Below are 72,089 nucleotides of genomic sequence, written 5' to 3' on the forward strand. Positions count from 1 at the left end.
TTGACAAAGTAATGTCTCTGCTTTCGAACATGCTATCTAGGTTGGTCATAACTTTTCTTCCAAGGAGTAAGTGTCTTTTAATTTCACGGCTGCAGTCACCATGTGCAGTGATTTTGGAGCCCAAAAAGATAAAGTGTGACACTGTTTCCACTGTTTCCCCATCTATTTGCCATAAAGTGATGGGACCAATTGCCACAATCTTCGTTTTCTGAATGTTGAGCTTTAAGCCAACTTTTTCACTCTCCACTTTCACTTTCATCAAGAGGCTTTTTAGTTCCTCTTCACTTTCTGCCATAAGGGTGGTGTCATCTGCATATCTGAGGTTATTGATATTTCTCCTGGCAATCTTGATTCCAGCTTGTGCTTCTTCCAACCAAGAGTTTCTCATGATGTACTCTGCATATAAATTAAAGAAGCAGGGTGACAATATACAACATTGATGTATTCCTTTTCCTATTTGAACCAGTCTGTTGTTCCATGTCCAGTTCTAACTGTTTCTTCCTGACCTGCATATAGGTTTCTCAAGAGGCAGGTCAGATGGTCTGGTATTCCCATCTCTTTCAGAATTTTCCACAGTTTATTGTGATCCACACACTCAAAGGCTTTGGCATAGTCAATAAAGCAGAAATAGATGTTTTTCTGGAACTCTCTTGCTTTTTCGATGATCCAGCGAATGTTGGCAATTTGATCTTTGGTTCCTCTGCCTTTTCTAAAACCAGCTTGAACATCACGAAGTTCATGGTTCACGTATTGCTGAAGCCTGGCTTGGAGAATTTTGAGCATTACTTTACTAGCGTGTGAGATGAGTGTAATTGTGCGGTAGTTTGAGCTTTCTTTGGCATTGCCTTTCTTTGGGATTGGAATGAAAACTGACCTTTTCCTGTAGCCCCTGCTGAGTTTTCCGAATATGCTGGCATATTGAGTGCAGTACTTTCACAGCATCATATTTCAGGATTTGGAATAGCTCAACTGGAATTCCATCACCTCCACTAGCTTTGTTCGTAGTGATGCTTTCTAAGGCCCCCTTGACTTCACATTCCAGGCGGTCTGGCTCTAGGTGAGTGATCATACCATTGTGATTATCTTGGTCGTAGAGATCTTTTTTGTACAGTTCTTCTGTGTATTCTTGCCACCTCTTCTTAATATCTTCTGCTTCTATTAGGTTCATACCATTTCTGCCCTTTATTAAGCCCATCTTTGCATGAAATATTCCCTTGGTATCTCAGTCATAGGCAATTCATGAGAAATGTTCTGCACAAACCAGTCTTGGACTGTGACTGGCAGCTGTGTCCTCTCCCCAGGCCCCAACTGAGAAATATTCGACTTAAGGAATGGGAAATATTTTGGAGATTTAGATGAACTGGAAACTTCTAAAGTTGAAGAATAAGCAACTCAATAAATTTGATAATGTAGTAATAACAGACTATATTTTAACCAAAATTGAAATCATTAATTATTCAAAAAAAAATGTTAAGAATACTTCATAATCACACTTACAGGATTTAGGCAATATAATCCCCAAAGTAGATCTTATAGCATCTTGCTTGAAAAAAATGAGAATGAATATAAAGTAATTGACAATTCAACTCATATAAGTTAAAGAACAATAGAATAAATATAAAAAAGCATATGAATAAAGGAATTGAGATAACATCAGAAATTAATAAAATAGAGAATTGCAAAACCGAGTAATTTGATAAGTAAAGCCATAAGTAAACTCTCTAAAAAAGACCATTAAAAAATGCAGCACTCTGGCAAGTCTGATGAAGAAAATTTGTGGGAAAATAAGACAGAATGGACAACAGAGATGAAAATGAGAATATAACCACAGATGTAAAGAAGTATAGCACATTTTAGAAAAAAATGCCTTGTAGAACTTTACTTCAATAAATGTGAAAATATGTAATGCTTCAGGAAAAATTATCAACATTAACAAAAATAAATTAAATAATTCAATAGATTAACAACAACAGGAGAAACTGAAATTTAAAAATTCATCACAAAAAAGTCCAGGTGTGTTCTAGAAAATCTCAAGAAATTAGTCTGCCCCAATATGTGGTAAAAATTGTTGTGAACGCCCTTTAATTTTACAAAGCTGTCAGAATCTCAACTATAAAGGAATAGTAATAGTATTTGTAGTAACAATAGAAGTAATAGTAGTGCTAATGAAATTCAGTCTCACTAATAAATAGATATTTTAAAATCTGAAGAGAATATTACCAACAGAATCCAGATGCAAGAATGTAAAGATGTTCTGAAATTTGGAAACACATTAATAAAGAGGAAAAAGCTTTTAGTAACTTCTATATACGCCCATAAGATGTTTAATGCAATTTAGTTTTTATTTCAAATGAAATTCTTAGTAAGATAGCATTAAAAGAATGCTTTTTTGGACTTATGCAAGTGTATTTGTCAGATAGGAATAGCAAAATATCATATTGGCAAAATAATAGAGGCATTTCCTTAAAAATCAGGAACAGAAATATCATCATTATTGCTTAATATTTTTTCTGGATTTCTCAACTAGAAGATATACATTTTAAAAATAAAGTGTTATATGAATATTATAAGAAACTGAATTGCCCTTATTTGTCAATAAGTCATTTCTTCCTAGCAAAGCCAAGCAAATCAACTGAAAAACGCTTAGATTCAGGCTGTCAAACATAACATCTCCAATGTTCTGATAATGGAAATGAGACCTGTAGGGTAAGAAACTGATTCTACAAAGGCTAGGGGTGTGTGTGTGTGTGTGTGTGTGTGTTTGTGTGCGCGCATGTGTCTGTGTACAGTATAGATGTATATGCATCTATGTGTCTGTATATGTATGTGTCTGCATCCATGTACACACATTCTTATGTAGATATGTATGTGTGTCTGTGATTGTGTGTGTGTTCGTAGATAGAGGAGTAGGAAACATTCCCTGCAAAAGGGAATAAAAAACTCAAAAGCCTTGGGATAAGAGAAAATGTGATATTCTTGGAGAACAGAAAGAGCTCCAGAAAGTTGGAGTTTGTTGATCCACGGAAATTAGTAGAACCTGAAGTCTGAGAGACAGGCAGAGGCTAGGTCATATAAAATCTTATGAAACGTAAGGGGAATCTGGATTTTACTCAAAGTGAAGCCACTGATGAATTTTTTGAAAAGTATTTTAATTGTAGGATAATTACTTTACAATATTGTGATGGTTTTGTCATACATCAACATGAATCAGCTATAGATATATATGTGGCCCCCTCCATCCTGAATCCTCTTCCTATCTCTCTCCCAACTCTATCCCTCTGGGTTATCCCAGAGCACAAGCTTTGGGTGCCCTGTTTCATGCATTGAACTTGCATTGTCCATGTATTTTACATATGGTAATGGACATGTTTCAGTGGTATTCTTTCAAGTCATTCCTCCTTGACTTCTGCTGAGTCTAAAAGTCTGTTCTTTACATTTGTGTCTCCATTGCTGCCCTGCATATAGGATCATCGATACTGTCTTTCTAAATTCCATATATATGTGTTAATACATAGTATTTGTCTTTCTCTTTCTGACTTACTTCACTCTGTATAATAGGCTCGAGGTTCAACCACCTCATTAGTTCTGACTGAAACATGTTCCTTTTTATAGCTCAGTAATATTCCATTGTGTGTATATACCACAGCTTCTTTATCCATTCATCTGCTGATGGACATCTTGGAGAAGAAAATTGGCAACCAATTCCAATATTCTTTTCTGGAGAATATCATGGACAGAGGAGCCTGGCCGGCTACAGTCTATGGGGTAGCAAGAGTTGGATATGAGTTAGTGACTAAACCACCAATAAGGAGTGATAGTGAACATCTTCTCCTGGTTTTATTAGCCATCTGTATCTCTTCTTTGGAGAATGTCTACTTAGGTCTTTTGCCCACTTTTTGATTGGGTTGTTCATTTTTCTGATATTGAGCTACATGATTGCTTGTATATTTTGGAGATTAATTCTTTAACACTTGCTTCATTTGCTATTATTTTCTCCCATTCTGAGGGCTGTCTTATCACCTTGCTTATAGTTTCCTTCATTGTGCAAAGCTTTTTTAAGTTTAATTATGTCCCATTTATTTATTTTTGTTTTTATTTCCATTACTCTGGGAGGTGGGTCCTAGAGGATTTTTCTGTGATTTATGTTGGAGTGTGTTCTGCCTATGTTTTCCTCTAAGAGTTTTATAGATTCTGGTCTTATATTTAGGTATTTAATCCATTTTGAGCTTATTTTTGTATGTATGGTATTATAAAGTATTCTAGTTTCATTCTTTAACATGTAGTTGATCAGTTTTCCCAACACCACTTGTTGAAGAGACTGTCTTTTCTCCATTGCATATTGCCTCCTTTGTCAAAGATCCATAGGTGTGTGGATTTGTCTCTGGGATTTCTACTTTGTTTCACTGATCTATATTTCTGCCTTTGTGTCAGTACCATACTGTCTTGATGACTGTAACTTTGCAGCATAATATAAAGTCAGGAAGATTGATTTCTCCAGTTCCATTCTTCTTTGTCAAGAGTGCTTTGGCTATTTGGGGTCGTTTGTGTTTCCATACAAATTTTGAAATTGTCCAAGTTCTGTGAAAAATACTGTTTGTAGTTTGAATAAGGATTGTGTTGAATCTATAAATTGCTCTGGGTAGTATATTCATTTTCACTACATTGATTCTTCCAATCCAAGAACATGGTATATTTCTCCATTAGTGCCATCTTTGATTTCTTTAATAAGTGTTTGATAATTTTCTGTATACAGGTCTTTTGATTCTTTAAGTAAATTTATTTCTAAGTACTTTATTTTTTTCACTGCAATGATGAATGGGGTTGTTTACTTAATTTTGCTTTCTGATCTTTCATTGTTAGTGTATAGGAATGTAAAGGATTTCTGTGTATTAATTTTATATTCTGCAACATTACTATATGCATTGATTAGTTTCTGCAACACTACTATATGCATTGATTAGTTCTAGTAATTTTCTGGTGATTACTGTAGTGTTGTAATATTGCAGTTTAAAGTCTAAGAGGATTAATCTTTCAATTTTATTGTTGTTCTCAAGATCACTTTGATAATTTGGTTCTTTTGTGGCTTCATACGAATTTTAAGATTATTTGCTCTAGTTTGATTTAAAAAAAAATCATGGATATTTTGACAGGAAGTGTATTACACCTGTAGATTGCTTTGGGTAGCATGGCAATTTTAACACAATTAAAAATTTTCCAGTATACGTGCATGGACTATACTTCCATTTATTTAGATTTTTCTATATATCATCTTCAGTTTCCTTCATCAGTGTTTTAAATACTTTGGAGTATAGGGCTTTCATGTCCTTGGTTAAATTTGCTCCTAGGCATTTCATCCTTTTTGATATGATTTTTAAAGTTTTTGTTGTTGTTGTTGTTTTTAACTTTCTCTTCCTAATAATTCACTATTAGTGTTTAGGGCAGAGAAGGCGATGGCACCCCACTCCAGTACTCTTGCTTGGAAGGTCCCATGGATGGAGGAGCCTGGTAGGCTGCAGTCCATGATGTCGCTAAGAGTCGTACTTGACTGAGCAACTTCCCTTTCACTTTTCACTTCCATGCATTGGAGAAGGAAATGGCAATCCACTCCATTGTTCTTGGCTGGAGTATCCCAGGGACGGGGGAGCCTGGTGGGCTGCCGTCTATGGGGTCACACAGAGTCAGACATGACTGGGACGACTTAGCAGTAGCAGTGTTAGGGAAAATGTAGATTTTTAAAAAATTAATCTTGTATTCTGCAGCATTGTTGAATTCACTTACTTGTTATAATAGTTTTCAAGTGGAGATTGTTGGATTTTCTGTATATAGTATAATGTCATCTACAACTGAGTTTTTCCTCTTCCCTTCCAATTTGGATGCATTTTATTTCTTTTTCCTGTCTGATTGCTATGACTAGGACTTCCAATACATTTTTAAATAAAAATGGCAAAAATGGGAATCCTTGCTTTGCCTTCTGAGTTGAGATAGAAGCCTTAGCTTTTCACTGTTGAGTATTACATTGGCTATGAATCTGTCATGATGATCTTTATTAAGTTGAGATATGCTCTTTCTGCACACACTTTGATGAGAGTTTTTTTTTATCATGAATGGATGTTGAATTTTGTCAAAACTTTTTTCTATATTTGTTGAGAAAATCATATGGTTTTCTCCTTCCTTTTATTAATGTGGTGTATCACATTGATTTGTGAATGTTGAACTAGACTTACAGCCCTTGAAATTCCAACCTAATCATCAAATAGATCATTTTTATATATTGCTGAATTCAGTTTACTAATATTTTGTGGAATATTTTTTTGCATCCATATTCATAAAAGTTTTTGGTCTGAATATTTTTTTTTTTTTGTATTGTCTTTTTCTACTTTTGGTATCAGGATAATTGTGGACTCATTCAATGATTTGGATAGTGCTCCCAATCTATTGGAATAGTTGGAGAAGGGTAGGTATTATTTGTTCTTTATATGTTTGGTAGAATTGCCCAGTGAAGCTATCAAATAATGGAATTTTGTTTGCTCAAATTTTTTTAAAACTACAAATTCAATTTCAGTATAGTGATCAGTCTATTTAGATTGAGCATTTCTTCCTGATTCAGTCCTAAAATGTTGTATGTTACCAGAAATTTGTGATTTCCTCTAGTTTCCTCAAGAAATTGGCATTTAACTATTTATAATATGTTTTTATCTTTGTGATATTGGTTGTTCTTTCTCCTCTTTCATTTACTGTTTTTTTCTTTAATTTGAGTCCTCTCTCTTCTTGTTGTTGTGTGTATTAGTCACCCAGTTGTATCTGATTCTTTGCAACCCTATGGACTACAGCCCACCAGGCTCTTCTGTCCGTGGGGTTTTCCAGGCAAGAATACTAGAGTGGATTGCCATTCCCTTCTCCAGAAGATCTTCCTGACCCAGGGATTAAACCCAGGTCTCCTGCATTGCAAGCAGATTCTTTACTATCTGAGTTACCAGGGAAGCCCTTTCTTCTTAGTGAACATGGCTAAAGCTTTATCTATTGTGCTTTTTTCTACCAAAAAAGAAAAATAAAGATAAAATTTTATTGATCTTTTCAATTGCTATTTTAATCTTTATTTTATTTATTTCCTCTCTGATATTTATTATCTGTTTCACTCTGCTGACTTTGTGCTTTTTTTGATCATTATTAAATTCCTTTAAGTAGTTGGGTAGGTTGTTTATTTAATTTTTTTCTTATTTTTTGAGGAAGACCCATAATAGTATAAACTTCCCTCTTAGAACTGCTTTTTTTCCTTCATCCCACAGAATTTGGATTATTATATTTCCATTTTCATTTGTCTTGAGAACTTTCTGTTTTCTTCTTTAATTTCTTCCTAGACCCATAGTTCTTTTGTAGCATGTTGTTTACTCTCCACATTTGTGTGTTTACCCATTTCCTTTCTATAATTAATTTTTAGTTTTATACTGCCATGTTCAGGGACAAAAAAAAAAAAAAGTTGGTATAATTTCTTGTAAGTCTGTTGAGGCTTGTTTTGTGGCCTAGAATTTGATCTATCCAAGTGCACTTTGACAACAATGTGTATTCTGCAGTGTTTGGATATAATATTTCATAGATATCTATTGATGCCAAGATAGATAGAAGGCAAAAGGTGTAGGGGCCAACAGAGGATGAGATATTTAGATAGCATCACCAACTCAATAAATATGAATTTGAGCAAACTGTGGAGATAGTGAAGGACAGAGAAGCCTGGTGTGCTACAGCCCATAAGGTTGCAAGGAGTCAGACATGATTTAGTGACTGAAAAACAATAATAAATTTTGTTACTTAAGACTAATGTTGCCTTGGGACTTGCCTGGTGGTCCAGTGTTTAAGAATCTGCCTTTCAATGCAGGTTCAATCCCTGGTTGGAGAGCTAAAATCCCACATAGTACAGGGCAACTAAGCCCATACGCCACAACTAGAGAGACTGAGTACTGCAACTTCTGAGGCTGTGTGCTCTAGGGTGTATGCACTGCAACAAGAGAATACCACACACCAAAACTAGAGAAGCCCCTGCATGCTTCAATTAGAGAAAAGCCCATGCACCTCAACAAAGACTTAGAACACCACAAAAAAAAAAAAAAAAAAAAGAGAGAGAGAGAAAGAGACAGACAGACAAACTGTTGCTGCCTTACTGGTCTTCCATATGGGAAATCTGCCCATTAATGCAAATGAGATGCTAAAAAGTCCCTCACTATTATTTTATTGTCAATTTCTCCATTTTTGTCTGTTATAACAGTGAACCCCCTACATACAAGTGAGTTTTGTTCCAATAGTGCATTCATAAGTCCAGTTTATTTGTAAGTCCAACATAGTTAGCCAAGGCACCCAACTAACACAATCAGCTATATAGTACTGTACTGTAATAGGTCTATAATAGTTTTCACATAAATAATTCATCAAAAACAAACAAATATATATATATATATATATATATATATATAACCTTTTTAGTCTTACAATACAGGACCTTCCTCCAACAAACTTGAAAATTCTTAAAGAGATGGGAATATCAGACCACCTTATTTTTCTCCTTAGAAACCTGTATGTGGGTCAAGAAGCAACAATTATTTCTGGATATGGAACAGTGAACTGGTTCAAGACTGTGAAAGCAGTTGATCAAGGCTGTATACTATTACCTGTTTATTTAATTTCTAGGCAGACCACATCATGTGAAATTCTGGGCTGGATGAATATGCAGATTGCACTGTTCTTATGGCAGAAAATGAAGAGGTACTAAAGAGTCTTGTGATGAAGATGAAAGAGGAGAGAGAAAAGCTGGCTTGAAACTCAGTGTTCAAAAAACTAAGATTATGGCACATGTTCCCATCACTTCAAGGCAAATAAAAGGGGAAAAATGGAAGCAGTGACAGATTTCATTTTCGTGGACCCCCAAATCACTGCAGTTGGTGACTGAAACCATGAATTTAAAAAGAAGCTTGCTCTTTGGAAGGAGACTATGACATATTATGTATTCAAAAGCATAACCATCACTTTGCTGACAAAGTTCCATATATTCAGAGCTATGGTTTTTCCAGTAGTCATGTACAGATGTGAGAGCTGAAACATAAAGAAGACTGAGCACCAAAGAATTGATACTTTCAAATTGTGGTGCTGGAGAAGACTCTTGAGATTTCCTTGGACAGCGATGAAGTCAAACCGGTCATTCCTGAAAGAAAATCAACCGTGATTATTAAATGGAAGGACTGTTGCTGAAGATGAAGTTCCAATACTTCGGCTACCTGACGCAAAGAGCTGACTCATTGAAAAAGACACTAATGCTGGGAAATATTGAGGCAAGAGGAGAAGGGGGTGGCAGAGGATGAGATGGTTAGATAGCTATCACCAACTTAATATTGGGCATCTACTGATCTGGGGAGTTCCTCTTTCAGTATCCTATCATTTTGCCTTTTCATACCGCTGCAGATGGTGACTGTAGCCATGAAATTAAAAGACGCTTACTCCTTGGAAGGAAAGTTATGTCCAACCTAGATAGCATGTTGAAAAGCAGAGACATTACTCTGCCAACAAAGGTCCATCTAGTCAAGGCTATGGTTTTTCCTGTGGTCATATATGGATGTGAGAGTTGGACTGTGAAGAAGTCTGAGTGCTGAAGAATTGATGCTTTTGAACTGTGGTGTTGGAGAAGACTCTTGAGAGTCCATTGGACTGCAAGGAGATCCAACCAACCCATTCTGAAGCAGATCAGCCATGGGATTTCTTTGGAAGAAATGATGCTAAAGCTGAAACTCCAGTACTTTGAACACCTCATGCGAAGAGTTGATTCACTGGAAAAGACTCTGATGCTGGAAGGGATTGGGGGCAGGAGGAGAAGGGGATGACAGAGGATGAGATGGCTGGGTGGCATCACTGATTCGATGGATGTGAGTCTGAGTGAACTCCGGGAGTTGGTGATGGACAGGGTGGCCTGGCGTGCTGTGATTCATGGGGTCGCAAAGAGTCGGACACGACTGAGCGACTGAACTGAACTGAACCAACTTAATGGACACGAATTTTAGCAAACTCTGACTGATACTGGAGAAGATAGATAGAGAAGCCTAGCATGCTGCATTCCATGGAGTCGCAAAGAGTCAGACCCAACTTAGTGAATGAACAACAACAGAATCTTGAAAAGTACAGTAGTATAGTACAACAGGTAACACTTCTTCACATCACTAGCAATGTCACTGCTGCTTGTACACTTGCTTCTGGTTGTTGATTGAGATCTTCCCTGTTTGTTTCTTATTCATTTTGCTTCTTCTCATAGTTTGATGGTTTGATGACTTTCTTTAGTAGTATGCTTGTCTTCCTTTGTTTCTATGTTTTTGTGCATTTTTGACTTGTGGTTTACCATAGATTTCATATATGTTGACCCATAATTATATCTATTGTTTTAAACTTGCACTCATTCAACTTCAAACACATCCTAAAAGATCTACATTTTTACTCCCCTTCCCCACATTTTGTGTTTTTGATGTCATATTTTATATCTTCATGATTACTCTTTATCTATTTTTTCAGTTATAATTGTTTTACCAGCTTTTTATTCTTTTGCTCTACATATTGAATTATTTAAGTAGTTGATCCTCAGTCCTTACTCTATATTTTTCTTTCCTAGTTGGGTTTTCCCTTTCCAGAGATTCTTATTCCTTTCCACCTAGAGAATACCCTTCAAAATTTATTTTAGAGTAGCTTTAGCAGTGATGAACTCTTTTAGTTTTTCTTGTCTGAGAATTTCATTATCTTCCTAAATGATAATCTTGCTGAGTTGAGGTTGCAGTTTTTCTTCTTCAGCACTTTATGCCACTCCCTTGTGTCCTGCAAAATTTATGTAAAGAAATCAGCCTTATGGGGTTTCCCTTGTATATGACTCTAGGTTTCTCTTGCCTCCTTTAGAATTATCTCCTTAACTTTAATTTTTATCATTTTAAATATGATACTTCTTAACATACGTTTATTTTGATGTATCTTGTTCTGGAGCCTTTGTACTTCCTGTACCTGGATATGTTTTCCTACTTCAAATTTGGAAATTTTTTAACCATAATTTACTTGAATATATTTCCAATTCCCTTCTTTCCATGTACACACCTTCTGGGACCCCAATAATGCAAATATTGGTAAGTTTAATGTTATCCAAAAGATCTCATATTTCCATTTTTAATGTTTCTTCCTTATGCTGTTGTGATTGGTTATTCTATATTCTACATCACTTAGTCTGCTATTCATTTCTTCCAGTGTGCTTTTTATTTCAGCTTTGAATTATTTATTTCTGAATGGGCTTTTTAATACATTTTCTAGTTTATTTTAAAAATCTTCCCTGTTTACATAAGCTATTTTCCTAATTTAGTTACCATTTTTATTACCAATGTTTATTACCAATGAATCATTTATCTGGTAACTTTTAAAAAATCTGTTCCATTTTTTTTTCAGATATTTTCCCTTGATCTTTTAACTAAGAGTACTTTCATTGCCTTTGCATTTTGCTTAACTTTCTCTGTCTTTATGAATTTAGATGAAATTACCCATTGCAGTCTTTTTTAAAATTTATTTATTTTAATTGGAGGATAATTACTTTACAATATTGTATTGGTTTTGCCATACATTGACATGAATCCACCATGGGTGTACATGTGTTCCCCATCCTGAACCCCTCTCCCACCTCCCTCCCCATCTCATCCCTCTGGGTCTTCCCAGTGCACCAGCCCTGAGCATCCTGTATCATCTGGACTGGCGATTCATTTCACATATGATAATATACATGTTTCAATGTCATTCTCCCAAATCATCCCACCCTCGCCCTCTCCCACAGAGTCCAAAAGACTGTTCTATACATCTGTGTCTCTTTTGCTGTCCCACATTGCAGTCTTGAAGGGATATTTCTATGTGAGAGTGTGTCTATAAAGACTATGTGTCCAATGCTTTTGGTGAGAGATTTGAATTTGACATGGATGGAAGTCACATTTTTTGTGAGGTTGTGCTGACAACTATGATCTTGATTGGGGTGGGACTACAGATGATAGAGTTAAAAGTAGCGTTGGGTGTGAGGCAGGACTTCTTCTCTGCTCATTGCCCAATACTGTCCTGTGGGGTCTGAACTCAAGCTGATGGAGCAGAAGCCCGGAGTGTCTTGCTTGAACTGGCTCTTCTCTGTGGTGTAACAACTGCTGTCAGGAATACGGGCAACTTCGGGAGTGCTGCTTAAGTAAGCACAAATAATGGCTGTCTTCATCTTATCCAGGCCCCAACCTGGGACCGGATTTCCTTTTCATCCCATGGTTGAGTATTTGCTTCTCCAGACGCAATGTGGCACTGTAGCATGGAGTGAGCAGAACCAAAGTGTTTGCTCAGCTTGAGCTGGGATATACATTGAGGTGGTCCTTGACTATATTGTAGCCATTATATCAGATTTCTCTGCATTGCTTGGAGGGTAGCCAGTGTATGTATTCTTCACAAATTCAGGCTTTCCACAGCCCTTTTATTTATGTCAACAGTCTTCCAACCATGCAAGAATACTTATTTCCTCTGCATATGACACCAGGAGTTCAGTTCAGTTCAGTAGCTCAGTCGTGTCTGACTCTTTGCAGCCCCATGAACTGCAGCATGCCAGGCCTCCCTGTCCATCACCAACTCCCAGAGTTTACCCAAACTCATGTCCATTGAATCGGTGATGCCATCCAATCATCTCATCCTCTGTCCTCCCCTTCTCCTCCTGCCTTCAATCTTTCCCAGCATCAGGGTCTTTTCAAATGAGTCAGCTCTTTGCATCAGGTGGCCAAAGTATTGGAATTTCAGCTTCAACATCAGTCCTTCTAATGAACATTCAGGACTGATTTCCTTTAGGATGGACTTTTTTGATCTCCTTGCAGTCCAAGGCACTCTTAAGAGTCTTCTCCAACATCATTGTAGTTCAAAAGTAGTAATTCAACAGTTCAAAAGCATCAACTCTTTGGCACTGCTCACCTTTTCAGGACAGGTGTCCCCCTGTATAATTTCCTTTTTCCTCTGAGTCCCTTCCCAAGGTCACAGGTCTCATCCTTACTGTTTTTTGCCCCTCCTGATTTCATGTTTATCATTCTTATAGCTTTGGTTGCACAGGAGTCCTTCTGCCAGTTTCTAGTTGACTTTCAGCAAGAATTTGCCACAAGTAGATGTATTTTTTTATGGGACTATGGGAGGAAATGAGCTCCACATCCTCTTTCTCCATTATCTTGTTGCCTCACCTCAGGGATATTATCAACTGCTATCTTTCAGCTTCCTAGGTGGCTCAGTGGGTAAGAATCTACCTGCAATACAGGAGACCCAGGAGTCAAAGGTTCAGTCAATGGGTGGGGAAGATCCCCTGGAAGAGGGCATGGCAACCCACTCCAGTATTTTTAACCTAGAGAATCCTATGGACAGAAAAGCCTGGCAGGGTACAGTCCATAGGGTTGCAAAGAGTAGGGCAAGACTGAAGTGACTGAACTTGCATGAACACACATTCCCTTTCAAAAGGAACCATATGAGTCCAGAGCAGTGTAGCCACTACTGCATGAGAAATAGTTTTGGTATTCTCCTTTGCTTCAGCTTTTCAATCTCTGACATATTATTTCCATTGACACCCTAACATGATAAACCACATATATATGATAAAATGCTTCCCTTGCTCTTATATTTCTCCAGCAATCACCTGATTTCTCTGCTCACTTTTTTCTGCTTCTAAACGTCTTGTTTTCTCTTTAGTTCACTCCAGTGGAGGTGTCAATCCCCATCGCTTCTCTTGTCAATGTCACCAGTGAACACCACCTTGCCAAACTAAAGGACATTTGCTGATCCTCCTCTTCTTGACTGATCAGTAGAATTTAATAGAGGTGACCATTTCTTCATTCTTGGAGCACTCTTTACTTTAACTCCATGTCACCAAAGGCACTTATTTTCAGGTACTAGCAGCTCCTTCATGCCTTCCTCTAGTATGCCATCTTCCTTCTTCCTATTTCCTAATGCTGGAGTTCCCTGGATTCAATACTTAGATGTCTTCCCTTTCCTATCTGTACTCATTCAATACATATTTAAACATAACCCCATGGCTCTGAATATTGTGGGCCTTAGTTTGGAGTAATGCCAGTTATTAAAAAGAAAAAAGAAAAAAGAAAAAAGAAAACACATCAAATTGCTGTAATTAAATAAAATAAAAGTTTATTTCTGACACAACTGTTTCGTGTGGTTTCCAGATTAGTGAACTGCTATTTAAGAAAGAATCTTGGATCTGATGATCAAAAGAGTTTTGCTTGACTTTCCTTCTACTTCTTCAATTTTACTTCCACTTCAAGGACAGGACCTTTTCATTATTCTTTGTAATTGAAGAGTTATTATTGTTAATAATTGGAGAAGGAAATGGCAACCCACCCCAGTGTTCTTGCCTGGAGAATCCCATGGATGGAAAAGCCTGGTAGGCTGCAGTCCATGGGGTCGCACAGAGTCAGACACGACTGAAGCGACACAGCAGCAGCAGCAGCAGAGGCATGTGGTCTCCATGAGCAGGCACTTACCTCCAGATGTTCAAGCTGGATTTAGAAAAGGCAGAGGAAGAAGAAATCAAATTGCCAATATCACTTGGATAATAGAAAAAGCAAGAGTTCCATAAAAATATCTACTTCTCCTTTATTGACTATGCTAAAGCCTTTGTGTGGATCACAATAAATTGTTGAAAATTCTTAAAGAGATGGGAATACCAGACCACCTTACCTGCCTCCTGAGAAATCTGTATTAAGGTCAAGAAGAAACAGTTAGAACCAGACACGGAACAATAGACTGGTTCCAAATCTGGAAAGGAGTACATCAAGGCTGTATATTGTCACCCTGCTTATTTAACTTATATACAGAGTACATCAGGAGAAGGCAATGGCACCCCAATCCAGTACTCTTGCCTGGAAAATCCCATGGATGGAGGAGCCTGGTAGGCTGCAGTCCATGGGGTTGTAAAGAGTTGGACGTGACTGAGCGACTTCATTTTCACTTTTCACTTTCATGCATTGGAGAAGGAAATGGCAACCCACTCCAGTGTTCTTGCCTAGAGAATCCCAGGGACAGCGGGGCCTGGTGGGCTGCCGTCTATGAGGTCGCACAGAGTCAGACACGACTGAAGCGACTTAGCAGCAGCAGCAGAGTACATCATGTGAAATGCCAGACTGGTTGAAGCACAAGCTGGGATCAAGATTGCCAGGAGAAATATCAGTAACCTCAGATATGCAGATGACAGCACATTTATGATAGAAAGTGAAGAAAAACTAAAAAGCTGCTTAATGAATGTGAAAGAGGAGAGTAAAAGAATTGGCTTAAAATTCAACATTCAGAAAACAAAGGTCATGGCATCTGGTCCCATCACGTCGTGGAAAATAGATGGGGAAATAATGGAAACAGTGACAGACTTTATTTTGGGGGGCTCCAAAATTACTGCAGATGATGACTGCAGCATGAAATTAAAAGACACTTGCTCCTTGGAAGAAAAGCTATGACCAATCCAGACAGCATATTAAAAAGCAGAGGCATTAGTTTGCCGACAAAGGTACATATAGTCAAAGCTATGGTTTTTGCAGTAGTCATGTATGGATGTGAGAGTTGGACCATAAAAAAAAACTAAGCACCAAAGAATTGATGTTTCTGAACTATGGTGTCAGAGAAGACTCTTGAGAGTTCCTTGGACTGCAAGGAGATCAAGCCAGTCATTCCTAAAGGAAATCAGTCCTGAATATTCATTGGAAGGACTGATGCTGAAGCTGAAACTCCAATACTTTGGCCATCTGATCTGAAGAACTGACTCATTAGAAAATGTCCTGACTCTGAGAAAGATTGAAGGCAGGAGGAGAAGGGGACGACAGAGGATGAGATGGTTGGATGGCATCACCAACTCGATGAACATGAATTTGAGTAAGCTCCAGAAGCAAGTGATGGACAGGGAAGCCTGGAATGCTGCAGTCCATGGGATCATAGTGAGTCAGAAGCCACTGAGCAACTGAACTGAGAGGCATGTGGTCTCACATGAGCATGTGCTTACCAGGAAGCAAGGTCTACGTGCATCACAGAAAATAACTAATTAAAGCATACAGAGGCAAATAGATCCTTGCAGAAGTATTGAGTTTCATAGCAAAGTCTAGTTAATGGATCAATTCAGAGAAGTTACTTTAATTCAAGGCAAGGCCAAAGCTTTAGTGAATGAATATTCAAATTCATCTGATACTCTCACAATTTTGCCAGGTTTACATATATATGTGTAACAGAAAGAGCACATGAATTTAAAATACATTTCTTAGGAAAGCAGAGAAGGTTTATTATTTAGAAAAAATCATCAAACTTCAGATGTTATAATATAAATTTAAAAATTGGCTTAATAACATAATTTTTTCACTGTATAATAACAATATCTACAATAATGATAGTTAGCATCAATATATGTTAACTATCATAACTCCGATAAGCTACTGTAACTCTTTATAGCTTTACATAAATAAACTTTACAACCCAATAATACTAAGAACTAAATTTCCTTTATATTGATGAGAAAAATGAAGAACAGAGCTGGTTAATTAGCCTATTAAAGTTCAACTGTGTGAGCTGTTGTGAGGCATCTGCCATGAAACACAGGCAATTCAGTTCCAAAATCTGTGATCCTATAAAATATGAAATACTGTATCTAAAATATTAGAACTGTAAGCCCCCAAAATATGAAAAAAAAGAATAATATTTATAGAAATTATAGTATTATTATTTCTGAACTTCATAAAATAATATTTAATATTTATAATCAATACATAATTTAAGATAAATACATAATCAATACATAATACAACTAAAGAAACAGAAAAAGAAAACAACATGCTATAGTCTCTGTGATGACAATATCCTCAGTTGCTATATTAATAAGCAGCAAATATCACTTTAAAGCAGTTTTTGAATCTATAAAATGTTTAGTCACAAATTACTAAATCTTAATGTTATTCCTTAGTAGTACCATTGTCAAAACAGCAAAACATGGAGTACTATATTTTTTTTTCAATCTGAATTCACACCTCTTATCAGGAAATAATGCATCTAAATTCACATTGCTAGCATAAAGTAAACACAAAACTACGAAGCAACATATCAAAATAGAGAATTGACAGAAATTAGACTATATTTCATTAGTCAATGATGATGTTAGTATCATACATCCTTTTGTCAGAATTGTCATGGGATCCATCCTGTCAATTTGATCTTCATGCCCAACAAAGACTGAAGAAAAAATGAAAACTTGTTTAATTTTTTCATTTAATTGAAGACTCCTCACTATAGGGTTAAGATATAAGATAGGAACACTTAATTGCATAAAACAAATACTAACAAACATAAAGGAGAAGCTGACAGGAATGCAATAATAGTAGGAGACTTTAACCCAACTCATATGAATGGACAGATCTTGCGGACAGAAGATCAATAAGGCAACAGAAATACTAAAAGTTACAATAGAACAGTTAGATTTAATTGATATTTGCAGGGCATTACATCCAAAAGAAAATAAAACACATATTCAAATGCACATGGAACATTCTTGAGGATGGCCACACATCAGAGCACAAAACAGGCCTCAATAAAGTTAAGAGTACAGAAGTTATCTCAAGCACCTTTTCTCATCACAATGTTATGAAACTAGAGATTAACCACAGAAAAAAAAATGAGAAAAAATGATTATATGGAGACATGTTACTAAAAAACCATGAATAACTGATGAAATCAAAGAGAAAATTTAAAAATATGTTAAAACAAATTACAGTGAAAACATAACCATACAAAATCTATAGGATGCTACAAAAGCAGTTAGTAGAGGGAAGTGCATAACAATAAAGGCTTTCCTCAAAAAATAAGAAAAATCTCAAATAAACATCCTGATCTACCACTTTAAAGAATTAGAAAAAGAAGAACAAATAAAGCCTAAGTCATCAGAAGAAAAGAAATAATAAAAATCAGCATGGAAACAAATAAAAGAGAGATTTAAAAAAAAAAAAACAGAAAAACTTAATAGAACTAAGAGCTTGTTCTTTGAAATGATAAACAATATTTACAAACCTTTGACCAGGCTCACCTCAGGAAAAAAAAAAAAAAAACATAAAGAACACAAATAAAATAAGAAATGAAAAAGGAGACATAACTGATACAACAGAAATTTTTTAAAAAGGAATATTATGATAATTATATGCCAACAAACTTGACAATCTAAAAGAAACAGGCAAGATTCTGGAAAACTTCAGCCCACACAATTAAATCAAGAAGAATCATATAGATAATCAGAACAGACCAATCACTAGACTCAAAATAGAGTTTGTAATTTGTAAACTTCCTACAAACAAAAATTCCAGACCAGATGGCTTCACAGGTGAGTTTTACCCAAACTCACAAAGAACTTATACCAGTCCTTCTCAGACTTCCAAAAAGTTGAAGAGGATAGAACACTCTAAAGGGCATTCTATGAAGCCACATCACCCTGATGCCAAATATCAACAAAGCCACCACCAAAAAAAAGAAAATTAAAGCCAATATATTTGAAGAATATAGACATGAAGATTCTCAACAAAATATTAACAAACTGAATCCAACAATACATAAAGAAAATTGTTCACCTTGGCCAAATGGGGTTCATTCCAAGCTCATTTGTATGCAAATCAATTAATGTGATATACTGCATAAACAAAAGACAAAAACCTCACGATCATCTCAATAGATGCAGAAAAAGCATTTGACAAACTTCAATACCCATTCATGATAAAAACTCTCACTAAAAGTGAGCATAGAGGGAATGAGGGAGTCATTTCCTAGGCAGGTTGATAGGGAGTCTAGGGGTCCCCAAGGAGAGAGGGGTCTGGAATTCTCAAGGAGGAAGAAAGGACAAACTTTTTTTCTTTCTCCACATTCCTTAGGATTATATAACAATAATGTATCCTGCCTAAGGACAGTCTTAGGATTCAACCTTCTGTTATCTTAAAATGTTAATTATGGGAGTAGACCTGGTCTTTACAAGGATGTATCTTGCCTGAGGACAGTGTTATCTTAAAATGTAAATTATGGGAGTAGGTCTGATGAGGACTTTACAACCTTCAGATATTCTTTGGATTATATAACTTCATTGTTAACACTAGCAAGAGGGTACTCTTTCTGCCCCCTTCTGATGCCTATGTCAGAAGCTTTCTCTATCTCCTTTATACTTTAATAAAACTTTATTACACAAAAGCTCTGAGCGATCAAGCCTCATCTCTGGCCCCAGATTGAATTCTTCTCCTCCGGGGGCCAAGAATCCCGGTGTATTCACGTGATTCAACAACAACCTTTCAGGAACATGTCTACAAATAGTAAATGTTATTCATGACAAAACCACAGCCAACAATAATACTCAGTGGAAAAGTTGGAAGACTTCCTACTAAAATCTGGAACAAGACAAGGATGCCCACTCTCACCACTTCTCCTCAACATAGTATTAGATGTCCTACCTACAGCAACCATAAAAATAAATACAGAATGACCTAAACACTTAAAACATAAGACATGACATAAGACATGACACCCTAAAACATCTAGAAGAGGACCTAAGCAAAATTTTCTCTGAAGTAAATTGTACCAATATTTTCTTAGGTCAGTCTCCCAAGGAAATAGAAATAAATGTAAACAAATGGAACTTAATCAAACTTACAAGCTCCTGCAATGAAAGGAAGTCATAAACAAAATGAAATTAATGACAGAAAATATTTGCAAATGATGCAACCCACAAGGGCTTAAGTTCCAAAGTATACATACAGCTCGTACGACTCAACAACAATACTGAAAAATCAAACAAGCCAATCAAATAATGGGCAGAAGACCTAAAGAGACATTTCTCCAAAGAAAAAAATACCGATGGCTAATAGACACAAGATGCTCAACATCATTAAGTATTAGAGAAATGCAAATCAAAACTACAATGAGTTATCACATGCCCAGTCAGAAGGGCTATAAATAAAAAGTCTAGAAATAACAAATGTTGAAGGAGGTGTGGAGAGAAAGGAATTCTCCTACACTGTTGGTGAAAATGAAAGTTAGTGCAGTCACTTGGAAAACAGTAGAGGTTTCTAAGAAAACTAAAAATAGAATTACCATATGATCCAGACTTCTCTTGTATCTCAGACAGCAAAGAATCTGCTTGCAATGCAGGAGACATGGGTTCAATCCCTGGGTGGGGAATATCCCCTGGAGAAGGAATAGGCTACCCACTCCAGCATTCTTGAGCTTCCCTGGTGGCTAAAACGGTAAAGAATCTGCCTGCAATGTGGGAGACCTGGGTTTGAGACCTGGATTGAGACCTGGGAAGAGCCCCTGGAGGAGGGCATGGCAACCCACTCCAGTATTCTTGCCTGGAGAATACCCATGGATAGAGGAGCCTGGTGTGCTACAGTCCATGGGGTTGCAAAGAGTCGGACAGGATTAAGCACAGCACAGCATTTATATGTATAACTGGGTCACTTTGCTATTTGGTAGTAATTGACACAATATTGGAATTCAACTTTACTTCAGTTAAAAAAAAAAAAAAAAAAAAAACCTACTTGCCTCACTTCCTCTCCAGAAGTTTCATTGGTGCTAAATGAATTCCTGATGGGCCCTTTCCACCTATAGCAGACAAGACTATATAATTATGATCTGATTACTGTTCAGACTTGACCACTGCTTCTGATTTCATAGTCACTGGATCTGATATATTAAACGCATGGTATTTGCTAGGTTCTTATCCAAATGGAGTTGGATTTTTCTCTGAATTATTTTTTAAAAATTTAAGTAGATGCAAACCTTGATAGCTCAGTTGGTAAAGAATCTACCTGCAATGCAGGAGACCCTGGTTCGATTCCTTGGTCGGGAAGATCCGCTGGAGAAGGGCTAGGCTACCCACTCCTGTATTCTTGGGTTTCCCTTGTGGCTCAGCTGATAAAGAATCTGCCTGCAATACGGGAAACCTGGGTTTGATTCCTGGGTTGGGAAGACCCCCTGGAAAAGGGAAAGTCTTCCCACTCCAGTATTCTGGCCTGGAAAATTCCATGGACTGTATAGTCCATGGGTTTGCAAGGTGTTGGACACGACTGAGGGACTTTCACTTTCAAACTCATTGAATATAACTTCCTCACAGTAAACAAAGTTGCCAGTAATTCTTAACGAAAAACATTTTGAAAATATTGAAAAAGTACAATGAATCTTAGAAAGTTTTTATTAATACTCTTGCCAATAAAAAATAATTCCATATGGCTTTCTTTTAAAACTACCTAATACACTTGAGAGCTGATGGCTCAGATGAGAAAGAATCTGCCTGCAATGCAGGACACCTGGGTTTGATCCCTGGGTTGGGAAGATCCCCTGGAGAAGGTCATGGAAACCCAGTCCAGTATTCTTGTCTGGAGAATCCCATGGACAGAGGAGCCTGGTAGGCTACAGTTCATGGGGTCATAAAGAGTTGGACATGACTGGGCGACTAACATACATATATACTTGATATCACAATTTGTGTTCTTTTCTCTTTTATATTTTTAATAAAAATAAATTTTTCATATTTTAAAATTTTTCTGTAAAAGTAATGTGAATGCCATGTCACATTCCAATGTATGGATATACCATATTTTCCTTAATGTTTTCATTATTATTGAACATTCAGTTCATAACTCTTCATTGTTGCAAATATTGGGTTGGCCAAAAGGCTGCTTAAGTTTTTAAGTAAAAATAAAGGACATATTTTTCATTTTCACCAAGAACTTATTGAACAATGTACAATACACTTTCTGCAATTTTTCAGACAACTTCATACCCATCTTCTCAAAACTTTTTATCTTTTTGAATAAAGAACTGCTCCAGGCGTCTTCTACAGTCTTCCAGGGAACTATTTTTTTTTTTTTTTTCCCCATTAAGAGAATTTTTTAAAGATCAAAATAAATAGAAATTTGAAGGTGCAATGTCTGGTGAATATGGAAGATGATTCAGAACTTCCCAGCCAAGCTGTAAAAGTTTTTGCCTGGTCATCAAGGAAACATATGGTCTTTCATATTCTGATGGAAAACTATGAGCTTTCTGTTGACTAATTCCAGGCACATTTTGTTGAGTGCTGTTTTCAGTTGGTATGATTGGGAGCAGTAGTTGAAATTAATCATTTGCTTTTCTGGAAAGAGATCCTAATAGAGGACTCCCTTCCATTCTCACTGTCTATACAACATCACTTTCTTTGTATGAAGACGGGACATGGTGTTTGGTGGTGGTTCATTTCATTTGCACCATGATCTCTTCCATTCCACATTATTGTACAGTATCCATTTTTCATTACCCATCACAATTTGTTTTAAAAACATACATTTTTGTTATGTTTCAGAAAAGAAAATTGCATGCAGAAATACTGTCAATACTGGCAAGAATTTTTTTTTTTTTTTTTTGCTTAACTTATATGGAACACAAACATCAAAGAGATTAACGTAACCAAACTGGTGCAAATAATTTTCAAGGCTTAATTTGCATATATTGAGAAGGTCGGCTATCTCCCTAGTGGTATAATGTTAATTTTTCTCAGTTAATGTTCCTATTTGATCGCTATCAACTTCAACTGGTCTATTGGATCGTGGAGTGTTATCTAGCAAGAAATCTTCAGCATGGAAACTTCACAGACCACTTTTTAAAAAAAAATTAATTGGAGGATAATTACTTTGCAATATTGTGATGGTTTTTGCCATATATCAGTATGAATCAGCCATGGGTATACATGTGTCCCCTCCATTCTAAACTCGCTTCCCACCTGCCTCCCCACCCTATCCCTCTAGGTTCTCATAGAGCACCGGCTTTGGGTGCCCTGTTTCATGCACTGAATTCTCATTAGTTATCTATTTTACATATGGTAATGCAAAATAGATGTTTCAATGTTATTTTCTAACATTTGATCAGTCGCAGCAACTTTTCCATACATTGCACAAATCTTTCTTTGCACTTCAGTTGAATTTTTACCTTTCTTGAAATAATAATGTAGCATATGCTGAAATGTTGTTTTTTTCCTTCCATCTTCAACATTGAAATGGCTACACAAAAATTCACTAATTTTGAATTTTTTTTAGATACACCTTGATAGGACAGCTATCACAATACAAGTTAACAAAACTGTTTCTAATGAAGTTAAAGACAACAAAGCACTCCTAGAGCCATCATATGGAAAACACAAAAGGTTTGTTTTGGCCAACCCAATAAACTTCAGTGAACATCTTGAATATAGAAAATAGTCCTCCTTTCTGTTTTGTCTTTACCATTAAAAGTGTGGTTAAAATGAAGCGGCTTAACATTTTTACCTTTGTAAAGTTTTGGTTCAACTAGCTTAAACTTGTGTTCTGGAACGACTACATACTTTGAATTATCTGACTAGAAATATATAAAATATCCAACTATCAAAACATCATTGAAAATATGCATTTCTCCATTTATATTTTAATGATGTAATGAATGAACATGCATCTCATTCCATGAATTTAAATTTATTTGATCATTCTTTATGAGAAAGGGTTTTCTAAAATTTTTATCATTAATATGTCTCTATATGATTAATCCTCCAGAGGACCTGGTTTAAGATATATTCATTCATCTACTCTTTTTCCATTTTCTGATTCATTCACTTCAGCTCAAATTTTATCATTTAATTCTTCCTTTTTTATCTTTAAGCTTTCTGGAGTCATTCCTTTTCTAAGCTCTTGGTTTGAATGACAAATTTTAAATTTTCTGTCATCCTAATAAATAATTTTCTTTTAAGAACTTCTTTGGCTACAATGTACTCTATTTCAATGTCAGTTTGATTGTGTATCTGGATTATATGTGTTCATTTAAGAACATATTTTTGAATTTTTATAGTTATTGAAATCTCAGAGCCATCTCAGATACTCAGATGACACCTCCCCTATGGCAGAAAGTGAAGAAGAACTAAAGAGCCTCTTGATGAAAGTGAAAGAGGAGACTTAAAACCCAACTTTTTCAGTTTGAGTTTCTCAAATTTTCTGAACAATCTGTATGCATGTCAAGAAGCAACAGTTAGAACTGGACATGGAACAACAGACTAGTTTCAAATCGGGAAAGGAGTATGTCAAGGCTGTATATTGTCTCCTTGCTTATTTAGCTTACATGCAGAGTATATCATAAGAAATGTCAGGCTAGATGAAACAAGATGGAATCAAGATTGCCCAGAGAAATATCAATAATCTCAGATATGCAGATGATACCACCATTATGGCAGAAAGTAAAGAAGAACTAAAGAGCCTCTTGGTAAAAGTGAAAGAGGAGAGTAAAAAGGCTGGCTTAAAACTCAACATTCAGAAAACTAAGATCATGGCATCTGGTCCCATCACTTCATGGCAAATAGATGGGGAAACAATGGAAACAATGACAGACTTTTTTTTTCTTGGGATCCAAAATCACTGCAGATGGTTACTGCAGCCATGAAATTAAAAGACACTTGCTTCTTGGAAGAAAATTTATGACCAATCTAGACAGCATATTAAAAAGCAGAGACATTACTTTGCCAACAAAGGTCTGTCTAGTCAAAGCTATGGTTTTTCCAGTAGTCATATATGGATATGAGAGTTGGACTATATAGAAAGCTGAACACTCAAGAATTGATGCTTTTGAGCTGTTGGTGTTGGAGAAGACTCTTGAGAGTCCCTTGGACTGAAAGGAGATCAGACTAGTCCATCCTAAAGGAGATCAGTTCTGAATATTCATTGGAAGGACTGATGCTGAAGCTGAAACTCCAATACTTTGGCCCTGATGCAAAGAATTGACTCATTTGAAAAAACCATGACTGGGAAAGATTGAAGGTGGGAGGCAAAGGGGAATACAGAGGATGAGATGGTTGAATGGCATCATCGACTCAATGGGCATGAGTTTGAGTCAACTCTAGGAGTTGGTGACGGATAGGGAGGCTTGGCATGCTGGAGTCCATGGGGTCACAAAGAGTCAGACATGACTGAGTGACTCAACTGAACTGAACTGGTAGTTATTGAAAATTTAACTTTTGTTAATCCTAGGTTTATTCCTTTTAGTCATGAAACATGGCCCTAATTTCTATTGATCATTTCTGTAAATAATTCAGGAATTTTTTGTTTTGTTTTGTTTTTAAGATAAGAAAGGCCATTCCCAAATTCTCTCACCAAGAGTTTTTACTTCAGAGCATTTACAACTTCTGCTGCTGCTAAGTCACTTCAGTCGTGTCCGACTCTGTGCAAACCAGAGACGGCAGCCCACCAGGTTTCCCTGTCTCTGGGATTCTCCAGGCAAGAACACTGGAGTGGGTTGCCATTTCCTTCTCCAATGCATGAAAGTGAAAAGTGAAAGTGAAGATGCCCAGTCATGTCCGACTCTTTGGACCCCATGAACTGCAGCCTTCCAGGTTCCTCCATTCATGGGATTTTCCAGGCAAGAGTACTGGAGTGGGGTGCCATTGCCTTCTCCATTGACAACTTCTAGTAATTACCTATTTCATAGTATTTTCACTTGCTTATTATATTTCCCACATTATGTTATTAGCTCCATAAGGATAAAGTTCTGGATGCCTGCTATTCTCATTATGGATTCCCAGAATCTAACTATATATTTCTATTTTCAGAATGAAAGAAGTAAGTAATGAAACATCCAAGGAGTGGCCACAGGGTGAAGAAAGGAATGATGGAGAGAGATGGAAAGTGGCACAGTTGACAATAAATACACCCAAGAGATTCCATGATGAAAAGTCAATGTCAGCTCTAAGTGAGAGATATTGGCATTGCTTGCCTTCTGCTTGGATTGGACAAGCTAAGGAAAGAAGACAGAGCGTTGGCATGTTTGAATATCAACTTCCTGACTGGGTGTGCTGTTTCATTTCAAAGGGCAAATTGTGCATAAATCATGGATTGATTTTTCGTTTGTTTCTTCTCTCTCTCTCTCTGTGTTGTTGATGATGATGTTTTGTTTTGTTCATCTCTCTCTATTGACATTCTCTAGTTTTTAAAACTTCCAAGTCTGCCAATCAACCTTATTGCTGCAAGTTTTAATCTTTTATAAGCTTTCATCAGTTTTCTGGTGTCTTAATAAATGTCTGCAGAGAAAATATTAGAATTCCTGGCCCAATCCTGTTTTAACCTGAAATCTGGATGCTGCTTCTTATGGTTGGAATTGCTGCAGTGTTAGATTTCAGTTAATGAATTTGTTCTCTCATAACCACATGCCAGTTACAGCACCATACTGTCTTTTTATTTAACAGCTTCCACAAGCACATTATTATCCACAAATTTGGAAAACTTATTTTAATTTGAACCATGAAAAAATTCTACAGTGGGTGAGGTGTCATTACTTGTTACCACTCTTTATTCATTAAGCATAACTGAGAATGAGTTGACCTAGGAAAAGAATTTCCAAGCCTCTCTTTAAGGAATCATTGATGTTTCTAATGATAGACTTCTTTTCTGAGTCAAGTCTTTCTTTTTTAATGCAGGTTGACAGTACCATTTTTATTTCCCTAAAAAATTATGACTGAGCTTCAAGATACATCATAAGCATCCTGCTTCTGATTTTTCTCTTCCCAAAGTAAATTATGTATCTTTTTTTGCTATTCTTTAATAGAAATTTATTCATATATTTTCAAATTCACTATTACTTACTTTTCTCAGTACACATTGCAATTATTGTCTACTTACTGACCAGTATTTCCAGTGAGATTTTTGAACCCTATTTCATTTAGAGAGTACCATTACTTACAATAATGCTAAAGACGTTAAGCCAAAGCAGAAACAATGTCCAGTTGTGGATGAGTCTGATGGTGAAAGTAAACTCCGATTCTGTAAAGAACAATATTACATAGAAATCTGGAATGTTATGTCCATGAATCATGGGAAATACAGGTCATTTCAGTAGCTCAGTCATGACTGCAGCACGTCAGGCCTCCCTGTCCATCACCAACTCCTGGAGTTACATCAAACTCATGTCCATTGAGTCAGTGATGCCATGCAACCATCTCATCCTCTGTCTTCCCCTTCTCCTCCTGCCTTCAGTCTTTCCCACCATCAGGCTCTTTTCCAATGAGTCAGTTCTTTGCAACAGGAGACCAAAATATTAGAGTTTCAGCTTCAGTATCAGTCATTCTATTGAATATTCAGGACTGAATTCCTTTAGGATTGACTGGCTGGATCTCCTTGTAGTCCAAGTGACTCTCAAGAGTCTTCTCCAACACCACAGTCCAAAAGCATCAATTCTTAGGCATTCAGCTTTCTTTATAGTCCAACTCTCACATCCATGCATGGCTACTGGAAAAACCATAGTTTTGACTAGACGGACATTTATTGGCAAACTAATGTATCTGCTTTTTAATATGTTGTCTAGGTTGGTCATAGCTTTTCTTGCAAGAAAAGTGTCTTCTAATTTCATGGCTGAAGTCACCATCTGCAGTGATTTTGAAGCCCAAGAAAATAAAGTCTGTCACTGTTTCCACTGTTTCCTCATCCATTTGGCATGAAGTGATGGTACTGGATGCTACGATCTTAGTTTTGAATGTTGAGTTTTAACCAACTCTTCACTCTCTTCTTTTACTTTTATCTAGAGGATCTTTAATTCTTTTTCAATTTCTGCCATAAGGGTGGTGTCATCTGCATATCTGAGGTTATTGATATTTCTCCTGGCAATCTTGATTCCAGCTTGTGCTTCTTCCAGCCCAGTGTTTCTCATGATGTACTCTGTATATAAGTTAAATAAGCAGGGTGACAATACACAGCCTTGATGTACTCCTTTTCCTATTTGGAACCAGTCTGTTGTTCCATGTCCAGTTCTAATTGTTGCTTCCTGACCCACATACAGATTTCTCAAGAGGCAGGTCAGGTGGTTTAGTATTCCCATCTTTTTAAGAATTTTCCACAGTTTGTGGTGATCCACACAGTAAAAGGCTTTGGCTTAGTCAATAAAGCAAAAATAAATGTTTTTCTGGAATTCTCTTGCTTTTTCGATGAATAAGCAGATGTTGGCAATTTGATCTCTGATTCCCCTTCCTTTTCTAAATTCAGCTTCAACATCTGGAAGTTCACAGTTCATGTTCTGCTGAAGCCTGGCTTGGAGAATTTTGAGCATTACTTTGCTAGCCTGTGAGATGAGTGCAATTGTGCTGTAATTTGAACCTTCTTTGGCATTGCCTTTCTTTGGGACTGGAATAAAAACTGACCTTTTCCAGTCCTGTGGCCATTGCTGTTTTCCAAATTTGCTAGCATATTGAATGCAGAACTTTTACAGTATCATTTTTTAGGATTTGAAATAGTTTAACAGGAATTCCATCACTTCCACTAGCTTTGTTGACAATTATGCTTCCTAAGGCCCACTTGGCTTCACATTCCAGGATGTCCTACTTTAGGTGAGTGATCATACCATTGTGGTTATCTGGGTCTTGAATATCTTTTTTATACAGTTATTCTGTGTATTCTTGCCACTTCATTCAAGGGAAATTGTATGTGATCAAACATGAGATGGCAAGAGTGAACATTGACATTTTAGGAATCAGTGAACTAAAATGCATGGGAATGGAAAATTTAATTCAGATGACCATTATGTCTTTTATTGTGAGCAAGAATCCCTAAAGAGAAATTATGTAGACTTTGGTGCTGTCTCAAAAATTATAGAATGATCTCAGTTCATTTCCAAGACATGCCATTCAACATCACAGTAATCCAAATCTATGCCCTAACCACTAATGCCAAAGAAACTGAAGTTGAACAGTTCTGTGAAGCCCTATAAAACCTTCTAGAACTAACATCAAAAACAAGATGTCCTTTTCATCATACGGACTGGAATATAAAAGTAAGAAGTCAAGAGATACCTGGAGTAACAGGCAAATTTGGCCTTAAAGTACAAAATGAAGCAGGAGAAAGGCTACCAGAGTTTTGACAAGAGAACACACTGGCCATAGCAAACACCTTCTTCCATAAACACAAGAGTGACCCTACACATGGACTGATGGTCAATACTGAAATTAGATTGATTATATTCTTTGTAGCCAAAGATAGAGAACCTGTATATAGTCAGCAAAAACAAGACCAGAACATGAACTCTTTATTGCAAAATTCAGACTTAAATTGAAGAAAGTAGGGAAAACCACTAGACCATTCAGGTATGATCTAAATCAAATCCCTTATGATTATACAGTGGAAGTGACAAATAGATTCAAGGGATTAGATCTAATAGACAGAGTGTCTGAAGGACTATGGGCAGAGGTTCATAACATTGTACAGGAGGCAGTGACCAAAACCATCCTTAAGAAAAAGAAATGTAATAAGGCAAAATGGTTGCCTGAGGAGGTCTTGCAAATAACTGAGAAAAGAAGAAAAGCAAAAGGCAAAGGAGAAAGGAAAGATATACCCAACTGAATGCAGAGTTCCAAAGAATAACAAGGAGCTATAAGAAACCCTTTTTAAGGAAACAATGCAAAGAAATAGAGGAAAACAATAGAATGGGAAACACTAGAGATCACTTCAAGATAACTAGAGATACCAAAGTAAAATTTCATGCAAAGATGGGCACAATAAGGGACAGAAATGGTAAGGACCTAACAGAAGCAGAAAAGGTTAAGAACAGATAGCAAGAATACACAGAAAAATTGTACAAAGAAGTCTTAATGACCCAAGTAATAACTATGGTGTAGTTGGTTACCTAGATCCAGACATCCTGGAATGTGAAGTCTAGTGGGTCTTAGGAAGGATTAGTAGAAACAAAGTTAGTGAAGGTGATGGAATTCCAGCTGAGCTATTAAAACACTGTTAAAGTGCTGCATCCAATTTGCCAGCAAATTTGGAAAACTTAGCAGTGGCCACAAGACTGGAAAATGTCAGTTTTCATTCCAATCCCAAAGAAGAGTAATGCCAAAGAATGTTCAAACTACTACACACTACATAATTGTGCTAATCTCACATATTAGCAAGTAATGCTCAAAATACTTCAAGATAGGCTTCAACAGTATATGAACCAAGAACTTCCAAATATACAAGCTAAATTTAGAAAAGTATAGTAATATTCAATAAATATCAGTAAAGTGAGAGAAGGAGAAAAAAGGAAGTACCAAAAGAGTAAAGGAATGTGAGGAGAAGGGGATAAAAGAAGAATGATATAAAAAGTAGTCTGAATTAGAATTTGATTGTAAGCATGGGCATTTGTATGTGTGAGAGTGTGTTGTGGTAAGAAGACATAAAATCAATCCTCATGAAGCACAAGTTGGAATCAAGGTTGCTAGGAGAAATATCAATAACCTCAGATACACAGATGATACCACTTTATGGCAGAAAGTGAAGAAGAACTAAAGAGCCTCTTTTTTTTTTTTTTTTTCCTTTTTGGCTGATTTTTTTTTTTTTTAATTGGAGGCTAATTACTTTACAATATTGTAGTGGTTCTGCCATACATTGACATGAATCAGCCATGGATGTACATGTGTTCAACATCCTGAACACTCCTTCTACCTACCTCCCCATCCCACCCCTCAGGGTCATCCAAGTGCATCAGCCCTGAGCACCCTGTCTTGTGTATTAAACCTGGATTGGTGATCTATTTCACATATGATAATATACATGTTTCAGTGCTACTCTCTCAAATCATCCCACTCTTGTCTTCTCCCACAGAGTCCAAAAGTCTGTTCTTTATATCTGTGTCTCTTTTGCTGTCTTGCATATAGGGTCATCATTACCATCTTTCTAAATTCCACATATATGAATTAATGTACTGTATTGGTATATTTCTTTCTGACTTACTTCACTCTGTATAATAGGCTCCAGTTTCATCCACCTCATTAGAACTGATTCAAATGCATCATTTTTAATAGCTGAGTAATATCCCATTGTGTGTATGTACCACAGCTTTCTTATTCACTCATCTGCCAAAGGACATCTAGGTTGCCTCCATGTTCTGGCTATTGTAAACAGTGCTGAGATGAACATTGGGGTACACATGTCTCTTGATGAAAGTGAAAGAAGAGGTGAAAATCCTGGCTTAAAACTCAACATTCAGAAAATTAAGATCATGGCATCTGGTCCCATCACTTCATGGCAAATAGATGGGGAAGCAGTGGAAACAGTGACAGACTTTATTTTCTTGGGCTCCAAAATCACTGCAGATGGTAACTACACCCATGAATTAAAAGACTCTTGCTCCTTTCTGACTTACTTCAGAAAGGAGCAACCTTTCTGAAAGAAAAGCTATGACCAACCTAGACAGCATATTAAAAAGCAGAGACATTACTTTGTCCAAAAACGTCTGTCTGTTTAGAAAGATGGTAATGATGACCCCATATGCAAGACAGCAAAAGAGATACAGATGTAAAGAACAGACTTTTGGACTCTGTGGAAGAAGGCGAGGGTAGGATGATTTGAGAGAATAGCACTGAGTCATGTATATTATCAAATATGAAATAGATCACCAGTCCAGGTTTGATGCATAAGACAGGGTGCTCAGAGCTGGTGCACTGGGATGACCCTGAGGGGTGGGATGGGGAGGGAGACGGTAGGGGGGTTCAGGATGGGGAATACATGTACACCCATGGCTGACTCATGTCAATGTATGACAAAAACCACTACAATATTGTAAAGTAATTACCCTTCAATTAAAGTAAATGCATTAATTAATAAGAACAAACAAACAAGCAAAAAGAATGCAAAAGTATCTGAATCAGTATAAATATATATCTTCTTCATAAAAAAAAAAAGGTCTATCTAGTTGAAGCTATGGTTTTTGCAGTAGTCATACATGGATGTGAGATTTGGACTATAAAGAAAGCTGAGCACTGAAGAATTGATGCTTTTGAACTGTGGTGTTGGAGAAGACTTTTGAGAGTCCCTTGGACTGCAAGGAGATCCAATCAGTCCATCCTAAAGGAAATCAGTCCTAAATATTCATTGGAAGGACTGATGCTGAAGCTGAAACTCCAAAACTTTGGCCACCTGATTTGAAGAACCAACTCATTTGAAAAGACCCTGATGCTGGGAAAGATTGAAGGTGGGAGGAGAAGGGGATGACAGAGGATGAGGTGGTTGGATGGCATCACTGACTCAACGAACGTGAGTTTGAGCAAGTTCCTGGAGTTTGTGATGGACAGAGAAGCCTGGCGTGCTGCAGTCCATGGGATGACAAAGACTCGGATGCAACTGAGCAACTGAACTGAACTGAACTGAATCCTCATAAAAATATTCTAGTCCTTTTTAGAGAAACAATTTCTCCCATATCTGCCTCACTCTTTTACCTTATTTGCTTTCTTTTTCTATCTTATCAACCATCCAAAGAAATGAATAACAAACTGAATAAGCACACAATATCTACTGAATAAGTCAATAAGTGAATGAATACCTAACAATAAATGAATACCTAAGGCATAAAGTTAAAAATAAAACTTCATTTACTTATCTCAGAATTTTTTAAATGTGCTTGAAATACCTCAGTTCTTTAGTGAAGTGGTAGCTGATGCTGCAAAATGAGAAAGATGCATTTTGTAAAACTGCGTTAATTAGATAAGGACAATTTGACCATAACTATCTTTTGTGTTCATAGTAGAGGCTGTAGACTGCTATGTTCAGCTCTAATCTAGACCAATAACTTTCTAGACACTGATTTGGCTCTGTTGTCTAAAAAGCAAAGGAGTAGTTAATTAGCAAGTGAGAATAATATTTGATTGATTCTACTAAATTAGATTTTGTTGACCTGCCAAATTGAATTTGTCATTAGCATTTATTAGAAACACACGTGCGCACACACACACACACACACACACACTCCCTCCAAAGGGCTTAAGCATCCTAGATTGTTAGTGGCATTTTCTTTTCACTCACTAATAGTATAATTGAAAAGACAGAGCTTCGGAGTCAAAGGCCTACAAAAAAACTTTTGAACTTTTCGCACTTCAACTATTGTCCCTGGACATACTATTTAACTTCTCTGAGTGTCAGTGTTCCCATAAATAAAAGAGTGATACTGGTGTTTCCGTTGTAGTATTGTTACAAAATTCAAAAGACTTAAAAAGAAAAGCTTGTCTGTATCTAATACTATGTCTTGTGTTTATTAGGTACCTGATAAATCTTTTTAAACAGGACTCCTTGGGATTAATCCTGTCATTATAACAGCTTTGAAGTTGAAGAAAGTATTCTGACTTGATTCATTAATTAATTTATTCAGTGTATCTGCATTGGGAGAACCTTGTATGGAAGACTTGATAGACACTGAAATATAATTCCTGTCTTCAAGGGGGCTTATGATTCACTTAGCAAGATAAAATACATGCAGAGATGACTAAAATACCATGTATGGTATGATTAGATAATTTTCGATCCTTTCTATATCAGATCTAAATGTTTTTCCGAAATTGAAGTATAATGGGGATAGATAACCTGACAGTGAATAAGAACAGTGCTGGCTAAGAACACACTTGAAGGTTCAACATATTAATTTATATTTGAAAGCTAAGGCAAACTGAAAGATGCTTTACAATTTGTGTAGAAAGGACAGTATGTCAATTAAAATTTTGAGCTTCTATAATGCCTAACTAGTTGCCATGCCCCACCCCCAAAATTTACGCCATGCTTTACATCACTATCATTCAAAGACATTTTGTTAAAATTGACACTAATTACAACCACTCATATTTGTCTCTATTAACTAAACAATGGAAAGTGTTGCTGTTACTTTTTTTTTTTCCTAAAAGGAATAATACATAATTTATGCTTCCTAGGAAGAAAATGTGTGCTTTGCTGTGCTAAGTTGCTTCAGTCATGTCTGACTCTGTGCGACCCTATGGTCTGTGACTGCCAGACTCCTTTGTCTATGAGATTCTCCAGGCAAGAATGCTGGAATGGGTTGTCATGCCCTCCTCCAGGGGATCTTCCTGACCCAGGGGTTGAACCTGCATCTCTTACATCTCCTGCATTGACAGGCATATTCTTTACCACTAGCATCTCCTGGGAACCTCTAGAATGAAAACAGACTATTATTAAGCTGTGGGCAAACACTCATTCTTTACTAAGGAGTATACTATACTAGCTATTTTCATCACCATACTTCATAACACCACTTACTAGTTCTGGGCACCTATGAAACATTTAACTCACTGAACCTGAGTGTTTATAATGTGGAGATAACACCTGTCTTTTAAATTTTGAGATAATAAATGTAATCCACAGAATATTATATGCACAAATATTCCTATTCTTAACATTCCTACTTGTTTGCTATTTTTTCACTCTTCATTTGCCATTAGGAATAGCTGCCTGACTACTTTATTCTACTGTAGAGGATAGCATGCCTAATAAGTATAATTGTAAGCTACAGCTCCATAAGCAAGCTCCTTATAAATTATAAATTTTAATAAAACACAGAAAAAAAAACAAAATGAGAAACAAATTTGTTTTTAATAAATATTGGTCCTCTCTATTCCTTTGAAAATAAAAATTTAAGTCAACATCATCCCATAAAATCAATATACAGAATTGATTCCATACCAGGGTTATGGAAAGATAAAAATCAGTCCTTTGGCTAGTCTAATCTAGGTTTTAAAGCCAAAATACACGTTCTAAAGCCAAAATACAATCTCTAATCTAGAGGGAAAACAACAAGCAATTTCAAGCTACTAAGTTACTTGAAGCCAGGAATAATTTACCTCCAAGTTCAATAAATAAATAGTAAAATTTATGATGACAATTTTTTTATAAAATGAAATTTTTTAAATAAAAGGGCAAGAACTGTTCTAGTGATGAAGGAAAGTAGTTTTATTTGTGTAAGGTCTATAAAATGTGCTTAAAGTTATTAGAAACCATTCTATGACAGACAGTGTCCTCAAAGAATCAATAGCTTTTCTTGTATAAACATTGAAAAGTCACTGTATTCTTTTAATACCAGTTACATTCTTTTAGTAGCAGCAATAATCCTTTAAGACTATTATGAGAACTTATTTTTTGGCTTTATTTGCCTTTTAACTTTATATAAGCCTTTGCACTGTGCAGTTTTAGACAAGATGTAAGCACATTGTTAAGAAGCTAAAAATAAAGTTGGGAGGTAAAAATAGCATACATTTTTAGAGCTTGAACAACTATGAAGCAATAATAATCAAATGTAACAAGCACTACCACTGTCTCTAAAAAGGAAAGCACAGCATGTGCTATGGAAAAGCACCAAACTGAATAAACAAATCCTCTGAAATTGCAAGGCACACTTCCCAAAAAAATGCACAACACTCAAGTACACACATACACAAGAAAATATGACAAGGGATCATATATATGCTGGTCACTGGGGCTACCAAATGGTTTACTTAAGTGATATAATCTCAAAGGACTTCAGAGTGCTGTGGACATAATGATAACCTGCTGCTGCTGCTGTCACGTCAGTGTGACTGTGAGACCCCATAGATGGCCTCCTACCAGGCTTCCCTGTCCCTGGGATTCTCCAGGAAAGAACACTGGAGTGGGTTGACATTTCCTTCTCCAATGCATGAAAGTGAAAGTGCACTGGGACAGCCCAGAGGGATGGTATGGGGAGGGAGGAGGGAGGAGGGTTCAGGATGGGGAACACATGTATACCTGTGGCGGATTCATTTTGATATTTGGCAAAACTAATACAATTATGTAAAGTTTAAAAATAAAATAAAATTAGGAAAAAAAAAAAGTGAAAGTGAAGTCGCTCAGTCATGTCCGACTCTTAGCGACCTCATGGACTGCAGCCTACCAGGCTCCTCTGTCCATCGGATTTTCCAGGCACGAGTACTGGAGTGGGGTGCCATTGACTTCTCCATTATAATGATAACCTGTTATAATAGTACTTCATGAACTGTAGGGCAATTTTTTATGAGCTGAAGATCTGTATCTAAGGGGAGCATTATATCTTCTGCTGTCTCACAACCTCTCCTCCATTGTGCTAAACAGCCATGGTTACTCTCTCTCAGTGAGAAAGAATAAGAGGTTTTAATTCATTTCAAACACAGCCTGCCACTCCTCTACCTTAACTCATGAGGCAGCTGCAAGAGTAACAGCCATCAGAGAGAGAAGGCAGCAGACATTGTAAAATAAGATCCCTAACTCCTCTGACACACCATTCTATCCCATGAGGAGGCAAGGATATATTCAAAGAGGAAAATGTAGCTTATATAGGAATGCACCTACACCAGCAGAACCTCATCCTGAAGAAATGAATCTCAATCTCAGTTAAGTACTTACATGAATATCCTCAGAGACAGAATAGTAACATGTTTTCAACTCTGAATACAATTGATAACATCCACCTATAAGATTTCTAATTATGTCACTGACATTGTACAGCTATGGGGAAAAAAAAAAACAAAAACACAGGCAAGTACATGAAGAACTCTGTGAAAAAATGGACTTCATTATTGTATGTGTGTATTTCCTATTCTAGAAATTCTATGATTGTCACATTATGTGAGAAATAGATACAACTGGATCTGTTATGAAAAAGGCATACTTTGGTGTTACAAGGGCTAGTTCTTATTTTTATTCACCTCTTAAAACCCATAATATTTATTGAGAGGCTTTCATGTGCCAGAAAGCCAGAATATTAATATATTACTGGCATTGCTCAGCTCTGAGTAGAACATATATACCCACAAGCATATAAAACTGTGTGGAAAATTGTTCTACATTATTATATGTGTGTAATTTTTATTGTATGAATCCTATCATAATTCTATTACATTAGAAATACATACCTGGGCCTGTCAAGATAAAGATATAATTCACTCTGAAGAGAGCTAGATCTTACTTTCATTTTTTCATAAATTCAAAAATTGTTATTGAGAACCTTCACTCAGCCCAAAGTAGTATTCAGTCCTAGAAAATACAATGAAATGTGAAAGTGTTAGTCATCAGTCCTGTTTGACTCTTTGCAATCTCATGGACTGTAGCCCACCAGGCTCCTCTGTCCATGGTATTCTCCAGGCAAGAACACTGGAGTGGCTGCCATTCCCTTCTCTGGGGGATCTTCCTGACCCAGGGATCGAATCCAGGTCTCCCACATTGCAGGCAGGCTCTTTACTGTCTGAGCCACCAAGGAAGCCCATGAGAATGCAATATACAAGACAAAACAACAGGTCCTGCTTTCAGAGATCTAACAGTGCAGAGAAATAGTCAGAATTTAAAGCAGCAACTGCTCTTCATGGTAATGAGTATTCAGAGATAAGAGGTTAAGGGGACTATGGGGACATCTAGGACAATGAAGATGAATCTGAAAAAAATCTCCCTATAGATCTGATATCAGATTCAACAGGTAAGTGGAACAGTTTCTGGTAGGTGTCAAAGTTTTAAGGTAAAGAGAAAAGTGACTTCATCTATGAACAGAGAGAGAATGGACATATGGCTGAACTAAAAAGTGGTCAGAAGTGAGGCAGAACAAATCAGCAGGGCCAAATTTGAAGTTCTTTTATCTCATGATGTGGGGTGTGAATTTTATCTCAAAGAATAGTAAATTCAAGAAAGTTTTCTAATCAGGTGAATGATAGGATCAGATTGACATTTATTCCTCTAGTTGTAGTTAGAGAGTAAATTTGAATAAGATGACTTTAGAATCAAGAGATTGGGTGTGAAGATTGTTAACATATTTAGTTAGTAAATGAGGATGGTAGAGCTAATATAGTAAGGATGACATATGAATGGAGAAACAACTGGATAGGAAAATCAGCAGGACATGGACAAATACACACATAGAAGATTCAGAAGAAGCAGAGTTAAAGATGACACCCACCTGAATTAGGAAACAGGGGAATGGTGGTACCTGTTGATGAGACAGTAGCACAAGAGGAGACATAGGTTTAGGGGACCAGGAGAAATGGTAAGCTTTGCTTAAAACTTGGCAAATGAACATGCCACTAAGACATCTAAATAAGATATATCCAAAAAGTAAGTGGTATCAGGGTTCTGGAGTTCAGAACAGGGTTTAAGTTTGAGAACAATCAGCACCATCAATTTTGTGATGTTGCATATGGAAAGTGCATAAATAAAGGAAAAGAATCACAAAGGATATCAATGATTTTAAAGGAAGAGAGAAGCACAGAGGTGATTAAGAGGGGATGATGAAGGGAGAAGTTATGATGAAGTGAGATGAATTTCTACAGAAATTAAGAAAAAATCTATGCTTCAAAAAGTCTGACTTCCCTGATAGCTCATAGCTTGCTGTGAAATTAAGGAAAATGAAGACTGGAAAAGTCCATCCTCAAAGAAATAATTTCTGCTATAGATGAAATCAGCTCCAAATAGAAATGTGTTGAGAAGTAAGCTGGAGATGTAAAAATAGAGTTCTTTAACTAGGTGCTGAGTAGAGAGAAGAGGCATTTTTCTCAGACAAGATACTGGAACTGATAGATAAATCTAGGCAAGAAGTAAGAAGGGCATATTCTTCACTTTGTTGTACAGCAAAAACTAACACAACATTGTAAAACAGCTATACTCCAATAAATTTTTTAAAAAGATACTATTTTGAATAAGGGCTCTTAGAAAGTATCAGTTCTCCATGGATCTCTTGCATTTCTGCATATCTTAAAAGCAGAGGCACTGACTTCCCTGTGTTGCAGAATTTGTATAGTAAACAGCCTTGGATAGTAGAATAAGTCCATCTACAGCAAATGGTAAGCATGCTTAACTGACCCTTATAAGATAAATATTTAAGTTCCCTCAATTTGGGGTTTCTCTCCTATAATACAACAAACTGCCTATGCAGGTGTCACCTGACCCTCTTCATACCTCCTTGTGGAAATTGGGTCTCAGGGAACATGCACAAAAAATGATGAGACTCTGGCTACTTTAATACTGTGAGTAATAAAGTCCTTTTCTTCTGGCCAAGGAAGTCTTTTGTCCTCCGACAGTTTGACTATTTGCACTTCTGTCCTGGTTCTGTTCAGAACTTTGACTTTTCAGGATTTACGCCACCTAAAAAGTCAGAGTAGAACTGTTACTGTAAAGAGAAAGAGCTTACTGCTTTACATTGTATTCTCCCAAATATATACTGTCAACTCCAATGGAAGCTATGGACCAGTAGCATAAATTAGAAAAATGAGACTGCATCCTGCACACCACTGACAAGCTTGCAAGACAATATTTCTTAGTTCTGCATTTGAGCACATCACTTAGAGTGCATATTTCCTGGTTATGTTCACTCTGCATACATATATACAGCAATAATTGCAGTGCTGTCATTTTAATGACAAGTTACTTATATGACACAGAGGTATGATTCTGGTAAAACACCACAGGGCAAATAATTTCTGAATGATGGAGGATATTTGAAAATGCATTACAATTATTCAAAGAATGCTATGTAATCTAAAAATTGTTATTCTCTTTTAAAAAATAAAGACTTAAAAAAAAAATAATAATAGACTTCTTCCGAAGGATCCAATAGAATCCAACTATGTCTTGAGTAAAATTCTACACTGACTAGGTGAATTAAGACTGACTTGAACTGAAGACTTTATGCTAGCTTGGAGCTCACTGGTTAAAGTCTTCTTTGAGTAAAAACAGCATAATTCTGCAAAGCAATTATCTTTCAATAAAAAATAAATTAATTTAAAAAACTTTCAAAACTTTTAAATAGGTTGTGTTCCCTTAAAGAAGTATAGACCCTATCAGGCTCAAAATTATTGAAAAAAAAAGTCATATTGACCTGCAGTTCATTAAATGTTCAAAAATAAAAATCAATTGAAAACAATACAAAGCTAAAGGGACAAACACAGAAGGGGCATGTATATACATTTAGTTCAAAGGAACATAAAAATATTAAAAATAGAATTTTCATCTTGAAATCATAATGAATAGATCAGATATATCAGAGAAAAAATATCCAGAAAGATGAGATAGTTGTATTCTTTAATGTCTATTGAGACCATCATTATGCAGATTCCTCCCTGTCAAATAGGATTCAGTATTAGGTTTGACAAGGAGAGATGAGTAATCAACTAAACACTGCACGTGCAGAGGGGGAGCATTCTAAAAATCATATTAATCTCCAAGTAACTCTGGGAAGAATCATTGCCAGATGCATTGTGTCCAGAATTACAAGTAAAATTTCAAAGATAGCTAGGCAACACCATTCTCTCTGGTGAAAAGTCACAACTCAAGAGCAGACACATTTATGAAACAAAACTTTCAGTTTTTGTTTTTTAAAAAAGTTATTTTGGGGATGCAGTAGTTAAATGCCACAAATTTTTACTAGTAGAGAATCTGAGCAAACCCTATAGGTCCTGAGAGTACCACAACTCTAGATTATCACTAATGGCCATTTGAACAGAAAATAGCATTTAGCATACAATCATGCTAGAGTAACTATTCTTTCTTTCACATTTTATAATTTCCATTTTAGTATGCTATTATGTCAATATATGGAAATTTTCCTAGATAATTAAACAATACCTTTAAAATGCCTGCAGACCTTTTCAAACCCCTAAACAGAATCTTCCAAATAAATTGATCAGTATGGAAAATATTTAATGATCACAGTTAAGTAAGTTGATAACTGATTGAAGAGAGAAGCCAAGTTATCAAGAGAGAAATAGCTATACTTACAATTCTATTAGAAAATTATTAGCTTCAGTCCACAGGATACAGAGAAAAGGACAACCTGAAAATAACATTGATAGAAGTTTCCTTTCCATTTCACCTATGACAATCTCAAGTGGTTCATTTACCTAGTATGTGTGTGCTAAGAAATTAAAATGTTTACCTTATTTTATTGAAGAGAAAAGGAAAATGGCCAACTCGTACATCATCTGATCTGTCTGCAGAATCACAGCAAATGTATTAGACTTTTTTTTAGATCATTCTCTAAGTACTGGAGCATCCAATTTGTTTCTGCCCACCTTGCCCATCTTTTTTAAAATCATCTTTTCATTAAGAATGCACAGTTTGATGTATGGCAAAACCAATACAATATTGTAAAGTAATTAACCTCCAATTAAATAAATTTATATTAAAAAAAAAAAAGAATGCACAGTTTTGAGTACTAGGCAACATAACTAGCCCCGAGTAAGCAATCACAGAGATGCTATTGTTTACCATTATCCATTTCAAAAGGTTCTGTTTGTGTGTTTCTGAGATGTAGTGTGCAGGTTTATGAGTTTGGATGGTGCATGAGTTGGGGGAGGAGGGAAATTGAAGTCTGTTTTTGTGAGCATGGAGAGAAACTTATGGGAAGATGATTAATACACATGGCAGAAAATGCTATGAGCTTAAGCCAGGAGAACATTTTGGATGAATCATTTAGCCTATTCTCATCATATCTTCCTCCAAATATAGTTATTTTTTTCCATGTTTCTAAATCTTCAGAAAAAAATAACCCTTAATATTGCCAGTACAATGTTTCACATCTGGTAAAAGTAAAAATTTTATCCTAAACTCTAAAGCCCTTTTCTACTGTTTTATGGCATACTCCCTGGTCCTGACCTCCAGGAAATGAGAGAAAAATTTAGTCAACATTACTCACAAAGTATATCTCTACTGTTCCTAATGTATCTATGTTACTATCAAGACAGAGAGAAAATATGGCATAAGGGAAAGAAAACTGGAATTAAGTGTAAAAAACAGATAATTTTAAGTCACAGTTCCAACAGTTACTAAGAAAGTCCTGGGAAGTTACAATTTAATTGAACCTTTGTTGTCTTAGCAATAACTTGTGGTTACTGAAGTCTTTATTAATAACTACAAAGAGATGTGATCTCAAACAAGATATCAAAAGGGATAAAGCTTCTAAAATTCTGTAACACTTCTAATTTTTCAGCAAAAAAAGTGAATACTATTCTAGTTAAATATGGATTTCTCATCTACATAACTGCATTTAAAATCTCTTCCTGATAAAGTTAATTTTAAAATTATGTCCAGAGAACATAACATAAAGTATCTGACTCAATAAAATAGCTCAAGTGCATATTAGAAGCAATAAGTTTATGTAAAGCAACTGTCCAAATTGATGTGAGAGTTGGACTATAAAGAAAGCTGAGTATCAAAGAATCGATGCTTCTGAACTGTGGTGTTGGAGAAGACTCTTGAGAGTCCCTCAGACTGCATAGAGATCCAACCGGTCCATCCTAAAGGAAATCAGTCCTAAATATTCGTTGGAAGGACTGATGCTAAAGCTGAAACTCCAATATTTTGACCGCCTGATGCGAAGAACTGACTCATTTGAAAAAATCCTGATGCTGGGAAAGATTGAAGGTGGGAGGAGAAGAGGACAACAGAGGATGAGATGGTTGGATGGCATCACCAATTCAATGGACATGAGTTTGGGTAAACTCTGGGAGTTGGTGATGGACAGGGAGGCCTGACGTCCATGGGGTCACAAAGAGTCGGACATGACTGAGCAACAGAAGTGAACTGAACTGAACTGTCCCAATACAGATTACATAAAAGATGCTCGATAAACAAAAATTATTGCTTATATTGGCATTAGAAAGTGGTAGTAATACTGCACCTCAATTATAATTTTGCTTTATTTATAAGAGAAAGTATTGAAACAGTTGATGGGTTGAGCACCTTATGTGACAGACACAATATCTGATATCATTTAGAATATATTAACACCAAGAATTAGATATTAGTTTCCCCACTTTGTATGTGAAGAAATGGAGACTTGTGTAGACTTTATAACTTGCCAAAGGCTCAAAGCTGAAACCAAGTTATGTACAATTCCAAAGCTGTTCTTGTTCAATTATAATCTATTGTCTCCCATAAGTTCAGAGGTAATCCTCCTAGTCTTAGGAAAAAATGACTAGAATAAATATGTGTACTAGAAGTTAATCCCTTTATCTCCACAGACTCTTTAGCCATTCACATAGGCTTTACAATTTTAAACTAACCCCTCAGATTCTTAAAACTCACTGAACAATGAAAGAAAATGTTATTTTTATTTGTTTAACAGAACTTTAGTATTTTTATTTCTCTAGTAAACATGAAGAATTATGGTAATGCATGCAATTAAAATTTCCTTTGTTAAATAGCTCCATTACTGTATTAAGTAGCTTCATTAAGAAGAATTACATTTCCTTACAAATTATAGCATATGTATTTTACCACCTCCTACTTGTCAATATTGTCCTACTAAATGTATACCAAAAATGTCTCTAAAAAACTCATAATTAGTTTTAAAAAGGGATGAAATTATCTTTGAGAGATAGCATCTTGTTATCCTGCTGCTTTTTTAAATGTGTAAAAATAATGAAATTGAGATGCACATTTAAAGCTTTGAATATTATGTCTAGACTACTTTCAACAAAGATGGCAGACTAGGATCCAATAATTCTAATTACTCTAGTGTCAAGAGAGTTGTAGTTTATCATTTTTATAAATGTTTCATATTTGTGATTATATAATGTTTTGTATGTTTGTCCTTTATCCTTACAACTTAAAAAGCTTCCATAGATTGTTGCCAATCTTTTTTTTTTTTTTTTTTTTAATGAGTCAGCCCATTTTGTAAAAACCATTTTATATTTTGCATAGAAGCTTGGACCAACAAGCTTTTAATATGTATTTTTACTAAGCATTTACTGCTGCAATCTCTGGATAAACTGTTTTCTCATAGACTATTCAAATGTAGTCTTACTACAAAATAGCAATGAAAATACATTTATAGGAAACAATACATTTGCAAATTCAATTCAAGCCAATCCTTTTGAAATTTGACAGAAAATCTTATTACTTGTTTTAATACTGAGTCCATAAGAAAGCTTGTATAACAGGGAAACAAAAACAAAAACCTTCCTTTTGATCCCAGTCCAGATCTATTGTTGTTGGATCCTGAAGAACAGGAACTATTATTCCATCTGTTGCTGCTGCTGCTAAGTCACTTCAGTCGTGTCCGACTCTGTGCGACCCCAGAGATGGCAGCCCACCAGGCTTTCCCGTCCCTGGGATTCTCCAGGCAAAAACACTGGAGTGGGTTGCCATTTCCTTCTCCAATGCATGAAAGTGAAAAGTGAAAGTGAAGTTGCTCAGTCGTGTCCGACCCTCAGCGACCCCATGGACTGCAGCCTTCCAGGCTCCTCCTTTCATGGGCTTTTCCAGGCAAGAGTACTGGAGTGGGATGCCATTGCCTTCTCTGATTAGGCGAGTGTAATATCCTCGGTTCTGTCTCATCTAAACAAAAATTTGAAGTGACAGACATTAAAGCCCTCGGCACGTCACAGCTCTTGGACAGACCGTGTTATAGTCCTCAGGTCTTGAACAGATTGTGTTATAGCTCTTAGACAGATCAGTGTTACAGCTCCGTGTTGCAGCTCAGTTTTATTTAGAAAATAGCAGGAAAATACATCCTCGAGGCATAAGGGCATGCCGACCCAAAGACACAAAGAGAAAAGACAGAGAAAGAGAGACGTGCAGCAGAGAGAGAGAGAGACCCCCAGCCCTTTGGCTCCTTTTTTTATATGCTTTTTCCTCCCCCTGGGCCTGCCCTATGTAAATTGGGCTAGCGATGAGTGCTGTTTGTTCTACCTGAGGTCCTCACTTTCATCCTCGGACCTTCCTTTTTTCTATTTTAGTGGGCTTTTCCCTTGCTTGCTTTTAGCCACTGCCATTCTGGACTACTTTTTCCTATTTTAACTACCTAATACGTCCATCCTAGTATGAACTCAAAGCCATCCTAGGCCCTTCTCCCCAACCATATCACCAACATAAGCTGTTTCTTACCATTGGGCCTGATTTTGAGGCATAAAACAGATGCCTCCCCCGTCCCCTACCCCTGGTTAAAGCAATTGAAGACTCATTCCGTGTTGACTAAAACTCCAAGAGGAAAAGAGCGGGACAATTAAGGGAGGAGGCTGGGCTCTGCCCAGACCACATGTTTCTTGTTCCCAAAATAAGGAGACCTCCCTGACCACACAGGTACACAAAAAGGCTCCTCATATCCCAAGGGAGAGCAGTGTCAAGGGATGCTCTACCCATACACCTTTGCAGTAGAATCCATTTTGGCTAAGAGATGGCTGTGCACACATGGAAGGATTCTGAGATATATCAAATATGGACTGTGAACCAGGCAAATCAGAATGACCAGCCAAAGGAAATTTGGAAGAAATATCCCATTAAAATGATTCAAATTACCATGAAAGCATAACTCAGTAACTCAGTGACTTTCCTTCTGAGTCTGCCTATATGCCTGTCTACATGTACTGTAATATTTTTCCTCTTAATAATTTGACTTGCTGCCACTGCTTTCCATCTTTGTGGAAATTCTTTTCTTCAAAGCCTAAGGGCCAGGGTCCATGTCACTGACCATGGGCTAGAGGCTAGGATCTGGTTTCACTTTCACTTCTGCAACCCAGCCTTAAACTCTGGTTGGGAACCTAAGCCCCGCTCCAAGCCATCACAATTTAAGGTCACCTGAGATCAGTTTGATTTTGTTTTGTTTTCCATTATAGACTTATTTGATCTGAGGTGGTCATTATTCTTCTTTCAGCATCTGACCAGATCTATTGATGAACAAGCTAGCTTAGATTCAGATTATCCCAGTCCAGTCACAGAAGCATGAGCTTCCTGCATGCCCTCAGTTCCCATAGAATTTCTGTCTCACATATGTGTATGCACAGTGCTATAGTTAATATTAGGATTGACTCATACTTAGGGTTCCAGTACCAAGGACAACTGAGGTAAGCTACCATTACCTCTGGCTACACACCATGTTCAAAAGACAGATTAAATAAAATAAGGATGTGCTTAGTTGCTTAGTCATGTCTGACTCTTTGTGACCCCCATGGACTGTAGCCCACCAGACTCCTCTGTCCATGGGATTCCCCAGGCAAGAACAATTGAGTGGGCTGTCATTCCCTTCTCCAGGGGATCTTTCCAACCCAGAGATTGTACCTGGGTCCCCAGCATTGCAGGCGATTGTTTACCAGCTGAGTCACCAGGGAAGCCCCCAAATAAGGACAGACTTGGAAATTTTCATAGATAAACATGCAGACATTCTCATTCATACACTGACACAAATCACTTCTAGGAGAACCAAAGAGGGAGACAAAAAATATATATTTATGCCAAAAAATCAAGATAAGACTATACAGTTATCTGGGGGAGAAGGGGACATACTTGTGAGGAATTTTTAAAAATCTCTATGACATTGTGAAACTCTTTGGTGACATCTTCTACATTGTTTCATATTATTGTTCTTTACCTATGTCTTATCCCCAGAGTCTCAGATTCTGCAAGTGAAACTCAAGAGCCAGTTCTTGTCAGCAGCTTTAGGGCATGAAGCAAAAGGGAACTGAAACCTATTTAGTAAGAGTGGGCACAATAAGAAATGTCTAAAGCACCATATCTGAAGGTTGACATCAAGACTCAGAACAAAGAAAAACTCAGAAGGCAAAATCAGGCAAGTTTTCCTGAGATACTGATGCACTAGGGAGTAAAATTTTTTAAAGAGTGTCACTGATATTCCCATGGGCAGGCAAGCATCTGTTACAGACACTGCTGTAGTTCAGACATTTGTAGACTGCAAACTTTTAAATGTCAAAGATGCTATATGTCTGACATCTTTCAAAGACAGCTCAAATGTCACCTCATTTGTGAAGGCTACTCTGACAGATCCCCATATCAGAATTAATTTCTTGCTTTTTAGTGTTCCCAAAGCCATTAGAATGTCTCTTACTTTTCTTTTATGGCCAAATGTTTATTTTCTCCCTCCTCTAACAGAGCTTCTTGAAGTTGGGGTCCCTATCTTATTCATATTTTTATCTACCCTCCCTGTCTTGGAAAACTGGCATAGAAGAGGCAATTAATAGACACTCGTTAGACTGGCTTGAGGTCCTCATCATATGCAAAAGTGTGGAAAGATTTAATTAGATTAGGATAGAAAGGACTACATATATGAAAGTAATTGAATATATGAAACTTTGGTCATATGTCCTGGAAGGCTTGAGTTAGCAATAAAGAAAACAGGGGTCACCCAAACAGATACTGATCAGTTTGGGACAATGAAGAAGTGCAAGAATAATTAAGAAAGTTCAGTCCTGTATCTTGGGAAGGAAACTAATATGGAAACATAACTTTGAGACTCATACAGCAGAGAAAGTAATTTAACCTGTGGGAATAAATTAGATTACCAAGGGAAAAATGAGTTGAAGATTAATGACAAAACTTGAAAGAATTTCTATATTTACAGGGTGAGAAGAAGAAAATTTGCCACATATGAAGCAAAGGAGAAACCTTAGAAGTGGGAAACAAAACGAAATAATGCCCAGTATGAAAGCCTAGAAAGGATTTAAGAAACTATAGGAGCAAACATGTCATAAAGCAAGGGTGCAGTTGTTAAGTCATGTCCAACTCTTTGCAACCTCATGGGCTGTAGCCCTCTGAAAGGTTGTTGCTGAGCCATGAAAGATGGCAGCATTCTTAGCCTCTGGAGGAGAGGAGTTCAATCCGGGGCCAGTGATGATACTTGACCACTCAGAACTTTTGTGTGATAAAGTTGTATTAATGCGATCTCAAAAATGACAGAATGATCTCTGTTCATGTCCAAGACAAACCAATCAATATCACAGTAATCCAAGTCTAAGTCCTGAACAGTAATGCTTAAGAAGCTGAAGTTGAATGCTTCTATGAAGACCTACAAGACATTTTAGAACTAACACCCCCCAAAAATGTTCTTTTCATTATAGGGGACTGGAATGCAAAAGTAGGAAGTCAAAAAACACCTGGAGTAACAGACAAATTTGCCTTGGGAGTACAGAATGAAGCAGAGAATATAATAATAAAGTTTTGCCAAAAGAACACACTGATCATAGTGCCTGGTTAAACAGCCTCTTCCAACAACAGAAGATTCTATACATGGATAACACAATTGGTCAACACAAATATCATATTGATTATATTCTTTGCAGCCAAAGATGGAGAAGCACTCTACAGTCAGCAAAAACAAGAACAGGAGCTGACTGTGGCTCAGATCATGAACTCCTTATTGCCAAATTCAGACTTAAATTGAAGAAAGTAGGGAACACCACTAGACCATTTAAGTATGACCTAAATCAACTACTTTATGATTATACAGTGAAAGTGAGAAATAGATTTAAGGGACTAGATCTGATAGATAGAGTGCCTGATGAACTATGGACAGAGGTTCATGACATTGTACAGGAGACAGGGATCAAGACCATCCCCAAGAAAAGAAATGCAAAAAAGCAAAATGATTGTCAGAGGAGGCCTTACAAATAGCTGTATAAAGAAAAGTGAAAAACAAAGGAGAAAAGAAAAGATATAAACATCTGAATGCAGAGTTCCAAAGAATAGCAAGGAGAGATAAGAAAGCCTTCCTCAGTGATCAGTGCAAAGAAATAGAGGAAAACAATAGAATGGGAAGGACTAGAGATCTCTTCCGGAGAAGGCAATGGCACCCCACTCCAGTACTCTTGCTTGGAAAATCCCATGGACGGAGGAGCCTGGTAGGCTGCAGTCCATGGGGTCGCTAAGAGTCGGACACGACTGAGCGACTTCACTTTCACTTTTCACTTTCATGCATTGGAGAAGGAAATGGCAACCCACTCCAGTGTTCTTGCCTGGAGAATCCCAAGGATGGGGGAGCCTGGTGGGCTGCCATCTATGGGGTCGCACAGAGTCGGACACGACTGAAGTGACTTAGCATAGCATAGAAATCTCTTCAAGAAAATTAGAGACACCAAGGGAACATTTCATGCAAAAATGGGCTCGATAAAGGACAGAAATGGTATGGACCTAACAGAAGCAGAAGATATTAAGAAGAGATAGCAAAACTACACAGAAGAACTATACAAAAAAGATCTTCAGGACCCAGATAATCACTGGTGTGATCACTCACCTAGAGCCAGACTTCCTGGAAAGCCAAGTAAAGTGGGCCTTAGGAAGCATCACTATGAACAAAGCTAGTGGAGCTGATGAAATTCCAGTTGAGCTATTTCAAATCCTAAAAGATGATGCTGTAAAGTGCTGCACTCAATATGCCAGCAAATTTAGAAAATTCAGCAGTGGGCACAGAGCTGGAAAAAGTCAGTTTTCATTCCAATCCCAAAGAAAGGCAACCCCCAAAATGCTCAAACTACTGCAAAATTGCACTCATCTCACATGCTAGTAAAGTAATGTTCAAAATTCTCCAAGGCAGGCTTCAATAATACATGAACCGTGAACTTACAGGTGTTCAAACTGGTTTTAGAAAAGGCAGAATAACCAGAGATCAAATTGCCAATATCCACTGGGTCATCAAAAAAGCAAGAGAGTTCCAGAAAAACATCTATTTCTTCTTTATTGACTATGCCTTTATTGACTAAAGCCTTTGACTGAGTGGATCACAACAAACTATGGAAAACTTTGAAAGAGATGGAAATACCAGACCACATGACCTGCCTCTTCAGAAATCTGTATGCAGGTTAGGAAGCAACAGTTAGAACTGGACATGGAACAGCAAACTGGTTCCTAATAGGAAAAGGAATACATCAAGGCTGTATATTGTCAGCCTGCTTATTTAACTTACATGAAGAGTACATCATGAGAAACTCTGGGCTGGATGAAGCACAAGCTGGAATCAAGCTGGGAGAAGTATCAATAGCCTCAGATATGCAAATGACACCACTCTTATGCCAGAAAGCAAAGAAGAACTAAAGAGCCTCTTGAAGAAAGTGAAAGAGGAGAGTGAAAAAGATGGCTTAAAACAACATTCAGAAAACTAAGATCATGGCATCCAGTCCCATCACTTCATGGGAAACAGTGGCAGACTTTATGTTCTTGGGCCCCCAAATCACTGCAGATGGTGACTGCAGCCATGAAATTAAAAGATGCTTACTCCTTGAAAGAAAAACTATGACAAACTTAAGCAGCATATTAAAAACAGAGACATTACTTTGCCAACAGAGATCCGACTAGTCAAGGTTTTTCCAGTAGTCATGTATGCATGTGATATTTGGACTATAAAGAAAGCTGAGTGCTGAGGAATTGATGTTTCTGAACTGTGGTGTTGGATAAGATTCTTGAGGGTCCCTTGGACTGCAAAGATATCTAAGCAATCCATCCTAAAGGAAATCAGTCCTGAATATTCATTGGAAGGACTGATGCTGAAGGTGAAACTCCAATACTTTGGCCACTAGATTTGAAGAATTTGGAAAGATCCTGATGCTAGGAAAGATTGAAGGTGGAAGAAGTGGACAGCAAAGGATGAGATGGTTGGATGGCATCATTGACTCAATGGACATGAATTTGAGTAAGTTCTGGGAGTTGGTGATGAACAGAGAGGCCTGGCAGTCCATAGGATTGCAAAGAGTCAGACATGACTGAGTGACTGAAGTGAACTGAACTGAAAGTATAAAAGAGATAGAGAAAGCTTCTGATATAGACATCAGAAGGGGGAATAAATAGTGCCTCTCTGCTAGCCTTTAGCAGTATGTTATGTACCTATCAGCAGGCTGCTAATTAGAGAAAGGAAATGTCCCAAAACTCAGTGGCATCAGGCCTCTCATGCACAACATGTGTTTTGAGATAACACTGGCACAAGGTTAATCATCCCGAGACATAAAACGATTGACATGAATCTTGAAGAAAGATAGGTTTCCCAGCAAATATATAGTTTCATCAACATAAATTAGGAGAACAATTTTATGAGTCATACACACTGGTTTGTTGAGCCCTTATCTGTTCTGAGTCTTAAGTGGAACTGACTTGAAGAAAGAGTCTAGGGTAAATACATAACTCTTTAGCATAGCTTAACAAAAAAAATTTCCATTAGTAAAATTCATTGGTTTGCTTAAGGTTTGTGAAAAGTTAAGTTCAGGTGGAACCAGGTGTCGTCATAGCAACACATAATTTTAAGGGAAACTTCCTTTTTCAAGTTGTATAGAGAAGGGAAAAAGATCTGACACTTGTAGCTTGTTTCCTCCTGCCACTTAAAAGAGAGATAAAAAATGTCTGACATTTGCCTACTTCCTCCGTTTGGAGATCCCTAGACTTCCTGCCTGTTACCCTCTCACTTCCAGGCTCCTTTGTCCATGGAATTCCCCAGGCCAGAATACTGGCGTGGGTTGCCATGCCCTCCTCCAGGGGACATTCCCAACCCAGGGATCAAACCCAGGTCTCCCGCATTGCAGGCAGATTCTTTACCCTCTGAGCCACCAGGGAAGCCCAAGAAGGCTGGCGTGGATAGCTTATCCCTCCTTCATGGGATCTTGCTGATCCAGAAATCGATCTGGTGTCTCCTGCATTGCAGGCCGATTCTTTAACAGCTGAGCTACCAGGGAAGGGAGTGGAGTGGATTTGAAACTCAAGCTGTCAGGGAACAAGGTTAATTTGAGCCAAAAGTTGAAAAGAGATACATAAAAGTGGAAAATGTCAACAGTTATCTTGAAAAAAAAGTATGAATAGTGTAAAGAATATACTGCCTGAACAATGCAATGAGTCCAAAGGAAGAGCTTGAAATACAAAGGAATTTGTAACATTAGGAGAAAGCCAAGTTTCAGTGAAGGGAATCATGTTCTAAAGGCAGTTCTAACAGGGTGGAGGACTTGATTGCTGCTGCTAAGTCACTTCAGTCGTGTCCGACTCTGTGCGACCCCAGAGACGGCAGCACCAGGCTCCTCCATCCCTGGGATTCTCCAGGCAAGAACACTGGAGTGGGTTGCCATTTCCTTCTCCAGTGCATGAAAGTGAAAAAGTGAAAGTGAAGTCGCTCAGTCATGTCTGACTCTTAGCGACCCCATGAACTGCAGCCTACCAGGCTTGTCCACCCATGGGATTTTCCAGGCAAGAGTACTGGAGTGGGTTGCCATTGCCTTCTCCTGGAGGACTTGATTAGGACTAGGCTAAAATAATGATACAATAAACCAGGAATGGTGGAATCAACAAGATTAGGATTTTGAGTCCAGTGATTCAGAAAATCTTAGAGCCCAAACTATTAGTTTTCCTTTGAATACTTGATAGGTCATTCAGAAAGTTTCAGTAATGAACAATCAAGCCACTTATCTGAGCAAGAAATTCCAGGAAAAAATTCAGGCATGCTAATGAAGACAGTATAGTAGCAAAATAATGTTAATGTAGACAAAAGGTATAGGTTTTTTTTTTTTTTTAGTACTAGGGCTATATAAAATATTTCTTTATATCCTGAAAGCCTACCATAGTTCCCAGCATTTCTAGTTATTTTCCATAGATGCCTATCAAAAAAATGAACTTATTTTTATTTTTGCAGATGACAATTTAGCTGACAAGAGGAGAGGCATATGTAACATGTATCCATAAATAACAAAACTTAAATCAGCCCAGCTATGTAAATATTGGTTAGTTTCTTGTAAAAAAATCACTCCCATTTAAAATTTTTCAGTTCTCAAGAGTCATGCCTTTCCTTCACATCAATGCTTTTTTTAAGTGTATTTTGCATTAAAATGTGTTTTTTTACTAAATTAAGAAAATGAATTTAAATGAATCTCTTACTCAATTTTTAATAAATATATACCATAAATTTAAGCCTTAGAAAATAACCATTAAAATCATCTTCTGCTACAACTAAGCAGTCAGTTATTATTTTTCTAGGAAATATTTACAGTTAAATCCTATTTTTTTATACTTTATTTTAGGTGATGTTTTGGAAGATTTTCTGGCCTTTCTAGAATCCCTAAAGTCATACCTGCTTTGCTGTGGCTGATAATTATGTTGCATCATTCATTCTTCAGCTCAATTCCATAAACAGAGGTAAATAATAAGAGACCTACTCATGAAATGGACTTTTTTATAAGTGCACTCCTTGGAATACTTTTGAACCTACAGATGGTAAATAATGATAATGATATTTCTGAAAATAATGATAGCAATAGAGACTGATATTTATTGAATACCTGCTATATTTCAAACATCATAGAAAGTGCTTAAAATTATCTCATTTAATTCTCACGATAGTCTTATAAAGTACATATTATTAGTATCTCCATTTCATAGGAAACCAGTATTTAGAAAAATGGAATAATTTGGCATATCTAGTAAGTGACTGAACCAGAATTTGAACTTCAGGGTTTGGTATGATTCCAGGATCTGTGAGACCTTTGAGGTCAAATGTTACATCTCATGTATTTCTATATCCTAGGAATTATGACAATGACTAGTGTATTTGTTGTTCAGTCTCTCAATCAGTTGTGTCTGACTCTTTGTGACCCCATGTACTACAGCACACCAGGCTTCCCTGACTAGGGCATAGTGAGAATTTAACAGATATTTGTGAACTGAGTGCTACTGTCGAAGAAAGAATCAACAATAATATAATACAAAAAATTAATTGGCTAAAATGATACAAATATAGAAATGCTCAGTTTTCATATAAGTTCTAATAGAAGAGTTTGACATGTTCTTTACATAACATCACATTACTTTGTCCAAAATATTTTGTGCATAAAATGATAGCATCGTATCAATTATACTCCCTGATATTTTATAACAAAAATGTGACAATATGTGTTTTGCTCATATAATAGAAACAAAGTCAATGAAACATTGAAGCATGTCTGTTGTAATCTCAAGACAAAATACTTTGATTTTCTCTGATGTAAGGGTTGTTTTGTGCTCAAAGCTTCTCATACTGAGTTTAGATTATACCCTTTGCCTTTAGAGATTATAGAATATGAATAATTTATCAAATAAACTTAAGTATTATGTCAGATATGCAAAACTCATACAAAACTAAATGACAGCCACCAACATAACACACAAAAAAAGACAGACTCCAGCCCAGTATAGGCCCCAAGACACATCACACCCTCAAATTCTCTCAGCAAATATTAAACAACACTGAGATAATATACTTGTCATGAAAAACAAACATCTCTACAGACAAAAGGAGTCACTTTGTTAATAACTGTCAAACTGTGACATCCATAAATTTCATCCTGAGTTCTTACTAAGCTAATCATAGTCTTCATTCAATTATTTGCTGCCTTAAGCATGGAAGATCATACTGGGAAATTACAAGGAATTGTTTACATCTTGAACATCCTTGCCAAATGAAAATAAAATAAAGTTGAAGTGTTTTAACTATCTTTTCTCTCTCTGTGCTGAATGAATAGTGTTGGCTATACTGATGCATTGATGTTACTGCACATTATGTTGATGTTATAGTCTACCTATTTGTAATCATTTTACCACTAAGATAATGAACAAAGGTTGATGGTAAGTAATATCAATTTAAGACATGATTATTTATCTTTATCAATTTTCCCATGACATTCTCTTTTTATCATTGGAAATTTTACAAATTAAAGATGGGCAGAGGCAATGTGCTTCAGTGTTTGAAAGATGTTACGGAAGGGGACCAGCCTCAAGAATCCTGGTAATAACAGCAATAAAGCAGTGTGGTGGGCTTCAGAAAGCTTCAGGGGGATAGCCCTGTGGGAAAGGAAGAAGAAAATAACTCACGGACTCTCATCAGTGGTAAAGTAACGGTGAATTATTCATTCACCTGTTTTAGCAAATCTATATTGATGGCTTACTAGATGCTGAAGTATAATGGTAAACAAAGTAATAATAAAGAAACAAATATATAGTCATGGAGCTTAGGGTTTAGGGTAGAGGGTCATCATACACCAGTTCACTTCAGTTCAGTTCAGTCGCTCAGTCGTGTCCGACTCTTTGCGACCCCATGAATCACAGCACGCCAGGCCTTCCTGTCCATCACCAACTCCCGGAGTTCACTCAGATTCACGTCCATCGAGTCAGTGATGCCATCCAGCCATCTCATCCTCTCTCGTCCCCTTCTCCTCCTGCCCCCAACCCCTCCCAGCATCAGAGTCTTTTAGAATGAGTCAACTCTTCTCATGAGGTGGCCAAAGTACTGGAGTTTCAGCTTTAGCATCATTTCTTCCAAAGAAATCCCAGAGCTGATCTCCTTCAGAATGGACTGGTTGGATCTCCTTGCAGTCCAAGGGACTCTCAAGAGTCTTCTCCAACACCACAGTTCAAAAGCATCAATTCTTCGGTGCTCAGCTTTCTTCACACTCCAATTCTCACATCCATATATGACCACTGGAAAAACCATAGCCTTGCCTAGACAGAGCTTTGTTGGCAAAGTAATGTCTCTACTTTTCAATATGCTATCTAGATTGGTCATAACTTTTCTTTCAAGGAGTAAGCGTCTTTTAATTTCATGGCTGCAGTCACCATCTGCACTGATTTTGGAGCCCCCCAAAATAAAATCTGACACTGTTTCCACTGTTTCCCCATCTATTTCCCATGAAGTGATGGGACCAGATGCCATGATCTTCATTTTCTGAATGTTGAGTTTTAAGCCAACTTTTTCACTCTCTTCTTTCACGTTCATCGAGAAGTTTTTTAGTTCCTCTTCACTTTCTGCCATAAGGCTGGTGTCATCTGCATATCTGAGGTTATTGATATTTCTCCCAACAGTCTTGATTCTAGCTTGTGCTTTTTCCAGCCCAGCATTTCTCATGATGTACTCTGCATTTAAGTTAAATAAGCAGGCTGACAATATACATCCGTGACATACTCCTTTTCCTATTTGGAACCAGTCTGTTGTTCCATGTCCAGTTCTAACTGTTGCTTCCTGATCTGCATATAGGTTTCTCAAGAGGCAGGTCAGGCGGTCTGGTATTTCCATCTCTTTCAGAATTTTCCACAGTTTATTGTGATCCACACAGTCAAAGGCTTTGGCATAGTCAATAAAGCAGAAATAGATGTTTTTCTGGAACTCACTTGCTTTTTTGGTGATCCAGCAGATGTTGGCAATTTGGTCTCCGGTTCCTCTGCCTTTTCTAAAACCAGCTTGAACAACTGGAAGTTCACGGTTCATGTATTGCTGAAGCCTGGCTTGGAGAATTTTGAGCATTACTTTACTAGTGTGTGAGATGAGTGCAATTGTGCAGTAGTTTGAGTATTCTTTGGCATTGCCTTTCTTTGGGCTTGGAATAAAAACTGACTTTTTCCAGTCCTGTGGCCACTACTGAGTTTTCCAAATTTTCTGGCATATTGAGTGCAGCACTTTCACAGCATCATCTTTCAGGATTTGAAATAGCTCAACTGGATTTCCATCACCAACCAAGCACAAATAAATATAAGTGGAGCTTTGTGATCAGAGGGAAAGCTTCATGATAGTAGGAAAACATCAATCAAGGTGAGTGAAAGTGTCAAAAAGTCAGGGATGCTTCCTTGAGGAAGTAAGGATTAAACTGGGATCTGAGGGAGGAGGTGGAGTTAGCTAAGCAGTGCTGTTTGTCTGTACATAGCATAGGATCATTCAGGCATTTGGAAGAGCATTTGGAAAGGTTCTATGTTAAGGGAGCAGTGAACATTCAAAGACTTGACAGAAAAGAAAATTGTATGACAGACAGCTGAAAGGAATATGGGGAAGGATGATGGTGAAGAAGTAGAGGGAAGCCAGCCCTCTATTGTCTTGTAGTGGAAGTGTTAGTCGCTCAGTTGTGTTCAGGTCTATGCGACCCCATGACTGTAGAGTGCTATGCTCTGCTGTCTAGATAATTCTCTAGGCTAGGATACTGGAGTGAGTTGCCATTCCCTTCTCCAGGGGATCTTCCCAACCCAGGGATCAAACCCCAGGTCTCCAACATGGCATGCATATTCTTTACCATCTGAACCACCATTGCCCTGTAACTCCAAGACACTATTTTTAATCTCAAGAACAATGGGAAGCCACAGATGGTAGAAGAAGGGTGCATGCTGGGTATAATCCAATTGGTTTTGAAAGTGTTTCTCTGCTGTGGTGTGTAGAATAGATTTCACAGGCATGAGCAAGTACAGAGAGAGCACTTAGGAGGGCATTTTAGTACTTGAGGGAAAAGGTGACTGCCTAAGGATAGAGTGGTATAAAATGAGATAGGCAGAATTGAATAAATTTAAGCTATCTATATATAGACATAGAGATTTAGATTATCTATACATATGAGGAGACAAAAGGAGAAGAGTTTGGTAGAGGATAGATGTTTAGATAGCATCACTGACTCGATGGACATGAATTTGAGCAAACTCCAGGAGACAGTGAAAGACAGAGAAGCCTGGCATGCTGCAGTCCATGGGTTTGCAAAGATTTGGACATGACTTAGTGGCTGAAAAACAAAAACAAATACATATGAGGATGATCTAAGGAGCAGTATATAGACCGGATATGAAAGAGAGGAGGAAAAAAGCAGCATGGTTGATCAATAGATTTCTGGATTTCATTAATGATGCAATGGAAGTATCATTGAGAGAGGAAGATATGGGACATTGCAGAGGAGCAGACTGGATTTTGATTGGTTAAGTGTGTGGAACTGGACATGCCCTTAAGACATCATGGAGGAGAGTTAGGGAAGGCAGTTACATATGTGGGTCTTTAGTTCAAAGCAGTGGAGAAGGCAATGGCACCCCACTGCAGCACTCTCACCTGGAAAATCCCATGGACAGAGGAGCCTGGTAGGCTGCAGTCCATGGGGTCGCACAAAGTCGGACACAACTGAAGTGACTTAGTAGCAGCAGCAGCAGCAGCAGCAGTTCAAAGCAGAGGAGATCTGCAATGGCAGTTTATATTTGGCAGTGTGTAATAGGAAGTGGGGAATCATCTGTGTTTTGTGTTCTAACTGATGGTCAATAGACGATTTTTATTTCTAAGAGAGCATATATAAACCTAGTATTTATCATTAGAGTACGCTTATTTAATTTAACTTTAATCTTTAAAAAAACTCTTTTATTTTTCAACTCACCCTAAACCCTTTTAGAAGCAGCTAGGCATGAAAGTACCCGCAGTCTAGAGGGAGGGGACTAGAGAATCCCATGGGCCAGAGCAGATTCGGAGTTTGAGAGCAGCAAGGAGGGTCTCCAGGGCAGAGGCTGGAGTGGGAGTGGTCTTGAGCCAGAGAGCAGGGCCCAGCATGGTGCAGAGGCTGTTCACACAGGGAGCTGCCCCAGGGTGGAATGTGGGACCCCAGAGGAATGAAAAGGACATGGGGGACAGAGTGGTCCTCTGCAGGATATGGGACCCCAAGAAAGTAAGGAGGGTTCCCACAGACAAGAATGGGGACAGTCCAGAAGAGGATTTCAGAGCATGGGTGAAATGTGGTGAGCACACACACTAGCAAACAGGTTCAGTGTCCTGCTTAATGTAAATGAGGGCTGCTAAAAAGTTGGCTAAATGTCAGGGTTAGGGCAGAACATGTATAAGATGAATTTGGAGCAAATTATTGTACTTGAAAATAAGAATGTGCTCTGAGAGTGATTGGAAATGACAAAAGGACAAAAACAAAACAAACAACAACAACAAAAAAAAAGCCCACATCCTAAAGAACTGACTGAATATAGGAAATTTTGAGTATCAGAAGGAATAGTCATAGAATGAATCACAACTCACTGAATAAAATAGGAATCTGACAGTGCTTACTAATAGAAATAAGTAAGTGAATAAATTAAATGTTTGGTGAACAATGGGCTGTTTACATAGGATCATGTATCTCCCCTCAAAGGACTTTTTAATTTCTAAGGGAAGAAAAGCCTGGCAGAGCCACCTTTATCAAGTAAACATCACTATCACCAGTAATGAAACAAATCATGTACTATGTGATTGTATACAACATTATTTCTGGGTTATTCCTGCCAAAGATGCATAACCTGCTGAAGTGAATCATGAGGAAGCATCAAAGAATCCCAAGCTGAAGATGATTAGTATAAAGTGGTGTGATATCTCCAAATGTGTCAATCTTGTGAAAATCATGAAAAGATTAAGTAACTGCTCCAGACTAAGGGGACTAAGGTGACATGATAACTCAATACTACATATGAGCTAAAAATTGCTCTTTTGATATAAAGATTATTACTGATAAAGGTTGTGAACATTGACTAGGATCTGATTGTCAGATAGTAGTAATATGCTGTTTTTAATTTCCTGATTTGTTGGTTGTCTTAGGGCTCTATTGGAGAAAGTCCCTGTTTTTAGAAAGTATGCTCTAGCCTATTTAGGATAATAGAGGACCATATACCAATTAACTTTAAATGGATCAGGATAATAATGCTATTTGCACAATATATTTAATTTTTCTCTAAGTTTGAGACTATGCATTTTGAAGAGGACCAAATCATCTGAAATTTTCATGTAACCAATTATGAAAAATAGATTACTGATTATTTAAAAAAAAAGAAGAAGAAGACAAAATAAAACATCACCTAATGGAATAAATATTGTGCTTCCATATTTTTCAGCCTGCCTTTTAATCAACAATGCATCTAAACTCACTTTTAAAGCATACAAAATTTGACATAGGAAAACGATGAAGAGCATGAGCAAGGCACAGGCACCCAAACCAAAGGCAATAAAAAATAGTGCACTTCTATCCTTGTGGTCTCAAGCATTTCAGATATTAGTTATTTCTGGCTCCTAATACTGAATATCACTATTATCATATTACAGAGATTCCTTCCCATCTAACAGTGCCATTCATTTTTGATAATGTCTTTGGACAAGCAGATTATCCAAGATGTGAATTAAGTGCTTACCAATTTGAGATGCTTTCAAGCCAGAATGAAACACTGAATGAATCATTAGGTTTTAGTAACTTGGAAGCCCTTGATCTTCAATATAACCTCTTAAGAACGTGATGTGCCACTTATTTTTCTTTTACCTACATTTTACTTTTGAACATCTAATTATCTAAAAAGATAAGATGGAAATATTTTAAGATATTTCTCTCCTCTCATCTATATTTATTGCTTGATTACTATCACTATTCTAAAGTAAACAATAAATTCAGCAGGGTTAGGATCCTGAGACCTAAGGACATAATAATGCTTCTGTTGAAACTTAACAACTGACTACGTTCTAAAGCTGTTTACTCTAGCTTTTCACATAGTGATCCAACACTTCATTCTTTTTAGAAAAGGAGTGCATGGAGGGAGGAAGTACGGGGGGGAAGGAGAGTTTAGGTAAAATTCCTTCAATAAGAAAGTTGTTGCCACAATTAATAAATGTATCAATAAAATACTTGTTAAATGGCAAAGATTTATTACTGTTATTATTAAAGTAAATCTGTCTATAGACTTTTAATTGTACAGCTTGCACTAAAATAACCAGACATGCGACCTCTTTCTGAAATCAAACAATAATTATTAATAATACATGCAGAATGGTGAGAAAGGAAATGCAAAATTGGTATCTCTTCAGTCCACGTTCATGTTATCATAGTAGTTCATATATCACATGGCATCATCAGTAGTTACCTGCTCTTGGTCAGAACAGCTATCTCCCCTCCATCCTCCACACCATTACTTCAGGCATCCATTGTCCACAAAATAAATATACTCTGCTTCCATGTGGCATCTTATTTTCTTTAGTCTTTTTCTTGAGGCACTCCCACTAAAATGGATAGCATCAAAACATTTCCCCCTTTTTAGCCTGAAATCTCTTTATTAATGCCCACCATCTCTGAAAATCCCAGATAGTTAATGTACTCCCTCCAAATAAGACCTAGAGTTTCATGCACAGCAACTGCTTTAATTCACACAGGCAATGAAAGCTTGAATTTCATTAAGGTCTTGAGTCCACTATGTTCACTAAAGTCCACTAACATTAGCTACTTTCTCCACTAGGTGCTCTGCATCCTTATGGTAATATCCTTGCTTCAGTAGTGTGATTGTTTTAGAAGCCCTTAAAAAGTCAAAAGCAATAACAACAGAAAATCTATTTCACTTTCTACCAAAGAGGAGGGAATCTCTCTCTTCCCCCTCCCCCACCTTTTTGTTACTATAGTACTTGGCTCTTATTAAATATCTCCATGGACTTCAAATACCAATCAGAGTATTTTCATGAAATTGCCTCTTCAGGTTATATTTACCACCCTCAGACCACCTAGGACTCACAAATAAGACAACATAGGGTCTATTGTGATAGATCTGAGTGCTAGAACTCTGCCATCATAACCACCCTTCTCTTTTGAATATTGGACATTATAATTGGAGCAACTGTCTTGTGTTGAAATGAAGCCTCTTTGTGCCCTTACGATTTTTTTTTTCTTTTCTCAAGAAGGCTTGTTTTTGGCTAGCTCATTCATTCTTCTAGTCAAGCTCACAAATGTATTAATCCTAAATGGGCAAATGTTGGGGGCCAGAGTGAGGTACTCCGCCCATGGCAAAGGTCATGAGGAAGGAGGCTCAACATATGCAAAGGCGGGATCTCGCCTCAGGAGTCCCCCTGGAAATCCTCGAGCATCTACCCCCATAACCAGAGCCTGCCTACTTCACTACTTTGTGCTCTCACCTACACCTCTGACTTTATGGGGGGCTGTCCCCCACCACCTCTTTTGGAGAAGGAGTTAACTTAGAGCTCCAGTTAATAATAATTCCTGGGCGTGATAGGAGTGTTTCAACCTACAAACTCCTCTGAAGGTTCTCTAGCCTGCCTGACAGGCTTGTCCAGCCACATGTGATTGCTCACAGCCTCCCAACCGTGAGAGGCACGAGATGTTTTAAACCTTCTAAAAAACAGGTTCTTTAGAGAAGTTAGAAAACTATTAGTATAAGTATAATGGGCTAACTAGAAATTGTATTGGTGAAGGGTTTTTCATTTTTTGAGCCAATGTTTACTGCTAAGTCTTCACATCCCCTGCCCTTACACACATTAATGAATATATAGAAGAAATAAGTATTAACCCTTGATATTAATCATGTTAGACCTTAGGCTAAGTAAATTCTTTCCTAAAACCCACTACACCCTCACCCTATAGGAATGTAACTTTATTTGGGTGGCGTCTGTTTTAAGAATAATCACCCTTGGAGAAAAAAGTGTTCTGGTTGACTGACCACTGTCACAAGGAGAGGGTCATAAACTGTCAGCAGGCCCCCCTGGCCAGAAGATGATGTAACACCCCTAAGACCTCTGTATACATTTGTGTGAAGCACCTGACTTTAATAAAAGTCAGGACTGCTGTCCCCACATGACTTTTGTATAACCTCTCAGTGTATAAAAACAGACTCTGGAAAATAAAGAATTGGGATCAGTTCCTCGAAATACTGGTCTCCCCATGTCGCTCTCTCTCTCTCACTCTGGTTGAGTCTTCATCTGGAGCGCGGAACCCACCAAGCTTACTAATTTTGCCTGGGCTTCTAAGATCCGACCGGGGAGGCCTCTGTGTCTCCTCTCCTTCGGGAGAATGGAAGGATGCCTGCGGCCTACGTAAGTGGTGCAAGCTTCTTGTCTTGAAGTTTTATTGGTCCCCCGCATAAACCAAGCTACTCAGCCTCTTTCCTCCACTGAATTTTCCTACTGAGCTATCCTCATTCTATTACTCTTTATATCTTTGATGAATATTTAAATAGTCGCCTAAGCCGTCTCCCCTTCAAATACCCTGGATCAGCCGGGGCTGGACCCTGGCAGGCAAAGGTTAGTCTCACACCAACAGTTTCTTTTTTATCCTCACAAATGTGTAAAAGTTGTTACATATTTTTGTTTCTTCCATTTTAGAATATTCTTATCTTTAATCTACAGTTAATACTAAGTTGAGAGAAGGAAGTTAGACAAAGTGACAGAGAGAATATTTGCAACAAAATACAGCAAAAGAGAATTATGCTAATGAATTAACCTCCCACTAATGTGAATAAATTTTCTGTGACTTTATTTTATCTTTCTTAAAACCTTCTATTTAAAATTAAATTTTTATTGAGTATTGTGATAATTTCATGTTTCTAGTTACCATAACATGACGTTTCTTGGTGGAAGGGCATTTGTTCATTCACCCTTCACTCAATTAGCAACGTCCACTGTGCTCCAGACAGGCATGCATATAAATAATTGCACTATAGTGGATAAGGGCACATTAGCAGTTTTGACCAGGAATAGGGGATTAGAAAGGAAAGTATCATCAATTCCGCTCGGTTGAATGAAAGAAAGTTTAACAGAAAAGAACACACATTAAACTGAGTCTTGCAGGATGAAAGTCTCAGAGTCTATCAGGTGAACGATAAAGAAAAGCATTACAGGCAGAATAAAAGTTTGTGCAAGGAATGAAATAATAAGGCTTGTTCAGGAAACAGTAAATAGTTCTACATACTTGAAAAGCCCCAGAAGCCACAGATTTTGGCATCAGAAAAGCTGGATTGGAACTCAGCTCTGACATTTACTATCTGTGTAACTTAGATTGAGTCATTTGACTTTTCAAAACCTCAATTTTACTAATTTGAAAAATGAAAATAATGATATTCACCTCAGTTTTTTTCAAGAATGAAAAAATAAGATCTTTTATAGAGTCTTGTCACAGTTCATGGCATATAGAATATGCTCTATAATTGCAAACAGTTGTTGTGGTTAACATTATGACTGCTGTTGCTGTTAGTATAGGGAAAAGAGGAGATAGAGTTGAAGAGATGAATATGGATCAAGTAGCAGAGGACTTGAATGTTCTGCTAAGAAATTTGATCAGTGCACTTCTAAATGTTAATTTCACAGATAATCTCTTTCAAAATTTCATTAAATTTATCGTTAAAACTTACCATCTTTTATCTGCACCATTTAACCTTCTAATTATACTCATCAGTCTTCAATACCTATATTGATCCCTTCTTTGTCACACATTCTTTCAAATGTAAGTTCTCTTTAGCTCTGTTATTTTAGTTGTTTTCCAAATATACAAAAATTAGTTTAAACAAAGATCATGGCATCTGGTCCCACCACTTCATGGGAAATAGATGGGGAAACAGTGGAAACAGTGTCAGACTTTATTTTTCTGGGCTCCAAAATCACTACAGATGGTGACTGCAGCCATGAAATTAAAAGACGCTTACTCCTTGGAAGGAAAGTTATGACCAACCTAGGTGGCATATTCAAAAGCAGAGACATTACTTTCCCAACAAAGGTTCGTCTAGTCAAGGCTATGGTTTTTCCTATGGTCATGTATGGATGTGAAAGATGGACTGTGAAGAAGGCTGAGCACTGAAGAATTGATGCTTTTGAACTGTGGTGTTGGAGAAGACTCTTGAGAGTCCCTTGGACTGCAAGGAGATCCAACCAGGCCATTCAGAAGGAGATCAGCCCTGGGATTTCTTTGGAAGGAATGATGCTAAAGCTGAAACTCCAGTACTTTGGCCACCTCATGCGAAGAGTTGACTCATTGGAAAAGACTCTGATTCTGGGAGGGATTGGGGGCAGAAGGAGAAGGGGACGACAGAGGATGAGATGGCTGGATGGCATCACTGACTCGATGGACGTGAGTCTCAGTGAACTCCGGAAGTTGGTGATGAACAGGGAGGCCTGGCGTGCTGCGATTCACGGGGTCGCAAAGAGTCGAACACGACTGAGCGACTTATCTGATCTGATCTCATCTGATCTTCACTGGTAGTCATTTCTGTGATGAAAGAATTAAACTTTTAGCTTGTCACTTTTATCATAAAACTTCTAAAACTTCTCTTTGTCTTAATTTTTTCATTGAACTCACTTGTTAAATGATTAGCTGTTAAGAAAATGGAAAAATACTCTTTTATCTACATGCTTTATTGGAGCTACAAGACTGACATAACTATGTTAATTATGAAATATAAATAGAGTTTTCATTATATGTTGTCAAAAACTTTTTTTAATCTATCCTATAATTTACAAATGTGGACAGATCATTTCGTTCAGATTTGCTGGTCTGAACAAAAAAGAAGCTATGTATGGAAGCTATCAAGAAGATACTTATGCATGAAAATGACGTTGAGCTTGAATAGCATCCTGTGAAATTATGTTCTTTTGCTATATTTCAAAGTAGTCATTTCCATAACTCTCACCAATGATATATTTGCATTGCCAAATCCCTTCTACTGAACTAGCAATATCTGAAAAATTTCTCAGACATAAAAATGTTTGAAGAGAAATATGTAATCTAAAGTAGTTGTATTTTGCAAGCTGAATATACCAGACTACTACCTTTACAATTTTCTCAAAGTAGAAGCATTAAAAAATACATTTATATATTAAAAAAAAACTCAGAAAAAGAGATCAGATTTGTGGTTAATAGAGGTTGAAGCTGAGGGAAGAGAAATTGGAGGATCATGGTCAAAATGTACAAACTTTCAGTTATAAGATAAATGAGTAACAGGGATATAATACACAACATGATGGCTATAGCTAACATAGATACATGATATACAGCAAGGGTGTTAACAAAGTAAATCTTTAGAGTTCTCATCAAGAGGAGAAAGACATACTGTTTTGTTTTGTTTTGTTTTGTTTTTTTTTAAAGCTTGTGAGATGATGGATGTTAACTTATTTCAGTAATCATTTCAGGATATTATAAGCCAACTCATTATGCTGTATACCTTAAACTTACACAGTGATATATGTCAATTATAACTCAATAGAAATGAAAAAAAAATGAAGAATAAGCTTTTCTTTAATAGACAGGAATGAGCCTTTAAATATTAAAGCATTTATAAAGGACATATGTAACATCTTTATTAAGATATAACATAAAATTCCCCCATTGAAAGTAGAAATTCAGTAGTGCAACCATTAACAAAATCGAGACATAAAACATTTTCATCACCCCATTATCTTGTATCCATTATAGTCACTCCCCATACCTGCCCCAATCCTGGAAATGATATATACTTTTCATCTCCATTAATTTGCCTTATCTGGACATTTCATATAAATGAAATTATACAATAAGTGATTTGTTCATTGGCTTCATTCACTTAGCATAATGCTTCCAAATATCATGCATGATGTAACACGTATCAGTAATTCATTCATTTTATTCAGTGAGTTCAGTTGCTCAGTCGTGTCTGACTCTTTGCAGTCCCATGAACTGCAGCTTGCCTGGCTTCCCTGTCCATCAACTACTCCTGGACCTCGCTCAAACTTATGTCTATTGAGTCAGTGATGCCATCCAACCATCTCAACCTCTGTCATCCCCTTCTCCTCCTGCATTCAATCTTTCCCAGCATCAGGGTCTTTTCAAATGAGTCAGTTCTTCATATCAGTTGGCCAAAGTATTTGAGCTTCACCTTCAACATCAGCCCTTCCAATGAATTTTCAGGACTGATTTCCTTTAGGATAGACTGGTTTGATCTCCTTGCAGTCCAAGGGGTTCTAAAGAGTCTTCTCCAACACCACAGTTCAAAAACATCAATTCCTTGGACCTCAGTTTTCTTTATGAGCCCATAAACTCACATCCATACCTGCCTACTACAAAAACCATAGCTTTGACTATATGGACCTTTGTCGGCAAAGTAACATCACTGCTTTTTAATATGCTGTTTAAGTTTGTCATAGTTTTTCTTCCAAGGAGCAAGTGTCTTTAAATTTAATGGCTGCTGTCACATCTGCAGTGATTTTGGAGCCCAAGAAAATAAAGTCTGTCACTGTTTCTAGTGTTTCCCCATCTATTTGCCATGAAGTGATGGGACCAGATGCCATGATCTTTGCTTACTGATATTGAGTTTTAAGCCAGACTTTTCACTCTCCTTTTTCACATTCATCAAGCAGCTTTTCAGATCCTCTTCACTTTCTTCCATAAGGGTGGTGTCATCTGCATATATGAGGTTTCTGATATTTCTCCTGGCAATCTTGATTCCAGCTTGTGCTTCATCCAGCCTGGCATTTAGCATGATCTACTCTCCATATAACTTAAATAAGCAGGGTGACATACTACAGACTTGATGCACTCCTTTCCCAATTTGGAACCAGTCCATTGTTCTATGTCTGATTCTAAATGTTGCTTCTTGACCTGCATACGGATTTATCAGGAGGCAGGTGATGTAGTCTGGTATTCCCATCTCTTTAAGGATTTTCCACATTTTGGTGTGATCCACATAGTCAAAGCCTTTGGCATAGTCAATAAAGCAGAAATAGATGTTTTTCTGGAATGCTCTTGCTTTTTCAAAGATCCAACAGATGTTGGCAATTTGATCTCTGGTTCCTCTGCCTTCTCTAAATCCAGCTTGAACATCCGAAAGTTCTCAATTCACATATAGTTGAAGCCTCACTTGGAGAATTTTCAGCATTACTTTACTAGCGTGTGAGATGAGTCCAACTGTGTGGTAATTTGAACCTTCTTTGGAATTGTCTTTCTTTGGGATTGGAATGAAATATTGACCTTTCCCTGTCCCATGGCCACTGCTGAGTTTTCCAAATTTGCTGGCATATTGAGTGCAGCACTTTCACAGAATCATCTTTTAGGATTTGAAATAGCTCAACTGGAATTCCGTCACCTCCACTAGCTTTGGTTGTAGTGATACTTCCAAAAGACCACTTGAGTTCACATTTCTGGATGGCTGGCTCTTGGTGAGTGATCATACCATCATGATTATCTGAGTTATGAAGATCTTTTTAGTATAGTTCTTCTGTGTATTCTTGCCACCTCTTCTTAATATCTTCTGCTTCTGTTAGACCCATACCATTCCTTTTATTACTGAATAATATTCTTTTGTATGGATATAGCTTGGGTTCCTTCATAGCTCAATGGGCTTTCCTCATAACTCAATCAGTAAAGAATCTGCCTAAATGAAGGAGACCTGGGTTTGATTCCTGGCTCAGGAAGATCCTGGAGAAGAAAATGGCAACCCACTCCAGTTTTCTTGCCTGAAGAATCCCATGGACAGAGGAGCCTGGCAGGCTACTGTCTATGGGGTCCCAAGAGTTGGACACTACTGAGCGACTAAGCACATACACAAACAGATATAACACAGTTTGTTTATCCACATATTTATTATTGTTTATTTACTTTTTGGAGGTATAATTTGCAACACAAAATTTTTCATTTTGATGTAGTTTGATTTCCTTTATTGCTTTATTATCTTTGGTCTCATATCTAAGAAACCATTGTCTAACATTTAGTCACAAAGATTTATTCATATATTTTCTTCTGAGATTAATAACTTAGCACCTCATTAAGTTTATTTTTTTTATTTTAGGTTTTTTTTTTTTTTTTTGGTATGGTATAAGGAAGGGATCCAGCTTAATTTTTATATGTTAATAACCAGTTATCCCAGTACCATTTGTTGAAAAGAATTTATTATTCATTATATTATATACACCCTTGTAAAAATCAAAAGTATGAACATATAAAGATTAATTTCTGGACTCTTAAACCTATTCCATTGACCTATATGTCTATCTTCATCCCACTACCACATGACTACATTAATTACCATAGCTTTGCAGTAAGTTTTGAAATCAGGAATTGTAAATATTTTAATTTTGTTATTTTTCCCCCAAGATAAATCTGGTTATTTGGGTTACTTGAGCTTCCCTGTGCATTTTAGAATTAGCTTGTCAATTTCTACCCAAAATATGGTAGCTAGAATTTTGAAATGTATGCTGTTTAATCTCTATATCAGTTTGGGGAATATTGTCATCTTAGCAATAAGTTTTCTAATCCATGAGCATGAGATGCAAGATTATTTAGAGCTTAGTAAAAATTTTCTTTTAATTAGTATTTTTCAGTGTACAAGTCTTGTGCTTCTTCTGTTAAATTTATTCCCAAATACTTTGCTATTTTTGAGGCTTATTGTAAATAAAAGTATATTTTAAATTTCATTTTCAACTTGTTCACTGCAATGTGTAGAAATACAATTCAGTTTTTGTATATTCATCTTGTATACTGCAGCAGCTGAATTCACTTATTAATTCTAAATGGCTTTAGTGAATAGCTTATGATTTTATACATACAAGATTATGTCATCTGTGAATGGAGAAAATTTTAGTTCTTTCTTTACTATTTGGATACCTTTTATTTCTTTTTCTTATCTAATTACTCTTGCTAGAACCTCCAATACAAATTTGAGTATAAGTGACTAGAGAGGACTTCCTTATTTTGTACCTGGTTTCTGGAGGAAAATATCCAGTGCTTTATTATTAAATATAATGTTGACTGTAGGGTTTAGTAGATTATTTATCATATTGAGGAAATTCTCTACTGCTTCTAGTTTGTTAAGTGTTTTTTTTTTTTTTTCACATAAAGATGTTGAATTTTGTCAAATGACTGCTCTGCATGCACAAAGATGATCATGTAATATTTGTCCTTTTTTTTTTTTCTATTACTATGATGTATTCATTTATTGGGCTTTCCATGTGGTCCTAGTGGTAAAGAACCTACCTTGCAATGCAGGAGATGTAAAATGGGTTCAATCTCTGGGTTGGGAAGATACTCTGGAGAAAAGAACAGCAACCCACTCCAGTATTCTTTCCTGGAGAATTCCATGGACAGAGTAGTCTGGTGGGCTATAGTCCAGGGGGTTACAAAGAGTCAGACATGACTGGTGTGACTTAGCACACATTATACTTTTTATCAGATATTATACCACTCATATTTGTCTTTTTTTTATAGTCAAGTGGGCCTTAGATAGAATCACTATGGACAAAGCTAGTGGAGATAATGGAATTCCAGCTGAGCTTTTTCAAATCCTAAAAAATGATGCCATGAAAGTGCTGCACCCATATACCAGCAAATTTGGAAAACTCAGCAGTAGACACAGGACTGGAAAAGGTAAGTATTCATTCCAATGCCAAAGAAGGGCAATTCCAAAGAAGGTTCAAACTACCACACAATTGCACTCATCTCATATGCTAGCAAAGTAATGCTCAAAATTCTCCAAGCGGCGTTTCAACAGTATGTAAACTGAGAACTTCCAGACGTTCAAGCTGGATTCAGAAAAGGCAGAGGAACCAGAGATCAAATTGCCAACATCTACTAGATCATAGAAAAAGCAAGAGAGTTCCAGAAAAAAATCTACTTACATGTCATTGACTATTAAAGACTTTGACTGTGTGGATCATAGCAAATTGTAAAAAATGCTTAAAGAGATTAGAATACCAGGCCACCTTACCTGCCTCCTGAGAAATCTGCTTGCAGGGCAAGAAGCAACAGTTAGAACCAGACATGGAACAATGGACTATCTCCAAATTGGGAAAGGAGTACATCAAGGCTGTATATGGTCACCCTGTTTATTTAACTTGTATGCAGAGTACATTATGCTAAGTGCCAGGCTGGATGAAGCACAAGCTGGAATTAAGATCACTGGGAGAAATATCAATAACCTCAGATACGCAGATAACACCACACTTATGGCAGAAAGCAAAGAAGAACTAAAGAACCTCTTGATGACTATGAAAGAAGAGAGTGAAAAAAAGCTGGCTTAAAACTCAAATTCAAAAAGCAAAGATCATGGCATCCGGTCCCATCACTTCATGGCAAATAGATGGGGAAACAGTGATAGACTTTATTTTCTTGGGCTGCAAAATCGCTGAACATAGTAACTGCAGCTATGAAATTAAAAGACGCTTGACCTTGGAAGAAAAACTATGACCAACCTAGAGAGCATATTAAAAAGCAGAGACATTACTTTGTTGACAAAGGTCCATATAGTCAAAGCTATGGTTTTTGCAGTAGTCATGTATAGATGTGAGAGTTGGACCATAAAGAAAGTTGAGCTCCCAAGAAATGATGTTTTGAACTGCAATGTTGGAGAAGATTCTTGAGAGTCCCTTGGACTGCAAGGAGATCAAACCAGTCAATCCTAAAGGGAATGAATCCTGAACATTCATTGGAAGGACTAATGTGGAAGCTGAAACTCCAATACTTTGGCCATCTTATACAAAGAAGTGACTCATTGGAAAAGACCCTGATTCTGGGAAAAATTGAAGGCAGGAGAAATGGATGACAGAGGATGAGATGGTAGGATGGCATCACTGACTCTCTGTCCATGAGTTTTAGCAAGCTCTGGGAGTTGGTGATGGACATGGAAGCCTGGCGTGCTGTAGTCCATGTGGTCACAAAGAGTCAGGCATGACTGAGCAAATGAATTGTACTGAACTGATGGTATGTTATCATTTTCATATGTTGCTGGATTATGTTTGCTATTACTTTGCAGAATATTTTTGTATAGTGGAAGAAGCAAATTTTACCACCCTAAAATGTATCTATCTGGCATGAGGATTCAGTTCAATTCAGTTCAGTCAATCAGTTGTGTTCGACTGTTTGTGACCCCATGAGCTGCAGCATGCCAGGCCTCCCTGTCCAACACCAACTCCCAGAACCTACCCAAACTCATGTCCATTGAGTGAGTGATGCCATCCAACCATCTAACCCTCTGTTGTCCCCTTCTCCTCCTGCCCTCCATCTTTCCCAGCATCAGGGTCTTTTCAAATGAGTCAGTTCTTCACAACAGGTGGCTGAAGTATTGGAGTTTCAGCTTCAACATCAGACCTTCCAATGAACACCCAAGACTGATCTCCTTTAGGATAGACTCCTTGATTGGATCTCCTTGTAGTCCAAGGGACTCTCAAGAGTCTTCTCCAACACCACTGTTCAGAAGCATCAATTCTTCAGCGCTCAGCTTTCTTCACAGTCCAACTCTCACATCCATACATGACTACTGGAAAAACCATAGCCTTCACTAGATGGACTTTTGTTGGCAAAGTAATGTCTCTGCTTTTTAATATGTTGTCTAGGTTGGGCATAACTTTCCTTCCAAGGAGTAAGCGGCTTTTAATTTCATGGCTACAATCACCATCTGCTGTGATTTTGGCATAAGGATTAATTTAGCCTTATTATTTCTAAAACGAAACAAGATTTGGGATGTTTTTCTTGCTACCTCTTTCTTAACTGCCTAAAAGAATTTAAATAAAGGGCCAGATCCTCAATTAGAGCCAGCACCAGAGATGATGCTTTAGCCACTAAGTCATGCCTGACTCTTGTGACCCCATGGACTGTAGCCTTCCGGGTTCCTCTGTCCATGAGATTCTCCAGGAAAGAATACTGGAGTGGGTTGCCATTTTATTCTCCAGGATTTTTCCTGATCTATGGTTCAAACCTGGGTCTCCTGAATTGCAGGCAGATTCTTTACTGACTGAGCTATGAAGGAAGAACCAGAGATATCTGCAAAGAATTAGGGCTGGGATGTAGTTGGGCATAGAAAAATCAGAGTCCACTCTATGTTGCATGGTCATCATATGGTGAATATTTGTTAACCAAATATTTGCACATTTCATCTTGAGAAATGCCTTGAAAGTCTCAAACCACGACCTGCAATATTCTCTTTTTGTCTTTAGCTAAAGATGGTTAAGGGCTTTGCCCATTTTGGCACGTTACTCAGTTTTCCTAGGTCTCTCCTATGGACACATGTTATTAA

The sequence above is a fragment of the Bos grunniens genome, chromosome 12, assembly GCF_055505025.1.
Source record: "Bos grunniens cultivar Pamir isolate PY7600 chromosome 12, Bosgru_T2T1.0, whole genome shotgun sequence".
Taxonomy (NCBI): Eukaryota; Metazoa; Chordata; class Mammalia; order Artiodactyla; family Bovidae; genus Bos; species Bos grunniens.